This window comes from Amphibalanus amphitrite, unplaced genomic scaffold, assembly GCF_019059575.1.
Source record: "Amphibalanus amphitrite isolate SeventyFive unplaced genomic scaffold, NRLGWU_Aamphi_draft 000457F_arrow, whole genome shotgun sequence".
Lineage (NCBI taxonomy): Eukaryota > Metazoa > Arthropoda > Thecostraca > Balanomorpha > Balanidae > Amphibalanus > Amphibalanus amphitrite.
The window spans coordinates 29,269-100,153 of record NW_024881951.1 but is presented as its reverse complement, the minus strand read 5'-3'; the positions used below and the strand labels follow the sequence as shown (position 1 = coordinate 100,153).

Here is a 70,885-nt window from a genome sequence, read left to right as displayed (position 1 = left end):
CAGAGCTCTGAAGAAGCCAGCCGTAAGCACAGGAAGGAGAGCACTGTTGAGACTGTCAGCAGACAGGCCTTTACCACGGCTGCGAGGCCCATTCAGAAACAGGAATGTTCTCTCTGCGGAGAATACCACAATCTGGATCAGTGCAAGCTGTTCACTGCAAAATCTCCCGACGCCCGGTTGAAGCACGTGTTTGGTGAGCAGCGATGTTTCCGGTGCCTGAAGAAGGGCCATCGCGTGAAAGACTGCCGGAAGGCAAAACGCTGTGGGAAGAACGGCTGCAAGTACCGGCACCACGCTCTCCTCCACGGCGGCCAGCCAGTCAGGCCTCAGCCACCCGAAGTGTCAACCGCGGAAACGGAGAGAGAGACTGGTGAAGCAGTTTCGAGGATACGTCTCGCAACCAAGCAGAAGAGAGTCGCGGCAGCCTCGGGATGCCATCAAGAAGACAAAGGCAGTGTTACGCTACTGCAAGTAGTCTCAGTCCGAGTCTTTGGAAGGACAGGGACCAGAGACACGCTGGCTCTACTAGACCCTGGCGCCCAAACATCCCTATGCAGTCAGAAATTAGCAGACAAGCTGGGCATCTCAGGCGAGCCGCAGGAACTATGCATGCAGACAATTCAAGGTACCGGAAAGGGGCAAGTGGCCAGGAAGCTGGTAATGGAAGTGCAAGGTCTGTCCCCTGAGGCCAGCGAGAAGCGGATAACATTATCCGAGGTGTGGGCCGTACCGAAGATGAACATCTCTGTGCCACGAATCAGCGAACGGCACCGACAAACATGGCGTCACCTGGAGAACCTGGATGTGCCAGACTGCTCCAAAGGCGAAGTGCAACTGCTTCTGGGTGCCAACGTTCTCGAAGCTGTGATCCAGCACGAAGTGAGAGCTGGACCACCGGGGCAGCCAGTCGCCATCCGAACCGACTTCGGCTGGGCCCTTACGGGGGCGGTGCCTGCCCTCGTCCCTGAATCTACACAAAGCATCAGCGGCAGCAGCAGCACCGGGGAGGCTCGTCCCAAGGTCTCCGCGACAGGCAGCGGCAGCACCGGGGGCGGTGCATGCCCTCGTTCCAGAGTCTCCGCGACAGGCAGCAGCAGCACCAGCAGCAGCAGCAGCAGCAGCAGCAGCAGCAACGCGGGTGGTACATGCCCTCGCCCCAGCCACGCAACAGACGGAGGGGCATCAAGAGCGTGCTCGCCGGAGATCCAGCGCTCCTCGCCGACTCCAACACACCGCCAGCTACGCGGCCGCTCGCCCGCATGACCCAGGTGTTCCCGGGACCAGATCGAAGAGTCCGTTCTGTCCAGATCAAGACAGCGGGAGGATAAGCGGGTAGGTGGCCGTCGCCCATATCGCGGTGATGGGAGAACAGTGAGCAAATGCTGTGAACAGTAATGTAAATATGTGTAAATATGTGGGAACTGCCGATTGCTCGCCCGGTCCGGACTCCGCCCCATCGAGGCCTTCTACCAGCCGATATATCAGTGGCGGTACAGAGTTTAGTGTTCTCATAGAGTCGAACACGGGGGGCGGGATGTGACCGCCAAAACTGTCCTAACGCCCGTCTCGCGAGCAGGGTGGCGGGCGGCCGGTGGGTCAGCCGAGCGGGCTGCCGCACCGCCCCCCCCCCCCCCCCGCCCCAGTGGGGGTGTTTTTGCGCGCACCTGTCTGTGCCGGACCTGACCCCTCTCGCGGCGACGCCCGTCGATAGCTTTATTCACGGGGAACGTGGTCGGCGCGGCGGGTCCGGTTACGTTTGTTTAGCGCGCTGCGTCCGTCCCGGCGGCCGCTGGCGCGCTGCGTCGCGCCCTATCTCTTTCTTTATCTCCGGTTCGTCGCGTCCAGTTAGTTTGCCTAATACCGTTTGCTTTGCTCCCTCGCTATCTCCCCTGTGTGTGACCCCATTGCCAGTCATATTTAAACCTGCTGTAAACACCTCCCTCTCTCTGTTCTCTCCTAGTCTTCGCGCCGTGCGGTTGTTCGTTCCGCTCGGCTCAGCCTCCACGCAGTGTGGTGGTTTTCTGCCGGCTCTTTGCTCATCGCAATATAGACTGTGAATAAGTGCAGTGGTGTGTCCAAGGAAGTGGTCACCTAGAGCGATTGAGCAAAAGACTTCAAGTTAGCGGCACAGTTTACTCAAGTTATTCTCTGTTCTGCCTCAGTCGTCGAGCCGGGCGGTTGTTCGTTCCGCTCGTCGCAGCCTTCAAGCAGTGTAATTGGTTTGCCGGATCTTGCTCTTTGCAATACAGACTGTGAAATCAGTGCAGTGGTGTGACAAAGGAAGTGATCACCGAGAGCGAGGAGTGAGAGAATCAAGATAGCGGCACAGTATACATTCCAGTTACACTTCACTTCACTTACACTTCAAACGCAGAATTACCCTCCTCCCTATACCTCGCCCGATCGTGCCATCACGGTCTCTATTCCTCACCTCTGTTCACGCCATCGTGGACTCTGTCCTTACTAGCCCCTGTTGCGCCAGCGCGACTCTTTAACCTTCCCTCGTGTCACGCCATCGTGGCCTCTATCCTTATATCTCTTAAAGGTAGGTCGGCACAGCCCAAACCTCGCCCGATCGTGCCATCACGGTCTCTATTCCTCCCCTCCGTCCACGCCATCGTGGACTCTGTCCTTACTAGCCCTTGTTGCGCCAGCGCGACTCTTTAACCTTCCCCGTGTCACGCCATCGTGGCCTCTATCCTTATCTCTTAGGTAGGCCGGCACAGCCCCAACCTCGCCCGATCGTGCCATCACGGTCTCTATTCCTCACCTCTGTTCACGCCATCGTGGACTCTGTCCTACGAAGCCCCGTTGCGCCAGCGCGACTCTTTAACCTCCCCTCGAGTCACGCCATCGTGGCCTCTATCCCTACTCATCCTTGTACCTGTTATGAGGGTCTGCGTTTCAGTCACCTAAATGCCATGGACCAGTAGCCAAGCCCAGTCACACAGAAACAAGATACAGTCCACTATAGAGCGCTCGTGACGCACAGGCACAAACGTCACCGAGTCGGCGTCGGCTGCTGCGTCTGCGACAGCCTTGTTCAGGTCAAATAGGTCCGTGAGACCCATCTTTTTCAGCGTTTCTTTCAAATTGATTTTCTCCTCCATTTTGAACCTGGGAAGCTGGACCTCCACCTCCTCGCTGCTATCCAGGCCCAAGACGAGGTCGTCCATGTTCGCTTTATGTATCTCAGCGTCCAGGAAATAGATACCATCCACCTTGTTAGGCAGGACAATCAACATACTAATGGCCTCTCCTTGTATGGCAGCTTTAGGACGCGAGAATCAACCAGCCTGAAGTAGGGGAGGACCGTACAAGAGTACGCACCTAATGCTTTTCGTCGTCTCACGCCGTTCGGTTTTGGTTTACGGCTACGATCAGTATATTCCCATAAAGCCTGATCATTTGTCCACACACTGTCATGACCACAGCGGCCTACGTCCAATTTAAAGCATGACCGTAAGCAATTTTCCAACACCCTGCATTTGCGTACTCTTGCCCGATAGGCAGTACAAGAGTACGCACTTTGTGCGGGTGGAGTACGCACTACGTGTATGCATTCCTACTCGCTGGAATCAATGCATTCATGCAAGTAATTAAACTATTGTTATCTTTATTGCCGCAGCAACTAAAACGGTCACTCTTAACAGAGTCGAGGCGCCCCGCTGTGGTCGTGCAAATGCCCCCTGGTCTACCAGAAACAGTGATGCTCTTCGTGGTTTCCCAAACTGCTCGGCGTCCCCCCGAGTGTCATCCACCTTGTTGGCCAATCCCGTGAATCTGCTGAGGGGTTGCGCGCCTGATACACTAAGTTGGATTAATGCAACACAACCACGCACTCGGAAAACTGCGTACTCTTGTCCGCCACGGCAATGCGTACTCATGGCCGACACATACGGTAGACACAAAGCGGGCTGAAAGCTGGCGCCACAGTCGTCGCGTAAACAATTGGGACTTGACACAAACACCAGATTACCCGTGGTATTTTGATAGGAAAACATGAAAATTCTATTGCCGCTCCCTGAGGAAGGTCACACCTTTTCCTGCACCCCAAAAAGTCTAAAAGCGATGTGAAAAACACGTCTAAGCCTCTAAAAAAGACAAGTGAACCCGTAGCGCGCCCACCTTCCACCATCGAAGCCGCGTGAGAGACAGCTTCCTTAGGACTCGAGATGACGCTGATTAGGCGTTGCCAAGCAACCGAAACAGCTGCTGCGTACTCTTGTCGCCTGCGTCCTCTTACCCGCTCTTACCCTATCCAATCGGGAAATGCTTATTGGCTTTCATCATTTGTACTGTTCTGCTCCCGGAGAGAGCGTGGAAGTCAGCCTCGGCTGTGAGGTTTGTGTCGAACTCCATCAGCCAGGTGCCCTTGAAGTGGACGGCTTCCATCAGCAGCAGGGCTGTGTCGGAGTTCACCGCACCGGGGTCCACCAGTTCTGTGACACCTCCAGCCGTGTCCTCATTCACATTGGCATTGATCTCAGCAGCGGCCTCCTCAGAGCGCGAAAAGTCCAGCTGCTTCAGATTGGCATAGAAGATACGTCTCAGGCTTGAGGCGAACCTGTCTCGAAGCTGCAGTGTAGGGGAGGGGTACACGCCATTCGAGATGTTTACCGTAGCATCATTAATGTTGTAGGTACCGGCTCTGGAACCAACGCAAGAGACTGCGGTGTCCGCGCAGTACGGTCGTCCGCCTTTCCTCGAACCCGAGTGTCTCTCCCATCTGCTGAGAGGTGTCCCCTTGACTGCCGGCGTAGACCATCGCTAGCGTCGTGGCGATACTCAGCGGGGAGAGGCAGATGTTGGAGGACTGGTTGTCCTTTAACAGAGCCGAGTACAGCTGCAGGCCGAACCGGGTCTGCTGCTGCACCACCACCTCCTGGAGCTGAAGTGGCGACTCGGCTGCTCGAGACTCCCTGTACAGAAGAGCTGCCACCAGCACCACTTGTGGCACCACCAGTGGCACCATCGTCACCACCAGTGGCACCATCGTCACCGCCGTCCAGCACCACGCGGTCCCGCTCTCTCAGACTGACAATCGGACCGAACGCCGGCCACGTCTCTGCCACAGTGCGGTAGCGCTCCCCCTTTTATACCCCAACGGCGCAGGGGCGGCCGAAGGTTATTTGAGATGAGACGAGTCCGTGCTGTTGCTCAGTTGTTATCCAGGCCTGGACGTCGCAGCACATACCTATGCCGTAATCGCCACGCCATATGTGGTAGGCTTTTGATGTCAATTTTTTGCTTGTTTTTTTTTATTATTAAATTTAACCCGCGCCCTGGTGGGTTATGCCGAGCAACGCAGTCTGATGGGGGGCATTTTGCCCCCCCCCCAAGATCTCGAGAACCACGCACATAACGAAACGCAGCAAACGGCGTTGGATAGCCCCAACGGGGAACTACCTTGTGACCCAATGTCATCGACCTCCGGGTCTAACCGATGACGTCACAGGTCAGGTCAAATGTTGAATTTTCACCGTTTACAGACATTTCAAGAAATGCGTTGTAAAATCGAGTAAAATGCATGTCATTGAAAATCATCGATGGCGAATTCTCCATAAAACACATATTTTGCTATTTGAGATCACTGCCCAGTAAACATGCCGACATCGGCCCGACGTCGGGCCGAGGCTCGGCCCGACGTCGGCCCAGCGTCGGTTCAACCTCGGCCCGACACTATCGGCTGGACGTCGGATATGCCCGCATGTTCAGACGTCCAGCCGAAGTCCAGCCGACGTCGAGCCGACGTCGGGCCGAGGTCGTTTGCCGAGGTTGACGAGATCGTTCTTCGTTGGACCGACAGGGCCGACGTCGGCATGTTTATTGGGACAACGCGCCAAAAATATCAACCGGCGGCGGGATTCGAGCCCCCCAGTCGCCGACGCCGGCATGTTTACTGGGACAACACGCCAAAAGCATCAGCCGGGGATGGGATTCGAACCCCATGTCATCTGAACGCGAGGTTAGTGCGCTAACCACTACACCACGCAGCCAGATAGCGAATTTAGTTTGTTTTGTTGGGTTATGCCCTTTCGGTCTGACAAGACCATTTCAGAGCCGGAAGGATGATAGGATGGAGACATTGGTCTTCTTGGCGAGCACCCTGGGTCCAGTTCATATAGAGTCCCTGGTCCCATTGCTGTTACGTGACACTTATTGGAAAGGGCGACCCCACAATGGATTCATATAGCCATTAGCCACTCTTACACACCTGCACCAACGTTTCCCAAAGTGTCCCTTTGATAAGTGGCACTTTGGCAAAGTGACACTTGCCGACTGGCCTTTCTATATGAACTGGGCCCGGCCCTGGTGAGTTGCCGGGGCTGAGCCTGACCAAAGGATCGGCCGAGCAGCCCCCAAGCACTCACCGCACCCGGCTACGGGCGAGCTCGGCTTACGGGCAATCCCAAATGGGATAAAGATTCCCGTCCAGTCCGGATCAGGGGGTTGCGGCGTGGAGGAAGATTTGAGCTTCCTGAGGATATTTTGAATACAGAAGCTCTTTATGAAACATGAAACATGCATTTTATAACCCTCGCCCATGTAGGGGGGGGGTTGGTGCAACCCCCCCCTGAGGTTTTTCGGAAATAGTGCAAAAACGGCGGCGCGCAGCGCCGCCAAATTTTGGGTACCTTATGGGGCAAACCTTGCGCATCTTTTGATAAAAAAAAATTTGACCGGGTCATGTCAGGTCACGGAGTTATGACGTCACAAAGGGAACAGCCTCCGGCCGGATTTTCACAAACTGAGTGCCAACGCCCGAGGTTTCCTGCCGGTGGTACGGACATCGGTTGATGGATCGTGATGAAACTTCCCATGCATGTTGGGGCAAGTATTGGCTATCATATGGTATAAGAAACTTGACCGGGTCAGGTCAGGTCACGGAGCTATGACGTCACAAGAGGAACAGCGTCCGGTACTATTTTTGAAAAGCGCCCGAACCACTATTTTGCTAATTCTTGTCACCTCAATGGGAATATGCAGCAATATTAGCTTCTATAGGGAGAAAATGGACCTCCCAAATCCAAAAATACAATCAGATTTCAAAAATTTAAATTTTGATTTTTCGAATTTCTGCCGCCGACTGTGACCTTGCCGACTTCCGGCGCTCCCAACGCGCCATTTTTATAGCTAGGGAAACGAAATACATACCAAACGATAGAGAATTGATCAAGGAACACGATAGTGAAGGTTTCAAGTCGATATCTCCCACCATTTTGCCGCAATCGCCGCCGAAAGTTGAAAAAAGTCTATTTTTTCCGAAAATTTGACCTTTGACCGGTCAAAAGTAGGTCAAATGTTGACCTAGGACCAAAAAATATACCACCAATCGCGAGATCTCGGCGAGAGCAATCCGTTGGTCTTTTCCGCTAAGCTCTACGACGCTCCGTTTTCAAACGCCAAGGGGGGGTCGCACCAACCCCCCCCCCCCCTGCATGGGCGAAGGTGGCAGATCGCCGTTTACGGGCGAGGGATAATATTTTAACGGTCAAAACAGCGGCCGATGTCGGTCCGACGTCGCCCCGATGTCGGTCCGACGTCGCCCCGACGTCGGCTGGACCTCAGCAATTGATCTCGGTCCGACGTCGGCCCGACGTCGGCTGGACCTCGGCTGGACGTCGGTACATGCGGGCATATCCGAAATCCAGCCGACGTCGTGCCGAGGTTGGACCGACGTCGCGCCGACGTCGGCATGCCGATGCCGAGTTGCCGACGTCACCTCGACGTCGGCCGACGTCGGGCCGACGTCGGCATGTTTACTGGGTGATACCAGGTCAGGTCACTGAGGGTCAAAATATGAAAAGATCATATGATGCATGTTTTATGACCTATTTTACATGACAAATGCGATTATGTGGGTCAGACAACCTTTGGACAGTTTAAAGGGCGCCACACAGTCAGTAATGCAAAGTTGGTGGGGACATAGGGGCGCCAGACGGTTACGAGGGCGCCATGAGACCGGGCACCATTCTCCTAGAAGGGCGCCGAGTGACTGAAAACGCTATGTGGTCCAGGGGCGCTGAGAGGCCAGAAGGGCGTCGAACAGTCAGTAGTGCTAAGTTGACGGGGACATAGGGGCGCCAGACGGTTACGAAGGCGCCGTGAGACCATGAAAAGGGGCGTCATTCTCCTAAAAGGGCGCCAAGCCGAGTGATTGAAAACGCTATGTGGTCCAGGAACGCGAGGCGGTCAGGAGGACGCCGTTAGAGCATGCAAAGGGCGCGGTGCTCTCGAAAGGACGCTTGTAAAAGACTTGTGGGTGCATTTTCATAATTATGGGGCATGATTTAGGATTGTGGGTGCATCTGCCCCCACAAAGGGATATAAAAGTACACCTTTGGTGTTGGTCACAGCTCAATTTCGTATTTTCATCACTCGTTACCTCTTTACCGCTCTCCGCTCGCGCTCAGCTCACCGTAGCCGACACCGCGGCCGGCCCGGGACGCGTCATACCTTATTCATAAGTCAACTCGCGCTGCACTCGGCGGGCGGTGCCGGCTGACAATCTACATTCTACAAACCGGTCAGCTTTTAGTCTGCACTCGGTCTCACGCGTCCCAGATAATCTATCAATAGAACCAACCGCCGTCTGCTAGGAGTCGTCTCAAGTCGTTGCAACGGTGTGTAGCCGGATGCTTACATTAACACCACGGGACCAGCGTGTGATGCGCACGCTCACGCGACGCATGATTGCTAGAGGCTACCCGATGGTTCGACGCTGCGACGACTTAATAAGTCGTCATTAAGCAGCACCGTCATTGCCGTCCGGAGACAGCGTCGTAGTTTTCGTGGTGTCCATGCGTGCTATTTTGGCCAGCGGCGCGTCGTCCGGTATGTCTGCGAAACCAAAATTACAGTTTAGGAACGGCACGTCGAATGTACCGAATTCGATTTCGAACATTGTTTATTGATGCCTAACAAATGCTGTATTTATCACCGGAAACGGCTTATAAATTCTAGAAATATGATGAAACGCCAGCAATGTTGGTGACGAACCCTTGACGAATCCTCAACGATAACGATTACAGAACCTGGCTCAGGTGCATTGTCCAAATGAAAACGCTTTGCCTTTCATCGTAAACGCAAGCTTCTACCACCGTTGTCCAGTCAATCACGGAACAGCGTTTCAAATATCAACATCATCTTTGTATATAAACGTTTAAATCATGAAGTGCTCTGTCAAGATAGTAGCCAATTCTCACCTTCGATCAGTGACATGGCTGCTGTATTGCGGGCACTGAACGCCACCGTTCCGGTCCAGATTCTTCCTCCCGTGTATTTCATCGCTACGCGGGAGCCACCAGCCAACTTGTCCTTAGTTTGCAGAGATGATTTAGGGACATAATGAAATTGGCCTTGGCTGACGTCGTCCCAATTAACACGAACATGTACATGCCCCCGCACAATTTTGCAAGCAGCATTTGGAATAATGTCTGTGCGCTTGCGTTTCTTACCCATTTTAGGGCGAATTTAACCGGTCTTGGTCTTCAAGATAATGATAAATCGACCATTCCAATCACGAGAAGAACGTCTACACCTCTCAAGTCCTAACCTCAGACTGAAGAATGACCTATTTATATTTCCCGCCGTTATTCGGTTGCCACAGCAACGTGTTTTTGGCGGGAAAAAATGAATGAGAATGAAGGTTAGAACGCGAGCAAACACGAGCGCCATTCATTCCCATTGCTAACGGTCATTCACTTCTAGACGTGATAAAACCGTAATTCAACAGTAACCGTCTTCATTCCATGCTAGAAAAGCGTAACTCCGGAGATACGCTTTTTATTCCACATTCCAGTCACTTGATTTGAGTTACGCTTTTTCATCTCCCAATGTTATTAGTTACGCTTTTCTTTCCTTGACAAGCTAGCTTCATTGAGAAGATACGCTTTTTCATAAAAATTAAAATTAAAATTGCTCAAAATATAATCGACATTGTGCCTTGTAATTTGGTATATAGATTCTAATTTCAATTCTCTATCGATTGGTACCAAAATCTCAAAATCGCCAAAAAATGAGTTACGCTTGTTTTGATTTGGACGGCAGTTATCGCGACTGTGTTATTCTCTATGTGTATTCCTTACGATTGTGTAGGCCTTTGACCTGAGCTGAGCAATGACCAATGTGTTTTGTTCATTATTTTTGACGCTTTTTCGAATGCCGTCTACCGCGTGTTGCTTCGTGGCTCAGGAGCCGAGCTAGAGGGGGGGGGGGGGTCAGACACCCCCTCCGGCACGGCGCGATTGGAGTCTAACACCGAACCGGCGTCGGTTAGAGCCAGCACATCCCCCCCCGAGGGTCGGCAGGGGCCTCTTTACCAAGTTGCCCCCCCCCCCCCAACGGCAAGTGTGAGCCACAGCCCCTGCGGGCTCCAGCCACATATTCTTACTTTCTTTACGCCCCCACCCCAGCCCCAACTCTATGTAACGTCACATCACCCTCATGTCAGAACTGTATTTTCAAAAAGATCGAAGAATTATTGTTATGACGGTCAGTTATGACCACAGTGGCTGCAGCAGCATACCCAAAGATGTTCACGCCACTTACAAGTCACGGATTACAAGATGCGATAAACGAATGCTTTGATCCGTTGACATGTGATGGATGACATTGTACAACGGCTGAGCGAGCAGACATCGGTGGGCAGCGACATCTCGTAACCTTCAAACGACTTTCAGTTCGAGTATTCGCCACCAGGGCGGCACCACATGCGGTAACATCTCACAGCGCTGAGCCGGAGTACACACGGGTCTTATGCTTGGTTACAGGCGCCAGTTTTTGGTGAAGAGATGAAATAGTTATTGTCATCAGATCACCTCAAGCACAACCTTCATTCACTTCATCGCCACCGCGTTTGACAATTTGCATACAACGATGAATGCCGGAAATAACTCCACAAAAAAGCTTCTTGGAAAAAAGCTAGGACGAGTTGGTACGATGGGAAGGACTCAAGATATGCTAGAAAAAAGGCAGGTAAAGTAACGACAGAAGCATGCCTCTGGTACCAAATATACTTCACAGACCCTAAAACAGATAAGGTGTCTAACGCAACGCTTATACGACCATCTTCACAAATCCCAATGACAGCACTCATCTAAATATAACAAACTCAAAACTAAACTTAGCCCCGGCATAGCCTCAGTAGCCTCTGCGTGTCTTAACAGTGTCCAAGATACATAATCTGTCATATGACACAGCCCTAGGCGAAAAATCACAACATGTTTCGTACGCGATATCAGAACTCGAAATTCACGTCATCGGGCACTGGCGTAGTAGGCGGTGGTGGCGCTGCCTTTGAACCATCATCCGAAGTTGAGGTTCCATCTTCTGCCGCCAGGGCTTCGCCACCGTAGCTGAATGCCAACACGAGAACGAACATGTAAACCATGAAATCGCTCCAGGCTTGGCTGAGAAAGGTGATGTAACGTCCCCATAGGTCCAGAGTTCGAGGGGAAACGCCGCAAAGCATTAACGCTGTGCCCAGAAGACCTGAGGGAGAGAAGGGTCAGGTCAGGTCAGGTCAGGTCAGGTCAGGTCAGGTCAGGTCAGGACAGGACAGGGCAGGGCAGGGCAGGGATAGGGCCCTACGGCCGTAGCCGTAGGGCGGGATAGGGTGGAGCGTGGCAAGGCAGGGCAGGGCAGAGCAAGTCAAGAACTAAGAAGTCAAGTCAGTGAATGAGATTTATCGAAGCTTCGTATGAAAAACTTTCTGTAATCAAGAAACAATCAAGCAATGATGAGCAAATACAATGATAAAGATCACAAATTTGTACCGGAAATCGCAGTCAGGTGTCACTTCACTTTCACTGTGCTGAGTCACTTCCAGAAAATAAAAAAATATACAAGCTTGTATACCATTTTGTATATCAGTACCCTGAGAACACTCTCGCAATATCCCATGCCTTTTTTTATTGAACCGCGGTTAAATAAACTAAACAACACCAAGCTAGACCAGACTCAACTTACCCATGTTTGATCTGAGCGGCACGGACCACAGTCGTATCACGTATACCGTCGTCTCCAGCACGAAAAACGGCACTAGGACGTTCTGGAAGAGAGAGCAGATGTGGTCAGAGGCGGATAGAGTTAAAGATGAAACAGGGTGGAAATCATACTCCCTTTTTGCGCATGTTTATTGCTTGCTCAGCTTCTCTTATGTGTATACCTAAATACACACAAATGCACAACCACATCCACACGTCAATGAGCTAATCTCTCACAGCACCCATATTAACCAGACACAGGGTGGAGACTTCCACTGGCGTCCAACTGGCGTCCAACTGAGCAGACGTCTAAGTTGGCGTCTACCTTGGCGTCTAACTGTTGGACGGAGACTTCCAAGCTAGAAGCGTCTCAAGTTAGCTGTCGTCAGATAGATACAGCCGCCGTCCAGCAAGACGTGTCTAAGACTTAGACGCGTCTAGCTAGACGCGAAATGGAAGTCTCCACCCTGTCTTTCTTCCGAACGCTCTTATCCGTTTTCTTATCTCACGTTATTATCAACTCCCAGCAGTCCCTAGATCCATGTCCTATTACACATGTCTATCGAGACCATTTTCCTTTCCTATCCCCTCCTTCTCACCCCGTTGTCATTAACACTCTCCCTCAGCGGTTCTCAACACCATTCTCACCCCATACTCACCCAACAGTTCTCACCAAGACTCTCACCACCATTCATAGGCGGCGGACCGGGGAGGGCATCGGGGCACCGTGCCTCCCTTTGATTTTGGCATTTTAACATATTTAGCCCTATAGGCGTTACATGGAAAGAATGGGACCAAAAGTCGGCAGTGCCCCCCCCCCCCCCCCCCTCCCACCTATTGAGGGTGTTCCGCAGCTACTGCCACCATTCTCAGCCCATTCTCACCTGAGTTACCGTCGTGCCAACTCCCAGTAGCAGCGCCAGTCGTGTGAACAGCGCAGTTAGTGCTATGACGATCCACCGGTATTTGTCCCATCGACCCCACCATAGAGATGGCTCCGCACTGGAAAACGCACACAAGAGGGGTCTCAGATGTCATGATAGTTTGGGGAGACATGGAGACACCTAGAGACCTTGTGTGGTATATGGTAGTTATGGTATTTGTCCCATCGACCCCACCATAGAGATGGCTCCGCACTGGAAAACACACACAGGAGAGGTTTCAGGTGTCACGATAGTTTGGGGAGACATGGAGACAGCTAGATACGACGTCTCCCAATTATAGTGACGGCTCCGGACTGGAAAACGCACAGAGGAGGGGTTTCAGTGTCACAATAGTTTAGGAAGACATGGAGGGGTGGGTGTTAACAGACGTTTCAAACGTATTTACACCAGCATGTGCGTCTTGTTTAGATGGTTGGCATAAATCGGTGCGTCAAGTGTTCGAAGTTTTGCGTGGTTTTGCCAAGTGTTGTAGATTACGCAGTGTTTTCAACTTTGTCGAGTGTTTTGCGTTTATGTGGAATGTTTTGTAATTGGTCAAGCGATTCATAAAGCATATTTCCTAGCCTGACTCTTCCCCTCTTTCTTGTCTGGTCGCTCTTCCTCTTTCCAATAACCCTTCCCTCTCTCTGATCTAAAATCTCTATCCACAATCTTATTCCTACCCCTGTATCCAATCTGACCTCCCTACCCCTCCTCAAATATGACCTACCCCCAGTGTCCCAAAATCATATTTTTGCTTGGGTGTCAGAGGGGAAAATTGCTGACCAAAAAAAGGATAGTGTGAAAAATTGTCGGTCAGGTAAGGCCCAAAAAGAGTGGGAAAATGATCAAATACATCTACAATTGTGACCATGGGTGAAGAATGTTTGAAAAAGTTACCCCGGCCGGCGACCAATTGTCGGAAAGACGATATGCTCACATTGTTGTCAACAGTCATCATAAGCAAACCCCTTACGCAGCCTTCTTCAATGCTGGGCAGCTCAACCTCCTATAAAACAAACAGGGAGTCGATCCAGGAATATCGACTGGTCCCGGTCTCGCAGCTCAGTCGGTAGAGCGTTGGAGTCCGCGTGGCAAGAGTATGCGTCCCGGTTACAACAGTCCGATTTCGAAGCGAGCAACGGACGCTCGGTGTTTATGAGCATCCTGACGAGTACGCTATTATAAACAGGTATGGTTGCGGTCTTTGGCACTGGCAGGCCAGTCGAAGGCAGCGAGGTCAAGCATTGTTTCAGAAAAAGTGCGCCGAAAACGCGCCAAATTTTCGAAACTGAATCCGATTTGAGAGCATTCTTGGCATTGGCGACCACACGCGGGTCCTGGGGTTGGAGATTATGGTATGTTAAGCAAATAGTTAGTTACCTGATTTGCAATATTACGCCCATGGCAGTGAACATTTGAAGAACGAGTTTTCTTTTCTCGTTTCGAGACAGCTTCTAGGATTTACAAGAGTGGAAAAGTTACCCCGGCCGCGCCGGGGTAGGCTGAAAGTTACCCCGGCCACGGCCGGGGTGGCCGGGGCAGGTTCTCCACCCATGATTGTGACAGATGCAAAACAACCATTCACGCAATTGCTCCTTCTCGGTGGAATTGGGAGTGGAAAATTAGGCTTGAAAACTGGAGGTGATAGTGGAAAATAATTTTCATTTGGATGTCGTTACTCGTTTCCCACCCACATCTACAAATTTTGGGAGTGGGACACTGCCTACCCCTGTATCCATTCTGACCTCTCCCCATTTTAACTCCTCTCCCCTCTCTCCCCATTTTAACTCCTCTCCCTTCTCCCCAAGTTACCCCCCTCTCCCTCTCCCCCACTCACCCCATCTCTCCCGCTCCTCCTCCCTGTCCCTCGCCACTCTGCCCTCCTCCGTTCATCTGTCTGAAGAGGTCCTCCATGTTCGGCGCTGGACCCAGCCCGGTCGGCCAGCCGGGCATAGTCGGGGGGCGAGATCGAGTCAGAACCTGACAATGGAGGTGGGGGGGGGGGGGCGAGATCGGGTCAGAACCTGACAATGGAGTCGGAGGGCGAGATCGGGTCAGAACCTGCAGCGGAGGTAGGTAATGGTTAAACATGGAGAAATATCACTTCTACTGGAATGGAATGGATGCATGTTTTATCAGAGATACGTGACCAGCCCAACAGGCTATGAAGGCATAGCTGAAGGGCGAGATACAGAGAGAACAAACAATGGTGATATCTACAAGATAAAATGGTTAACCTTCTACAGCAACCATTTGTCAGCAGTGATACATACATATTACATATTCTAATTATAGCACAGTAAGCAAATGGCAGTGTTACCAATACCCAACTTATCAAAATACAGCAGCATGGCAGACTTGCTGCACTCAAGTTCCAGAATAAAGAAATATGGCAATGTCCTAATTCCTAAAAAAAAGAAAGTATTTTGAGCTCTTGCCAAGACCAGTCACAGGCTGCGGGCTGGTTGTCACAATTGCTGGGAAAACGCGGGAGGTACTTACCTCGTGAATTGACTGATCTGGCGGGTCTGGGCACGGATCAAACGCGGAGGCCGGAGCTGACGGAGACGAGCTGGCATCTGAAACATTGCAGGCACTTATCACCAAAAAGTCTTATCAAATCACCACTGCATGTAAAGCATGAATAGACCTACACAAATTTTATAATACAAGCATTTTGGTTTGTTTGAATACATGCACGTCTAGTCCCAAGCATTGGTCTGAGTGATTAGCACTGCATATGAATAGATTAACCCTCGCCCGTAAACGGCGATCTGCCACCTTCGCCCATGCAGGGGGGGGGGGGTTGGTGCGACCCCCCCCCTTGGCGTTTGAAAACGGAGCGTCATAGAGCTTAGCGGAAAAGACCAACGGATTGCTCTCGCCGAGATCTCGCGATTGGTGGTATATTTTTTGGTCCTAGGTCAACATTTGACCTACTTTTGACCGGTCAAAGGTCAAATTTTCGGAAAAATAGACCTTTTTCAACTTTCCGCGGCGATTGCGGCAAAACGGTGAGAGATATCGCCTTGAAACCTTCACTATCGTGTTCCTTGATCAATTCTCTATCGTTTGGTATGTATTTCGTTTCCCTAGCTCTAAAAATGGCGCGTTGGGAGCGCCGGAAGTCGGCAAGGTCAGTCGGCGGCAGAAATTCGAAAAATCAAAATGTAAATTTTTGAAATCTGATTGTATTTTTGGATTTGGGAGGTCCATTTGCTCCCTATAGAAGCTAATATTGCTGCATATTCCCATTGAGGTGACAAGAATTAGCAAAATAGTGGTTCGGGCGCTTTTCAAAAATAGTACCGGACGCTGTTCCTCTTGTGACGTCATAGCTCCGTGACCTGACCTGACCCGGTCAAGTTTCTTATACCATATGATAGCCAATACTTGCCCCAACATGCATGAGAAGTTTCATCACGATCCATCAACCGATGTCCGTACCACCGGCAGGAAACCTCGGGCGTTGGCACTCAGTTTGTGAAAATCCGGCCGGAGGCTGTTCCCTTTGTGACGTCATAACTCCGTGACCTGACATGACCCGGTCAATTTTTTTTTATCAAAAGATGCGCAAGGTTTGCCCCATAAGGTAACCAAAATTTGGCGGCGCTGCGCGCCGCCGTTTTTGCACTATTTCCGAAAAGCCTCAGGGGGGGGGGGGTTGCACCACCCCCCCCCCTACATGGGCGAGGGTTAAAACTGAATTCATAAAAATACTTTGACTAGAGCCCTGATCGGCGGCCTAGTACTCTTGCCCGCGCTCACATACGTGCACGTTACCCCGGCAACGGGCTATTGACCAACGAGAAGCGAGAAAAGTGTTACGTCACTGCGATTTTTCATGTACCTGTGCCCCCCGGACGTGACGTAGTGTGCTCGCGCGCGTGCAGGGTCTCTGCGATCGAAAAAGAGCGCTAGCAGCGCGCCACTCGACGCCGCAATAGTCAAAAGTGGCGTGTTAGTATGCTTTATTATGAATGATGTGTGTAAAGGTGAGTTTTTATGTTGTTTATTTGGAGGAAATGGTTGGAATAAATTAAGTTATTTTTATTTCTATTGGTTGGAGTTTTTATTCAAAAGATTTCGGTCTATACCATTGATATTTACTGAAAATACCTTCGCTTGAATAAATTGCAGATATTTGGCAACTGAAGTGTTAGGTAAGCCTAAATCATATGTAAAAAGGTAAGAGACACCCTGATTATCATTTGAGAAACGAAAATATATGAATTTTCTTTATAAGACTCGCTCAATATGCTACTCCGAGGTTTATGCCCCGAGGGTGTCCGAGGGTTCCCGTTAGTTTGTCGTTGGCGCTCGGCTCGCGCGCGAGCCGACGTCACCGCCTGTGACGTCGGCTCGCGAAATACGTCATACCCTGCACACAAAATAGCCGGCTGCCGAACAGCGCTTAGGTAGACTAATCCAATACAAGCAATGCTAATGGCATTACATAGGCGCATCATACCTATGCATAATCTATATAGCGAGGCCAATCTCCCAAATGGAATACAGAGATAACAGCTAGTTCTCCCAAATAACAGTCAGTTCCACCCAGCCCACATCACACTGACCCCTCTGTTCAGCTGGAGCCACTGCTGCGTCTGGCCTCCCGTAGAGCCTGTTCATCCTGCTATCTGCGTTCTCCAGGATTTTCCGCTGCCTCGCCGCCCGACGTCTCTCGGCGGCAGACATCCCCTCCTGTTCCATGGCTGGATAAGCTGGTTGTTTCTGCTTATGGTGCTGTGGAAGGTGGTAAAACAATGACACCAACCCAACACACGGAGGGGACCGTGTCCAGTCGTGAGGGCACGTTAAACGTTCGGACAAAATTCTGCCATACAACTGGAATTGCGCGATCGGGTGGTGGGGTCAGGGTCAGCACAACAAGCTATGCTTAGTGCGGGCTCTGATTCCTCAAATCCACCCATTCAACCATTCGGACTAAATTCTTAAAAAAAAAAAAACACAAGCACAAATTGATCAAATTGATCATCATGTTACATTTATCAGCAACTAGCAAGATTATGTATGGTATGACAATGAGAATAATCCGAATCATAAATGCCATTTATTTACAATGGTCAATTTTGAAGAAAGAAACAGTAAGGGCATACCGTCATTCGGGGTGACTTAGATCGTCGCGGTGACTATCATAATGCCCCCAGTGACTATGATAGCCCACAGGAAAACCACAGAACCACAGGAAAAGGGGGCAAAGGATCTCTGCTCTTGCAGGGATGGTAGTACAGGCACAGCACCTCAAGCCATCAGGGTCTGGGACACAAGAAAAGGACAAGGCAAGGGACAAAACCAAAGAAGCGAAGCTTCGCTGAGCAAGAAATTGAAAAGAGTCAGCAGAGGAGCCAGACTCAGGGGAGGAGGAAAAGTGTAGTATCTGTGAGAGGTGGAACCCCCCTGGAGCCACAGGGGACAAGAACATCAAGTGGGAAGGGTGTGAAAACTGCCAGAAATGGTACCATGTGTCATGCATTCAAAGTGAAATGAACGATGCTACCGCAGTCGTGGAAGAGTACTGTGATTGTACCTGGTGAGAAGGAAAACCACACAAGACGTGAAGATGTGACCATTTGTGACATGTTTGGCTCCTTGCCAGTTGTGCTTGCCCACAAAAGTTACAGTTTGACATTTTTAAAGTGTTATTTTTAAGTGTTTTGTGACCACATGCGTCCGAAAGTGGGTGAATTGTGATCACTTTATGTTTTGAAGAAAAAAGACATCAAGTTTGCATTGGTGCAAAATGCTTTTTTTAAAACAAACAGACCTATCATAGACACCCCCATTGCTGTGCTTGTTTGACCAGTCAACTCATTTACAATGCAAATAATGAGGGGTATCATAGTCACCCCGACCTTGGTGTGACAATGATAATTTTTTAACCAAAAAAATAAAATATAAGGGAGTAATTTTAAATATTCAGATATACACCATCATGCACAGAATTCCCCATTTGGTATCTTAGAACAAACCCTGGTTCAAAATATCTTTTCAGATCTCCCCTGCATTGAAGAAAATAGCAAAAGTTTTACAAAGTCACCCCGAATGACGGTAATGGTTGGATGATGATGTAAATAATAAACCAAATTATTACAAATGCATTCAAATATATTCGAAAAGACGCACAAAGCTTTCGGTTCATGGAACCTTGATCACTGTGCCATGAACCGAAAGCTTTGTGTGTCTTTTCGAATATATTTGAATGCATTTGTAATAATTTGGTTTATTATTTACATCATCATCCAACCTGTCATGGATACTCAACAAAGTAAGGGCATAATTATAAAAGTATAACATGTTACAATACATTACACAATGCTTAAAATATGAAAAAATGCGAGCCCAACCGATCGTCGTAAAGCGAAGGCGAGTGTTCACAATATATATATAGGGCCTTGCAAGCAGTGCTGCCAGATGGAGAAGGCTGTAATCCTCCAGATCAGTTACAAAAATCCTCCAGATTCCTCCAAATCGGGTGCGGTTATTTTTTCTCATCTTAGTTTGCTATTTTGGCGCAATTTTGACAATTTCTGGCGCATTCCACTTATTTACTTTGGCGGCCATAGGGCAATGCAAGGGCAATGGTTTACTAACGGGAGACGTGATTAATTGCAGCAGCAATACTTGGAATATAAAGAAGAAGTGAAGCAATTATGATACCTATTGTTTTTTTACAATGACAGAAGAAACGTGGAAGAAAAAACATTTTGTGCAGCATGTGAAAACAAGGAAATTAGGTTTAGGTTTAGGTTTAGGTTTAGTCTCGTGAGCTGGTGTCAGACCAGGTCTGTTTGGTGCTCACATCATGACAAGACTTTCGGATCAGGTTGAGGAAACTGTGGCCCAGCGCAGCTTATCAAAGTTATTTTTGAAACTGTTGGTTGTTGAAGATTCAACCACTTCCTTGGGTAGCTGGTTCCACAAGTTTACTACTCGGTTTGAGAAGAACTTAAGTCTTGAAACATGTTTTGCCCTTTTCTTTACAAGCTTAAGTTCATGTCCTCTTGTTCTGCCCTGATGTGTCACCTCAAAGAACTGCTCATGATTCACTTCTACTTTTCCAGTCAGGAGCTTGTAGGTCTCAATCATGTCACCTCTACGTATCCTGTCCTCGATACTGGGTAGTTTTAATGTACGGAGGCGATCCTCATACGACATATTTCTAATTGCCTTTACCAGTTTGGTTGCCCGTCTTTGCACCCGTTCCAGAGTCTTCATATCCTGGACAGTGTGTGGACCCACTGCCTGGATGCAGTATTCGAGATGGGGACGAACATAAGTGGTAAACAGTGACTTGAAATTTTTCACATCGATCCTGTCAAACGCATTCCTCAGGAGACGGAGGGCTGTCATTCCTCTGTTGGCTGCCCATTGACAGTGTCTACTTGGCTTTAAGTCATTTGAGACAAAGACTCCAAGGTCCTTCTCTATTTCGGTCTCTTGGAGCTTTACGACGGTGTCATTGGCGTCCTTCATAAAGTAGTCTGTCCTTAAATTGTCCGTTCCACAGTGCATTATCTTGCATTTTCCAGGATTGAGTTTCAAGAGAGAAATAGAATGAAAGAAGGGCTGCTACTTTTCATGCGCCCGAACCCAGCCACCTCATCATCATAGCATGGTAATGATAGTTTAAGTTTATGTTAAAAAATAGGAGGAGCTGCTGCAAAGGTCTTTGTGATGCCTCAAAAGCCATTAAGTCAAGTCCGGCATGCTCTTACAGACTGAACGTTCAAGTTACGAGACCCCATCATACCGCTCCAGTGGCTGGTGCTTGAGCTTGTGAAATACCTAAATGTTTTGCTCAGAAATTGTTTGCTTTATTGGTTTCTTGAGTTTCACCAGATAAAGATGCAAGGTTGGCTGATTTGGTGTTAGTTATCCATATTAAAGTGCACTGTTTGTGACAAGGTTATGGAAATTGTAACCTCAATAATGAAATTTCATGCTGTCAAAGCTATGAGATGTTGCCTTGAGTCTGAAATCAGGCAAACATGGATTGAAGCTGTTTTCTAAAAAAAAACTGCTTTTTAGTAACTTTCACCTCATAATTTGTATTTATTCAATCTCAGAATGGGAGCAAGGCTGAATCACAATTATCTTTTGAGAAATGCTCTACAAAACTGCATTGTTTTTATTTCTGTGGCATAATTTTGTACCTAATTCAAAGACTTTCTCTGGTGTAGTTTGTAAGATTGTTTGAACTTCTACTTTCTGACCTTTTTGGTGCCAATAAAATGTAAATCCTGCAACCTATTTAGCTTATTTACCCATCTCTCTTGCCATTCCTACATATTTCATGTCAGTCTATTGCATAAATATTGTGTAGTTAACATACTTCATGATCTACAAATGAATGGTACCTATAGAGGCTCGATGTGGGTAAATGAGAACCAATGAACCTATATTTTTTACAATGGCATCAAGTCCTCTTGTCACGGCCATGGATATCACATAAGATTTTGCTGAACTGCGCAAGAGAATCCTGTGCAAGGAAATGTTTTGCATGATTTAGCTTAACAGCATAAATTTTATTTTCCCAGTTGCATTGGAGCTCTGCTGGAGTTTACTGATGACAGGATGCTGAAGGGCTGAAGCTGGTAGCTCTGGCAGGAGTCCAGTGTCCACCAGCTCAAGATCCGACGCCGCCGCGTCGCCGCCGTGCGGCACTCCGCGGAGACGGGGACGGCGGTCATGATTGAAGACACCGCATTTCCCGCCTGGACTGTCCGGTCGGAGACTGGTAATCCCTCCGGTGAGCCGCACACCGTGGAGCTACTGCACCGCGCGTGTCCACCCGCAGCGCAGTGCCAGCAACGGTGCCGTGAGTGCGACATCTGCGTGCATATGACGCAGTGCGACTGTCACGACTCGCGGCTCAGTGTTCTGTCAGTGTGACAGTGCGGCTCGCGCTCGTTTTAGCGAGGGGCTCTGTTGTATATAACCACCTTGATGGAGACCTATGTGCTGTCGCTTGAGTTTCAATGTACAGTCTGTCTTAAAAGTACCGCGGAAAGTAACGGTGGATCCATCACGCCTGACCGAGGAAGGGCCTGCTAAATGAGTCACCGAAGCAATGGACATCCTCGTCCATTCCCCAATTGTCAATTGGTTCGGTGACTTTCAAATTATAGCAGGCCTTTCCTCGGTCAGGCTTGAGGGATCCATCGTCACTTTGCGCGGTACTTTTAAGACAGACTGTACAGTTTTATGCATCAAACTAGCGTAAGTAAATGGCTGTCAGAGGTCAATTTGAAGCGCAATTAGTACCCATAACCCAGCTTGGTTGAGCGAGTCATGTGACTAGTCCCGATGAACGTACTGTTTCGATGTCGTCAGTCGTAGACTTTTGTAAACCATTCGTTTCGGAGCTATGTGTTGTGTTGTTCGGGACCGCAGTTGTTTGAGCAGTTTGCTTTATGCGTCGTACGCTGACAGAACGCTGGTCGTACACAAGTCATGTGTTTCCTTTCGCCCCTAATGGGTTACTGCGGTACCTATGCAGTTGGAATGTGTCTCGAGACACTAACTGGTCGCACTTGGTTGTGAAAATGACACTAGCTGGTCGCACTTGGTTTCAAGCTGCGCTTGGAAATCGTGCAATTATATCTGCATTTTGCAATGCAATTTTATTGCCGTTACCGTATTGGTAAATAATGTCAGAAGTTGGCCATTTGATGCGTTGTCACTTGTCAGACGCTGTTGCCTTAGTACTGACAAATTGATGGGCCGCGTTTGTGTTCCTGTTAAGAAACGGATCTCAATATAAGGTGATTCAGAGGCAGGAACCTGAATGCATTCGTTCAGACCTTTCATTTTATGGGGATGCACTGTTTCATGAGCAAGAACGAGCATGGCTCTGGTTGAGCGAAGTGCAATCGATATTTGTTATCGTGTTTGTAGACTGTGGCCACATTTACATCACTATTCAACTCCACGCACCAGCATTATTTAAACTGCTTGAACCTAAACTTCATTTCGCTAAATTTCGGGGTCGTCAACCTACGGTCCGTGGCCGTTACGTTTGGCCAATAACTAGATTTTATACATATTAACTGGTTCATATAATCACAGCATGATGCCCCGGACAATTTTTATTTGATTCACTGATAATGAATGTATCCCAGTACCGCACAAACTGAGACTGAAATTGGGCAACTCTCTTTTCGAGGTTCAAGATTATCTTCAGATGTTATGGTATGGTAAGCATTTAATGATCGAAGAAAATGGTCAGCGTTAGCAGTGCTAAGCGGGTATTATGAGCTTTCAGTTATTTCAATATTTGTTTAGGCTATTATTCTTGTGGTATCTCCTGTCAATTTCACTCTGCCGGTTACTGTTATTATCATTGATTCGTAATATTTCGCTACGAGCGTGGCTCGATTCACATTGTTATTATATTGAAATTCAAGATTTAATAATAAAAATGTTTAATGACAATTCCATCGAAATGGGGTGTCAATATGCAAAAAAAGTCCTAAAAATTGCAGCAGTTTTGTGAATCAAAAATAGCTGTAAAATAGGCCTGTATAACTTCAACAACAGTGCGCCGAGAAACGTCTAAAAACGCGGTAAACAAAAACTAAGATGTAAAAAAATAACTGCACCCTCCAAATCCCATTGGCGGATCCAGATAGGCGGTCTTGGACGCTGCGGGAGGGCATATCTCCGAAAAGGTTTCTCCAAATTCTAAAAACTCATCGGATTTCGATTCCTTTCGCACTGCTGTGTAGTTTAAAAGATGCTTTTTTATAATAAAAGTTGTTTAGTTTTCGTTTTATCCTTGAAAAAAACGAAAATTTTCTTCGATTTTGGACGCTGCAGGAGGGGGGGGGGGGAATTTGCGCCAAATGTCCCCCTTTGATCCGCCAGTAGTTCGGTACCTTCAAAAACATATGGTACAATCGTACACGAAATAGGAACAAATAGTCACCATGATATTCGTGGATATAGCTACAGACTGAGACATTCCAGTCTCACGGTGATAAAGGGCAGTGATATATCCTAACGGGTAGGGTGAAGCTGGGCAGGAAAATGTCTTTTGAGTCTTGAACGCGTTGTATTTTTCCATGAAATTGAATATATTAATCGGGTGACAAATCCTCCAGATTTTCCTCCAGAATCAAAAATCCTCCAAACGCGAAATTTGTCCGCAAATAGAGTTCAAAATCCTCCAGATTTGCGGAAATCCTCCAAATCTGGCAGCACTGCTTGCAAGGGGCCTTGGTATTCACTATTCGCCACATATTCGTTTTTACACCATTTGCGCAATTTTTGTCTACAAAAGAGTGAAACCTTGAAATTTCGCAGTAAATGACGTAAACATATATAAAATTTTACAAATGATTAAAATTTTCATTTATCAATGTGGTATCAACAAAATAAGATATAAAGAATATAATATTCAAATTATTTTACATCAAAAATTTCATGAAAATGAAAATTTTTTGAAGTAAGAATGAAAGTATGATATCATTTTTAGGATTTTTCAACGTGCACATGACAGAAAAATTAGTTAGATGCTGCACGCGTGTGGGTTGCTTGTTGTGTTGTTGGCTTGTATGTTTTTGAATGCAATATTTATATTAATTTGGTGCATAGTTCAGTTACCAGTGTTTTTTTTCTTAGTATAGGCCAGGATAGCTCTGTTATCACAAATAAGTACAACATTCAGCTGCAATAGATCAAAATAGTGTCATTTAAAATGGCACTTTATTCAATAAGTATACCTATTGATTCAGTACCTACCTTTGAAATGGTAGGGACAATTGATGTTTAATTCATTATAACAGGATGAATGTCTGTTTTTTGTATGTCTTGTAAGTATTGATATTTACTGGCTTCGATCACTAATGTTTTTGGCTAAGCTTTATTGTCCCAATTTAAATAATCATGTTGAGATTATACCTCATATTAATCTGATGAGCCAATCAAATTTGTGATATTTTCACGTTTTCTGCTTTGAATTCATTGTCACTAAAATTAACTTTTTATTCAATTTCATTCACATTTGTATTTCCGTTTTACAGGAGATGCTGCCTTGGAGCTGCATGATTCTATTTCTGTGACAGCCATGGTGATTCCTAGGATTCAAATAAGTGCATGGGTAAGTTATTTTTTGTTATATGCTGCTGTTTGTGCATGGAGTGGACCCACAACATAACTGAACTATGCTTATTTTATGTACGTTGTATGAAAACAACAGTTGAAGTCTATGGCAAAGAACACCTAGCATGAGCATGGGATACTGTGTGCTGGTATGCTCTTGCCAGGTTAAGTTATTGGGATTCATATTTTGGAATAATTGATGCATTTCTTTTTACAATTTCAATTTGCTTCCTCCAAAGTTCATCTGACCCAGGCACATCATGTAGTTTAAATTTCTTCAAAGCTAATGAATATTAACAAAAACAATCTGTTTTGTTTACAGGGAGCCAACTCCCATGGACAGACTGGCACCAACATTGACGCAGAGGAGCTTTACGAACCAACTCCCGTGCTCCTCTCGAACGATCTCCAAAGCGCTCTCTCTTCACCCGAAACCGTCGCTCGCCTCGCCGCGAGCTTCCGCTCAAACCCGCCAGGTGGCAGCACCGAGTGTCCGCCAGATGTCGCTAGTGTCGCGGTGACTGGAGGAGGGGGTCACTCGGTACTTCTGGTGAATGGAAAGGTGTTCACGGCAGGGCTAAATGATGTCGGGCAGCTAGGGAGAGAGACTGAAGGTGCTACCGATGGTGTATTTCGACGAGTAGAGCTTGGTACGTATCGTGATTCGTGATGCTTGAAAGGAAGACTGGGAACATGGGACTGGAGCGTTGTTTTACGTTTGCCACCGCAATTAGGTATGATAGCCATCAATATGCAGACGGCAGAGCAAGTTGACGAATTTAGGTTTTTGAAATAGTTGGTCATATTCCACTTAAATCGATTGTAATGTCTGCATTTTGCCTCGTCGTTAATAATTTCGTCTTTAATAATTTCGTCGTTAATCATTTGCAATAGGTACCTATGCGCTATGTAAAAGAGAGTTCATCAGCTGAAAATCATAATGCTTTCTTTGTAACGCAATATCGGTAATGTCAGTAATGTAATATTGCACGCTATTTCTTAATCATTCATACTGACTCTCTCCCTCCCCTCTCTCTCCCCTCTCTCTCCCCTCTCTCCCCTCTCTCCCCTCTCTCCCCTCTCTCTCTCTCCGCTCTCTCTCCCCTCTCTCTCCCCTCTCTCCCCTCTCTCTCTCCTCTCTCTCTCCTCTCCCTCTCCCTCTCCCTCTCCCCTCTCCCTCTCCCTCTCCCTCTCCCTCTCCCTCTCCCTCTCCCTCTCCCTCTCCCTCTCCCTCTCCCTCTCCCTCTCCCTCTCCCTCTCCCTCTCCCTCTCCCTCTCCCTCTCCCTCTCCCTCTCCCTCTCCCTCTGTCTCTCCCTCTCCCTCTCCCTCTCCCTCTCCCTCTCTCTCTCCTCTCCCTCTCCCTCTCCCTCTCCCTCTCTCCCTCTCCCTCTCTCTCCCTCTCCCTCTCTCTCCCTCTCTCTCTCCCTCTCTCTCCCTCTCTCTCTCCCTCCCTCTCTCTCTCTCTCTCTCTCTCTCTCTCTCTCTCTCTCTCTCTCTCTCTCTCTCCCTCTCCCTCTCTCTCTCTCCTCTCCCTCTCCCTCTCCCTCTCCCTCTCTCCCTCTCCCTCTCTCTCCCTCTCTCTCTCTGCCTCTCTCTCTCCCTCTCTCTCTCTCTCTCTCTCTCTCTCTCTCTCTCTCTCTCTCTCTCTCTCTCTCTCTCTCTCTCCAACAGATGAACCGGTCGTCTCCGTCGCCTGCGGCTGGGATCATACTGTCCTCCTGACCACCTCAGGTCAACTGCTGACCGCTGGAGGGATCAAATTCGGTCAGCAGGGCACCGGCTACAGCACCACCACCGCTACCAAAGCCAACGCCACCACCAATGCTACCGTCAAAGCCAGTGCCAACAGTGCTTCACCTGGGCATTCGGGCTTATCTAACCTTCCCAGTCATGGGAGCAACAGATGTGGATTTGTTCCACTGGTTCTCCCTCTAGATCGGAACGGTGATGTGAAAGGGAGTGATGGAGGAACCAATCAGAAGGCGAGTGGAGGAACGGTGACGTCATCGGATAAGGAAGTGACGTCACGTGATGAAGATGCTACATCTGAGGTAAATAAACAGTTATTGCAGGGTAAAGCAACCTCATTCAGTGATGAAGTGACTCCACAAAATGAAGCACCGACATCACAAGAAACAGCCGAGACGTCTCGTGGAGAAGTTATGACGTCACAACACGTTCGTGTGACGTCAGTGGCGGCTGGATTACGTCACACCGTGGCAGTGACGTCAGACGGGCGGCTGTTCGTCTGGGGAGACAACAGTCGTGGGCAGCTTGGTGAGGAATGATGACGTCATTTGGGGGGAGGGATGACGGAATTAGTGGGTGATTGGTTGTTTTAATCGAGAAATCTAATATGTGCTATAAGAAGTGTGAACAGCAGTTTTCATAGTAATTCTACATTGAGACTTATACATAATGTGTGATGTGCATAATGCAGATCATTGGGCTTGAAGAGGTGATTTATATCTATAGGTAATGTGCTATGAAAACTTGGTGCTGCAGTTAACCTGGGTAATCATTGTTTGGTTATGGGCAATATCCCCTTGTTTGTTCTTAGTGTCATTTCACAACAATATCGCTTTCCTCGCTTTCGAATATGAGTGGTACCGATACTCTTAGCTGTGTAGTCCCGGCGTTCTAAAACCATCATTATTATCGTTCTCGCGTTTGACCACCGCTCTTCGTTCCGTTTCCAGGTGTCCCCGTTGAGAGGCTAATAGCCTCTCCGCGGGCCCTGCCCACCCCGTCTGCCGTGTGTGGGGCGAGCTGTGGCCAGAGACATACTATGATACTCTGTCGGTCGGAGTCTGACGGGTCCGATACAGGAGGAAAACTGCAGCTCTACGGTGAGTGGGTTGGGTACGGTAGGAAAACTGCACCTCTACAGTAAGTGGGTTGGATAAGGCGGGAAAACTGCACCTCTACGATGAATGGGTTGGATAAGCCGGGAAAACTGCACCTCTACGGTGAATGGGTTGGATAAGGCGGGAAAAGTGCATTTCTAGTGTGAGTCGGTAAATTTGAAGGCTGTTAGATTCAGATGGATATTTGCAGGTGTGTAACTAGTGGGTCTGAGATGCTGAAAAATGGCAGGTCTATTGTGACTGAGACGATGGGAAAACCTGTGGTGCCGATCTCAGGTATGCAAATGGTGAATGTTATGTGTGATAACGACTGACAGGCGCTAAAATCAGACCGATTTCTACGTTTCACTGGTCGTTCCTAGTGATTCAAAATGTTCATTTCTTTATTATACGTGAACATTTGACGATGTTTTCTTCGCCAGGAATGGGAGATAACCGACGAGGTCAGATATGTGGCAAAATCATCCCCGCCACTCCCGGCTCCCCATTGGTCAACACGACTGGTGACGTCACACCAGCACGGCTAGACGGCCCGTCATTGGTCTGTCTGCCCGATGACGTCAGCCCGACCCGGGTTCACTGCGGCTGGACTCATACAATAGTCGAGTGCGGTAAGTTAAGCTTTGATTCCGGTAGTATTTTGTATAAGACACTACTGACAGTGTTATATATTCAGTATTTTGTATTTGACATAGTATTTTGGATAGCACAAGATTGATTTCGCTCAAGAATCGGGTCATTACACGTTATATGTTATGTATCCCAAAGCGGCATTGTTGAAATATGTGACGCGTATCAAGCTTACATTTTAGATTCATGACAAGCTCAAGTAAGATAAATATAGCATCACTTCCCCTGGAAAAAGTTTCGTTTATTTTATCAGGGATCGATCTCAACTTTTCCCCGAGTAATTTCCCCCAGTGAAATCGAGTAATTGTCAACACCCCAATGCTGAATGGCCTGTCCAAACCTAAGGCAGAACATAGCTCCTCAACATCATAGCCTCACATGCAAATTTTATATTACGTGATCGTTTTATACGCGAGTTAGTTTATGCGTGAGTTATTTTATACGTGAGTTAGGTATTTTATACGTAAGTTGTTTTCATTCTTTTCATACCCCTTCCCCGTTTTCAGCCGACTCCCATCTCCGCGGTTGGGGCCGATCCGACTACAATCAACTTAACATCCCACGGTGCCCCATCAGTTCTCTAGCCTGTGGCTCTGAACACTGTCTATCTATAACCAAGGATGGACGATTGTTGGCCTGGGGGTGGGATGAACACGGGGCGGCGGCCGGTCAGCTGGGTAAAACGGTGAAGTCAGTGGAGGGGAAGGATGTGACGTCAGTGGAGGAAAAGGGTGTGATGGCACCGGAAGAAAGCAGTGTCACGTCAGTGAAAGGGGGTAGTGTAACATCAAAAGAAGCTGAATGTGTAACGTTGAAAGAAACCGGCGATGTGACGACGTCTGTAAAAATCGACAAAGAAGTGTCAGCGTCACAAACAGCAAAAGAAGTCGATGATTCAATGTCACAAAAGTCAAAGAGTGACAACAATTTGACGTCTCAAAAGTCAAAAGAGACCCACCACACAATATCAAACGACAATCATGAATCCTCACAAAAGGCAAACAACGCTGATCACCCGACCCCACAGAAGACAAGTCAGATATCTTCACCGGAGTCGAGTGCTATGGACTCGCCCGAATCCAAGATAGTTGATGTAACACCCTGGCTAAAGGGTAAAGTAGTGGCCGTTGGTGCGGGCTATGGCTGCTCATTTGTGGTTTGTTTAGTGGATGAATAGAGAAAGGAACTCATGGAATACTTGCTACCTTTTTTGTACCGAAGGGACATCATGCCCAATTAAAGATGCAATCTAAAAATGAAATGTTTGCACTTATTCACTGTGGAGCCATGGGCATGGATGATTGGCTATGGCTATTTGTTGCCATTTTATACTGTAGCTGTATAATGATGATAAGGGTTGATAAGTATTAATGATGATAAGTGTTTATGCAGTAGGTAATCCTCGTTTGAGTGTGCACTGTGGTCCGAAATGTGCGTCATGATTTATAATACATCTTCTGCTGACCTGCGCCAAAATGAGAACACATACTGCATACATGGTGTCAGATAGCAAAGTTTTGCATCCTCCGATAATTGCTATCTTTGATGATGTTTCATCCGTTTGTAAATATATTTTTGACAGTTTTTTATATCTTTGATTTGATCGATTTTGCTATGAAAGGTTCGTACCTTATCATACACCATTCCCGCCCCTTTTTTTTGTTGTTGTTGTAACTTGGTCCTTTTGAAGCCCTTTTCCCATTGTTTCGGGGGCAACAAGAGCGTAGGTACTCGGGGGCGCAATGTTATAAATGATTTGAATTTTATTTGGTAACGCTACAACTAGATCAACGAATCAACGATGAATCAAAGTGCTTAATAACAACTAGCTCCATAAAGTACGACAAATCAAAAGGACTTGATGCTAGGGCAGCCGGGCAGGTGGGGCCAACCCGGGGGCTGGGAGGCGGCGGGGTTCGAACCCGCGACCTCCCGACCCCTAGCTCGGCGCCCCTGCCCACTGCCCTAACATCTCATCTGATATGTTGCACAGCCAGATAGGTTCACATTGCACTGTTGCAGTGTTGCATCAGTCTGATCGACACGAGTAAGGGGCGTTTTCACGAGTGTCTTACTCTTCAAACGCGGTGCCAGGGACGTACAGAGCTAAAAAAAAGTGTTTGGTGGTCGCCGACCAAAAGTTCCGTCCAGATTGTGGCCGCAGCGCCGCCTGCCCTTTGCCCATAGCCCGATTCTCATGTGGACGCTACCCCTCCCCCCTCGGCCGCTCCTTCCCCCACGGCGGCAGTCAGCTGGCGGCCGCCGGCCGGCCGACCCGACCGGTGAGGGCCCCGCTCCGTAGGGAGACCATTGGGCGACCAATGAACGGCTCACGTCGGCGATTTTGACAACCACTCTTCCCCATTGGTTTAGCATGGGTGGTCGCACAAAAAAAAAAAAAACGCCGACGAGCGCCGGACCGGTGGGAAACGTTACGAGTGAGCGCGAGCGAAGTCTTACGTAGAATAACAGACATTTCTGAGTATGAGCGGCCGGCTGGCATAGGCGACGGAACGGGGAGGGCACCGGGGCACCGTGCCCCCATTGATTTTGGCATTTCAACATTAGCCCTATGGGCATTGCATGGAAAGAATGGGACCAAAAGTCGGCAGTGCCCCCCTTCCTCTTTAATTGAAGGTGTTCCGCCGCTACTGCCGGCCGGACGTGGTCACGCTTTTGCGAAGCCTATTGTTTCCGCTACCACTGGACCGATTTACTTGCGGTAGTTTTTGTAAATTGTAGGGTAGCTTCATTCCTTCTACAAAGCAATGACTAGGTATCCCCGATGCATGAAGGTGTCACTTTTTGCACGTGCCACGTGCAAAACGAAGGGGTGTCAGTTTGGTAATAAGTGCAATTATATCTCGGTGATTACTTGGGCAGTGGGCCAATGTGCTGAAATTTGGCATGGGTAGTCAGTAGGCACCTACCAGGCAATGCATTTCCGTGTGTCATGGTTGGGGTACTGCTGCACGTGCGCACGCGCAGAGGTCGCTTCGCAGATCTCAAAAATGGCTGAACCGATTGCACTCGGCAAATTTGGTACCTACACGGTTCAGGACCGGTTAGCATGGTGCCGTACCTACACAAATCAATTGAGACCCAGTTTGCACGTGCGCACGTGCAGGGTGCCGTTTCCAGATATTGAGAACGGCTGGGCCGATTGCGCTCAAATTTGGCACATCGCTAGATACAGGTTGGTAGGGTGCCGTGCGTCGTGCACAAGTCAGTTAGAGGTACCCCTGCAACGCCGCTCCTGCAAGGCTCACCCTCTCGCTCTCTCGTTTTTCGCCCCAAAAGGCGTTTTACTGGTGGACGGTAGCATAGTACCCTGGCGCGGGGTGTGGTTGTGCTCATTGTTAAAGGAAAAGGGCCACCTTTAACATGGGGATTGAAACTGAGATAGCCATCTTGTAGCCCGTGTCCGAAAACCCTCCAGTCTATCTCCTTACGGCCGATTTCGGCTTCCATTCGTAGGTATCGGCAATTTTAAAAGAGGAATGCGTCCTTATCCCAGGAATGCGTCCTTACCCTGTAATACAGCCACCCGCGGCGAGGCTTTGGTTTTTTACCAATCAGCTCCAATCAGCTCAGCTTTAACCAATCAGCTTATCTGACACAATCCGACGAGTCTGTCTTCTGAACGCTGATTTGCTTGAGTGTGACGTCATCGCTATGCCATCATACAGTAGGTGCCGTAGAGAGTATCAACATAGTACCAATATGTTAAATAGTTTTAAATACTTTTTCGCGAATTGTGCACTTCTGGCACCAGTTTTAAAAAGAAAATGAAAAATAATAATGTCAAAATGAAAAACAACGATATCTTCATATTTCACGAAGGTGGCCCTTTTCCTTTAACCCGCGCCCCACTGGGGGGGGGGGGGGGCGAGGACTAAATGCTATTTATATAGGCCCCATCTCGTTTTTCTGCAATGACCTCTAAACCACTAGACGTATCGTCGCAAAACTTTCAGTACTTTCGGCTGCATCATTTGACACCTTGTGTCAAAAAAGAAAAAATGTCAATGAACTTCATAACTATACCATAGGTCGACCGGAAATGACGCCAGAGTGACGTTATGTTCAGCCGATTTCGACGCAAAACATTGAACTGCGGCAATCGCTCTCAAGAGCTCATTTTTTAATCTAGATCTAATTTCCTTGCATGAGAGGACTCAAATTACACTGTGCTATCAAATTGCTACCTCGGATTTTCGAAATATTTAAATTTTGAAAATTATGCATAATAGATTTCAAAATTAATATTTTCGAAACTGTCGCGAAGTGTTTCAATTTATGAACCCGCAAATGATGGTTGTAATCCAACTAGTTTTAGGTTACCTAACCCTGGCACGTCAAGCCGCAAACCACAAAATCCTGTGAATTGCGTCGGGATAGTGCTACTGTTCATGAACAGGAAACCGGTTTGTACTGGTTTCTGGTGCCTGCCGCGACAACCGCGACACTTCCATCGTTTCCATCTACGGAAAAGTTCCTGCAGATAACAACTTTCTTCAACGTCTAACCACGTGCGATTCTTCTCAGCTTATCTTTCACTAAATTGCCAACAATTCCATCCGCCCCACAGCATACAACGCACGTCTTTTTACCACGCGTTTGTAGCGAGCAATAGACTTGTGTTTTGTCGACCGGTTTTGGAAATGGTTTAGCTGTCCGTTATTTTCTAGGACAACTGTGGTCGGAGACGCACTGTGGTTGCCTTCAGTGCCACATACTAGTAGTCACAGTAGTAGTCACACATAGTAGTAGTCATGTGTACACATAGTAGTCATAGTAGTTGCCGGACCGCATTGTTTCGTTCGGTTCAACTCACAACTGGAGTCGATCACGCTACAGTAGGACACACGCCGTGTAGAACGGATGGGGGGGGGGGGACGGGGGGGGTCGAGGCGGGGTGACCGGGGGGGGGTCTTGTCGGATAGTCACGTGACCCCTGCACGCGCAGCCTCACCGTAACCCAATCGAGCGAGGACAGCTGGCGTCATGCCAAACGTGGTGAAACGGCTAAGCTCTGCTGTATGATGATATGCACGTGGCGTAAAGGAATGACTGAGGTATAGAATGAACCGGACCTATACATTCGCAACTGTCGGCACACCTTGCAATGAAAGGGCGTTTAGCGAGAATCTCTGGTGACAGGTGTGCAGGATGCTTTGAATATTTCAAAACACGAATGTCGTTCACCCGTATGTGTGACTGAATATGGATAAGTGTGCGCTTAATTTTTACCTCAAATGTCTAATACGAAAACCGACTCCCTCGCGTAGAGATACCTACAGTTGCATCGCCAATTTATTTTACCTTGGATACAATCCACACAGCTATTTCATAGACGGATTATATTTTCTCAAGTGAGTATATGTAACCTGGATTGATTCAAAGCACACGCAACAGTCAACACGCCATGCCTATTGACTAATAAGACATAACATTGCACCCGCGCACATACGTTTCTAACGTTCCACTTCCAACATTTGCTTCTTTACATGAATATAAGGTGTCATTCATATCTGACACACTTCGCGCGTCTCAACACACGTGTGCGTGTTTTCAAAAGTATAGGTATAACAGACATGGTGGCATGTCATCATCTTCCAGTAGCATACCATTCACAACTCCTCTCTCTCTCTCTCTCTCTCTCTCTCTCTCTCTCTCTCTCTCTCTCTCTCTCTCTCTCTCTCTCTCTCTCTCTCTCTCTCTCTCTCTCCGCCCATCACACCGTCATCATCTCCGCATCATATCTCGTCCACCTTGTCACCCATAACCATAGGCGGCGGAACCGGGAGGGCACCGGGGCACCGTGCCTCCCTTTGATTTTGGCATTTTAACATTAGCCCTATGAGCGTTGCATGAAAAGAATGGGACCAAAAGTTGGCAGTGCCCCCCCCCCCCCCTTAATCGAAGGTGTTCCGCCGCTACTGCCCATAACTTCACCTCAACTAGCCCAACTCCCTCCCTCTCTTCCCTCGGAATTCCCCATAACACATATCATAACTCTCTCTGAATACATAAGAGCATAGGCTCTAGACGTCACATCCACCACAATCTTCTACGTTTTCCCCTAGCAGTTGGTATTTTCTCAGGAAATGCCTTTACCTAAACACCGCTTAACACCTTTCGCTCTCACATTCCTTGTTCCATCTTTTCTTTCATCTCAAGCACTCTGACGTACAGTGGGTCTACAAAATAAGTCTCAGGAGCTAACTGCCCACTGGTGACCCGCTTACGGCGGGGACTTATTTTGTAGACCTACTGTACCTACCTACAGAAACTATTCATCCTATCCTGTAAACAACACACGACACTCTGCAAACTAGTCTACGCGCAACAACTTCTAGCTACACGCAACATATTCAACTTCTACATGCCATCTCCTTCCGCATCGTCTCTTCTTTCTTCCTTTCCATCTTCATTTCCCCCATCTCTTCACACGCGCCTTTTCAAAGCAGCAACTTCAACATCTCATTTGCCTTACACACTTCATCTTCTCTTCTCTTCCATCTTCATCTCCCCCATCTCTTCACACGCGACGTCTGAAGCAGGCTCTGAACGGACCGGATCCCTGCACCACGCCCTGCTGGAAGACTAGAGGAGGAACACCCTCTCCCTCGGGTGGGGTAATGTCGAACTGATGGATCAGGTTAGCCAGGAAGAGGAAGCTCTCCTGTCGGGCCAGAGACTCGCCCATGCAGACCCGCTTGCCTGTGGAGAGAGAAAGAGGGAGGTAAGGGTTAGTGGTTTTTACGGTGTTGTGATATTGATATATGGTGGTTGGTCGTATTGGACATGGGTGATTTTTACGGCATCATAGATAGCTCTGCACGAGGAGAATTGATTGAGTTATTGTTAGTCCGGGATCGTGAGATGATGTTTTTCGTACTCCAGCGTAGATGGAGATCATCTCACGCTCTCAGTCCCAGCAGATAAAAACAACACCTAAGAATTAGCCCGGGATGTATTTTTATAGAGCAAAAACGATTTTTCAGGTCATAGCACGTAAAGGTCTTGTTGGAGCTCGAAATAATTGCATCTCAGGATAGTTTCGTCGGGAACAGGGTGTCGCTTTACCGCACGGAAAGACTGTGAGCTGCATTGTTCATTAAGCCATTTCATCATTCAGTTTTATCTGACAACTTGTAAACAAATCCGGGCAATGTCAGGATACCTGGACCAAACTACATAGCTCAGCCTCATGCTGACTGTCATATGTTTGAGGCTAGAGATGCTAAAAACTCACCGATTCCAAAGGGGATCAGATGCTTGTCACTGACGAATTTTCCATCTTTCATGAACCTCTCCGGCCTGAAGTTGTGGGGATCTCCCCAGTGCTTCTCGTCATAGTGGATCGCGTAGACGTTGGTGTGAAGCCATGCACCCTCGGGGATCCGGTAGCCTGAAAGAAGAAAACGAAATGGCGTCATGGAGGGTGGAAAAGACAAAGATGTTGGTGTGAGGCCACGCTCCCTCCGGGATCCGGTAGCCTGAAAGAAGAAAACAAAATGGCGTCATGGAGGAAGGAAACGTGAAGATGACGGTGTGAAGCTACACTCCTTTGGATGTCCGCTAGCCTAAAGAAGAAAATAGAACGGTGTCATGACGCGAGAAAAAGACGGATAAGTCGCGTTTATTTAGGGGTTGTCGGAAATAGGTGCAGACTGCAGTAGAAGACCTGGAAAGCTTTCACATTTCTGGAATAATATCGTGAGAAAATATCTTCTCAGCTCGCTCAAGACTAATTACATAAAATGAACGAGATAAATGATAGAGATAGCGCAGTTTTGCCCAGTTCGTAAAATTCACATGGACTTGTTATCGGTAACTCACGAGAAGCCTGTAAACCGGTCAGTGGTCACCTTTTTTATTATCTATCAACGAAGACACGTTTTGTCCATACACGATTTACAGCAGGATGGTGAACGACACTCTCCTGCAATACACAGTCAGTGTAGGTACTATTTTTTTGCAACACTTCTCCTGCAGTAAACGTAATGATCATACTACACGCGAATCATTTCAGGCGTCGCTAAATCTTTCATTGCCTAATGACTCGCAAACATTCCAAGTCTCAGCATGATGCAAAGATTGCCAAACTCAAACGTCACGTGACATGCCGCTCACAAATCGTTTGCAAAACTTTTGTCGTCAGCTGGGAGCATGCGGGTTTCAGGAAACCGGTAAGATTTTAATCAGATATGGGTGAGACGTTCGATGGGGCGCGGTTGCCAGGAATGCTACCGGGTGAGTTGCCAGATCAGCGGCTAGACGAGTAGGGTCGTTTTAAAATGAATTGACAGATAGGATGAGGCGCTAGACTTTGTGAAATGACTTTCTTAACCCACGCATGACTGGGTATTTTCCATAACGCGGCTGACAGTGGGAAGGAGGGGGGGGGGGGATCTACAGAGCCATCCGCTTCCTATCGCCGAAACTAGTAGGCCAATTGTCAAAATTCAAACGGCGCCTGATAGTCCTGAACAAACTGTCGAGCGAAATATCATTTCATTAACCCGCGCCCCACTGGGGTCTGCGTATAACACGCCCTACTGGGGGGGGGGGGCTATTCATAGCCCCCCTCCTAACTTCGAAACTACTGGGCCGATCGTCAAAATTCAAACGGCGTCTGATAGCCCCGGAAAAACTGTCGAGCGAAACCTAATTTCATTGACCTCGAGGTCACCGATGACGTCACAGGTCAGGTCAAAGTAAAAATTATTAGCATTTTGGCTTCTTCACGTTTTGGGCTCTGGCCGCCGTCTTACAAGTCAGATCAGGCTCATTTTTGGTTTACACCAGGGGCGTCGCCACGGATTTTTGAGTGGGGGGGGGGGGGTCGGGTTTCCGGTCTTCGTCTTGATGGGTAGGGGTGTTTTTAGCCACACTCCCGGTTTTTTCGTGTGCGCGGAGAAAAACCTCGGCGCGCAGCGCCGCGAAAGCAGCGGTATATCTTATTGTACATCAATATTGCATCGTGCATAAAAATCAAGCACAGGTCACCTGAGGTCAGGTCACAATGTCATGTCAAGTTCAGTTTTAATGCCTCTTAAAACTGCAATCTTGTCATTCCTATAGATTAGGTATCTCCTGACTCCTATAAGTCTGAAATTTGGTGTAATGAATGGGATTATAAGTGCCAACAGTTCATGGATCTGGGATTTTACATCTGAGAAGTGAAGTCAGGTCAAATAGGTATGTGACCTCACCAATCATGATAAGATATGGGAAAAAGCACGATGCCTTCTGCTTTGAAAGAATATGCTAAAAACGCTAGATACTTTTGTAGCCATGGCACCTTGTTCATTTTAGAGACAAGGTGCAGCTAATGACCAGTGGTGACTGGAATGGTCAGAGATTAGGTCATCAAAGGTCTCTAACACATTTTCGACAGCAACTTTTAATGGAGACGTTGTAGAGCGATGACAGCACCTGGTGTGTGTTCAGCTCAGTAACACAGATCGATCCATATGCAGCAGGTTCTTTTCTAGTCAGGTCATGACCTTTACCTGATGTCAAGTTTTCTATTCAAGTTCAAATTGTAAGCCATGCGACGTGTTTCGACGAAACAAAAACGATGGTGATAACATGAATATCATACACATTCACGGAATCATAGGTTGTTACATAACAAATGTTTCGGCAAAATCCGTACGTTTAGCTGTTTGGACTCTATGGTACACTCGGGGGCAGATTGATGTTCCACCACTCCCTACCCATCGGGCTCCCATGGCTCCCGCACTGGCTGCTGTCAGTGGCAGGACTGGCAGCACTGGCATTGGCAGGCAGTGCTGAGCAGTGCTGAGGCGAAGTTGGCGAAAGAGCTTTAAAAAAGCTATCGAATACGCTTTCTGTGTTGCTGTAGGCTATAGCTCTTATTCGTATTTTACGGGTCGCTAAGGTAAAACGCTTACCAACGTAACGCTAAGGCATGCTTTCGGCCCCTGATCGAGGTAGAGCTTCGTAGACGAGCGAGAATGCTGCCCGTGATGAGAGAAAGCCAATGATGCCCAATTTTAAGGTCTTGGCCGGGTCATCTTAGGTCAACGCCCAAAAGTAGGAAAAATCTGGCCGCCTGCTAGAACTTAGTGAGCCGTAGCTGTTATCGGGGTCCCGAGTACGAGTTTGATGTTAGTCTTGAACAAAAATGATGACTCCATGCATTTTGGGTAGATCGGGTCGGGTCAGGTCAGGTCGACCAACAGGCTTCCTGCCGGCCATCTATGTAGAGTGGGTGACTGACAACCACCAACGATAGCTTCGTAACATGTTACATAACCACCATTTATCGAAACTACTTCATACGGTTCAAACGGGCGCTAAACTCGAAATCAGCCCCAAAAACCACACTTGTAAGTGGAAGCAAATAAAACTCAAAAAAGTTAACCAAGGTCATTTATATTCGAATCAGGGCAATTTTTTTTAGAATAGGTGTAAAATTCATTAACTCGAGGTCACTGGCAGTTTCGTTGCAATATACTACTTTTTGCGCGTCTTATTAGGAAAGCCCCAGAGGGATCCACCATTGACCCCATTTCCCCTATGCAGGCAGGTCCGAGGGTAGCAGGGCTGAGGTTAGCCAGGTACCTCGTAGTTACTGATACGTCATCCGACGAATCGACTGCAACCATTATTTTGACAATCAGACGAACGCTTGGGTCAGTTTTGACGCGCTCGCTCATTTGAGGGATAAAAGGGGACTAGAATCATATTGCCATGCTGATGTTCTAGCCCACAGCTTATTGACCTATAAGCAATAGGGATAAGGGAGATCTTGAAGCGATTCTGAATCTGACGTTGTATTTGTTGATGTTGCTGACGCCAACTTCCCTGACATGATAGCTAAAAAAAAGCATACTCAGCATCGCCAAAAGTGGGGGGTCGACCCCCCCGGTTCTGACGAGTGGGGGGGTCGCGACCCCCCCCCCCCCGACCCCCCCCCGTCGGCGACGCCCCTGGTTTACACACTCGTGAACAGATGCTCTAGATACCTTGAGGGTACCAAACTTGTACTTTGATTTTCAGGTCAAGGTCAGGTCATCACAGGTCACGAAAATATTATATCATCCGTCGGTCACGTGACACATGTTTTATGGTCCATTTAGGCCAAACATTTCGAATTTGATGTCGTCTGTGTCATTCGAGGTCATTTTGAGTCAAATTTAGCTTAGGTCAGGTCACTTTCAGGTCAAAAAAGGTCAAATTTTGAAGTTAAAATTTTTCAACAAAAAAAAGGTGTCTATAGGATGCAGTTTGAGCTCAGGAACACGATGGTGCTATTTATATTGGCGTACGATGTCAAATTCGTGGTGAAAAATTGATTTGAAAAATTAATAATTGTTAATTTTTTGCAATAATGCGTATAACTTGGCCATTTTTGAAGATATTTAGCTAAAAATTTCTAGAGTTAGTCATGATAATGCTTTCTATTACATATTTTCCGGTTTTTTTCGAAAAGTACAAAAACTTTTGAAAAAATGTAGAAATATAAATTTTAAATTTTATTATATAAAATTTTCGAAATTTTCAAAATTTCGAAAATCCGAGATTGCAGTTTGATAGCGCAGTCTATTCTGAGTCCCTTCATGCAAAGAAATTGGATCTAGCTTAAAAACTGAGCTCTTGGGAGCGATTGCCGTGGTTCAATGTTTTGCGTCGAAATCGGCCGAACATGACGTCACTCTGACGTCACTTCCGGCCGACCTATGGTAGGTACGAAGTTCAAATTCTGACACAAGGTGTCAAATTGATGCAGCCGAAGGTACTGAATGTTTGGCGTCGATACGTCAAGCGGTTTGGAAGTTATTGCAGAAAAACGGGAGGGGGGGGGCTATAAATAGCCCCCCCAAGTGGGACGCGGGTTAACGTCAAGGTCACCGATGACGTCACAGGTCTTTGTCCCGGTAATAGTAAAAATTATCAACTTTTTCAGCTTGTTCACAATTTAGGCTCTGGCCACCGGCTAACAAGTCGGATCAGGCCCACCTCTATCCCATCAGTAGCTACCACCTCCATGTCAGCCAGAGCGCGGTGGCAACTAACCAGTACCCCTCCCACCTCTATTCCATCTCTATCACTCAGTACCTGCCACCTCCATGTCAGCCAGAGCGCGGTGGCAACTAACCAGTACCCCTCCCACCTCTATCCCACCCAGTACCTGCCACCTCCATGTCAGCCATAGCGCGATGCGGAATGGCTAGCGGCGTCACCGTACTTCTTCTCATGGTCTCAGCCAGTACGGCGTCCACGTAAGGCATCTGAGGCCGATGATGCAGCTCCACCCTGAAACAAATCACGTTAAAATGATGAGAAGTTATCAGAAATAGGGGAGAGTGGGGTAAGATGCCCAGGGTGGGAAAGACGCCCCACCCCCTCTAGCGGCGAAACAAAGAATCGAACCTGGAAATTAATGTTCTCAGCGTAAAGCGGAAGCCTGCCTTGTTAACTGCACAAATATTTGCGAGGCTCAGTTGGGCAACGGCTGGCTGGTGATTGCATGTTTTTTATTTGCTGCTTTCAAAAAATATTTTGGTGTCAAAACATTGTAAATATCAAAGAAGGTAGATAATTTTTGCGTCCCTTGCTATAGTCGTGATAAATTAACATGCGTGTACTGTGTCCCAAACAGTTTGTTTCAGGGTGTAGTTTTATGGCTAGCAAATTGTACTGATTTAATGTTACCTCGGTACCTTGGGGTAAGATGCCCCCTGTCCTGATGGGGAAAGACGCCCCCCTAAATCCGTAGGCTGTCCTTCAAGCAGCCCGTCAAATCATTTATTAATACCTGTGATGAGAGACAAAAGCCGATCTGGGACTATTGAGAGTCCAGTACGGTCGGGTGCTCTCCATGCCGGTCTCTCGGCCCACACAGCGACTTTTTGGGCGGCATCTGACTCTGAGAGCCCTTACGACGGCCTCTGTGGGCCACATTTTTGGCTCCAGGGCCCCTCACGACATCCTTTGAGGGCTCCCACGTTGGCTCCACGGGCCGCGCTGGCATCTGAGGTCCCCACGATGGGCTCGAGGGCCCTCAAGCATCATGAAGACCTATAAGGGCCCCACAGTGGTCTCCGAACGCCACCACGGAGGCTTGTTTGGCCGCGCTGGACTATGATGGCCCTAACGATGACCTCTGAAGCCCCTTACGACTACTTTTGAGGGCTCTTACGATGACGTTTGGTGTCTACTGCAGGCCCGAAGGAACTACTGATTCGTTCAGGCGATTCACGTGCCCATTTATGTCACTTATAGTGCAGGGGGCATCTTACCCAACGCCAGGGGGCGTCTTTCCCACCCTGTGGGGTAAGATGCCCCCTTTCACTTCTTCAGGAAAATGCTTAATAGCAAAAAAAGTTAATCATATTTCAAGCACGAAAGTGTGATATTTTTGGAGAAAAATGATGTCGGCTTCCGTTGAAATTACAAGTTTTTGCTTTCCGATCGTCATTTTCGAATAATATATGACATAGTAAAACCCTGGGCATCTTTCCCCACTCTCCCCTAATGATATAGTCTGGCAAACCTAAGAAAGAACGGAGTTAAAGCGCCTCCATCACTTTGCACGTGTTTTAGTCATTTGAAATGCATTGTTCGGAGAAATTTATGTGAAAACTTGTGAGAGAAAATATGCCCTCACCACTGCCCTCACAATATAAATGCACGTGCATCAACGGCCGCAGCACTTTAAATCCATTCTTTCTTAGGTTTGCCAGACTATAGAAATGGTTACCAGTTCTGATGAGACGTATTCAAATGGAACCGGTAGGTGCAGATAGTAAGACAGCTTGATCGTTTAGCCGGCTGAGAATAGAGCCGAGAAGTGGTCAGAATAATCAGAAAATGTGAAGAAGAGACCTATAAAGGTTTGGAAAGATAGCGGTAGCTCTTGTATATCATAGGTCTCTTCCCTCTCTCTCTCTCTCTCTCTCTCTCTCTCTCTCTCTCTCTCTCTCTCTCTCTCTCTCTCTCTCTCTCTCTCTCTCTCTCTCTCTCTCTGTCTCTCTCTCTCTCTCTCTCCCTGTCTCTCCCTCTCTCTCTCACTCTCTCTCTCTCTCTCACTCTCTCTCTCTCTCTCTCTCTTTCTCTCTCTCTCACCTCTCTCCGAGGGCCACCACGGCCGCTATCTCCCGTTGCGCCTTTTCAAGAATCGCTCTATCCCGCAGGAGGAACAAGACAGCCCATTCGGTGGTCGTACTGGTCGTTTCACTTCCAGCCAGGAAGAGATCCTGGAGCGTGGCGTAGAGATTCCACACTGCAGGAGATTCGGGGGAGAAAAAAACGGAGTGTTAGTGTTAGTAAAGGTTTTACAATGAGCAGATTGGGAAAGGGAAACATTCAGAATTGGATAATTATGTAGATAATAAACCAATTCTACAAATATATTTGTAAAATTTTGAACATATTTGATTTGATACAAAATCTTTACAAATATATTTGTAGAATTGGTTCAGGCGCGGATACAAGGGGGGGGGGCCATGGGGGCCATGCCCCCCCCCCTTGGCCGATTTTTTTCAAAAATAAAATAAAAAGTTAAAAAGTTAAAAAGCTGAAAAGGGGGCCTCCTGAAAATAAAGTGGCCGAAATCCGATGAGTTTTTTTTTTAACCTACCCACTTAGTTATTTCTTAGAAGACTAGCTGAGAAGACTTCTTTGTTAGAAGATTGGTAAAGCTTTTCATAACTTGGAGGTCTCTTATACTCACAGAGATGACCACTTTTACAGGGCCTCCTAACCTGCACAGAGGGCCTCCAAGCCTGCACAGATGTTGAGATGTTGCCTGAACAGCTAGATAAGCTCAATAGACGCAGTTTTTTTTTTGGGGGGGGGGGCCAACAAGTGGGAAGATGGGGCCTCCAACAGGTGGGATTATGGGGGGGGGCCTCCTGGTTTCTAATGGCCCCTCCCTTGGAGATTTTCTGGATCCGCCCCTGAATTGGTTTATTATTTACATCATTACCCAATCCGCCACGCCGATTGTGAATTGCTCTTGATCGTCAATACATAAATACATACATACAATCTGCCATGGATAATCCACATAGGGAAAAATAGCGAGTGTTGCTATGAGAAAAATCAGCGGCGCTCATATTACAATGGGGGAGGTTAGGGGGGGGGGCAGATAATGGCAAACATAGAGTTTAGCATGGTGCAGATTCCATGAGAGACTGCTAAGATGAAGGAAATGAAGCGTTAGTTAATGGTGTATCTCTACATATATTTGTCACGCTGGGGGAGGGGTGAGTTGGAAAGAGAAGTATATCGCTTCAATCTCGCTGGAGTTCATAATACGGAGAAGATAAGGAACAAAAGAGGATCATCTCCGTCCTCTACCAAAGCTGACGGTATTGGGAAGAAAATGGGGGAGGTAAGGCGGTTAGACGCATACACCAGGGAATAAAGCAGGCGAGACATTCTATGAGAAAGATTGTAGACAAATATTTTACGCTTCTGCTGGAAGAAAGTCAAAGGGAGAAGAGGGAAAGAGATAAAGGGGAAAGGAGGATGAAAGATGGAAAAAAGAAAAGAGGGTGAACATAGGAACAGGGTGGCTATTATAATAGCCAGAAACTTGCGTCCAATAATTGTTGGACGCAAGTTTCTGGGCGTTCGCCAAAAAGATTTATGCTAAAAAATCAAACGAACATCAATTTGATTCACCGATGCTTACCATCAAATTCCTTGGCGATCTCGTCATCTTCAGCCATCTTGATGAGATACATATCCAGGAAGTCTCGGGGCGACTTTGGGTCCAGCGTCGCCTTGTGCTCATCTATCTCAGCCTGTGAAGGAGTAACGCTTACAGTTAAATAATGCCGTCATAGACATATAGTGTAAAGTGAAGTTTCTGGGGACCTACGGTTTCAACGGTGTCATACGTTGGTCAATTTCAGCGGGTTGGGAGAGTTAAGGCAAACGCGCTGGTACGGTGTCATTTTGATTTCATATTTCAGATCGAAGGGTCTGTTTTTAACATCAAAATTTCCAAGCATTTTTCAGAGTTGACATGTAGGCATAGATTGTAGCTCCACACCCTTGCTGTGGATCCAAAGCCCTTGCCAAACAATCAATCCTTTGATGTCTGTGCACCACATACATATGTATATTGTATATCGTAGTAGGTCTCCAAACATCATCCACGTTCCTTTTCACCATGCAAATACATAACGGGGTGTCTCATCGCCATATACATTTACAATTACCTGGTACCCTTTTTACTGTACTTTTTGTTTTGTTATTGTTTCTTTTTTGTTACGTGTTACATAGATAACAGAAGAAAAGATAACAGTTCTACTCTTATCTATGCCTGTCATAATAAATCGTTTTACCACAAATCACCTGGAACAGTTTGGTGAGTTGATCCCTGGCCTCCAGAGTTGCCTTGTAGAGGTCTCCGCCCAGAGGCTGATACACGGCTCCCAGGTGGCTGCTGATGATCCCACTCAGATCCATTGTACTTCGTAGGAACAGAGTTAGAGAGCGGATGATCAGCTCCATCCGGGGATCGTCGTGCTCGAAACTGAGGGCAGAGGGGGGGGGGGGTAGAACACTCAGTGACATGTGGTCTAGTGCATGTCAATTATGGAAAATTGGAATACCGATACCAAGCTGTTAGCTGGATACCAAACAAAACCACGGGGAAATACCGAAATTGAGCCAACTTGGGGAAATAATGGAAACATCAATTTTTACAGATTTTTTAGCCTCTTATACATCAGTGAGGGATCATAATTCCAACAAAATACCAAACGCATTACGATTGAAATATCACATACCAAGTTGGTATCGGTTTGGTATCGGTATACCAAAAAGTTGGTATCCGATTGACATCTCTAATGTGGTCAGGCGCATGCGGTTTCCAGCCCAGGCCTATCTCACTCGGTGAGCTCGAATGCACGGTTTTCAGTATGCGGAACTCAGCCGCCTGCGGAGCGGACGGTGTGTGCATCCGCATGCTAAAAACCAGTTTCTTGGCTATTGGCAGCGTCATACAGCACATCATAAACACCTGCATCTCGAAATCTGACATCCCCGAGCAATGGAAGCATTCCATAGTCCATCCCATTTTCAAATCCGGAAACCCATCTGACCCCAGCAACTTTCGACCCATTTCTCTAGTACCAGTTATCATGAAAGTTGTTGAACGAGTCATCCAGCAGCAGCTACAACACTATCTCTCTCAAAATCACCTTTTGGCACCTAGTCAGCATGGCTTTCGACCCCAACACTCAACTGAAACAGCACTTTTGTCCGTCACCGACCGCATCCTAGCTGCCACGGACAGGGAAGACATATCTTTCCTATGCCTTATCGATCTCAGCAAATGTTTCGATGTCATAGATCATAAACTCCTTCTCGACAAACTCGCACTATACGGCATCGAAACTCCTTGGTTTAAAGCATATCTAAAAGGTCACACAAAGCGTTTCAATGACCGATGGACTCCAGCGCAGGGTTCTGTCACGACCACTCCCTAACACTATGGGCGTGTTTCAAGGCTCGGCCCTGGGTCCTCTTTTATTCACGATCTTCTCAAACGATTTGGCGCTTCACGCCGACGACGCATGCGTTTTCCAATATGCAGATGATACCCAGCTTCTAGTGAGTGGCCCAAAAAACAATGTAAGTGGCCTTATCTCGCGCATGGAGGCCTCACTAGAAGCACTGAACAAATGGTTCCACTCTAACGCCCTGAAGGTCAACGCGAGCAAAACGCAACTCATGATATTCGGCAGCCGTCAAAATCTAAAACACTTGCCCCCAGTCGTCGTATCGTTTCGTGACACGGAGCTGGAACCATGTGCGCAGGCAGGAAACCTCGGCGTGGTGTTTGACAGCTGTCTGACCTGGGAAGCCCATGTATCTGAGCTCAGCCGGAGGTGTATGGGTCTGCTCATCGGCCTCTCCCATGTGCGGCACTGTCTTCCCGATGGGGTCATCAAAACCATTGTCACATCTCTAGTCATCTCCCGAGTAAATTACTGCCTCTCAGTTTACGGAAATGGTACAAAAAAGAACCTGAATCGACTCCAAAAGATCTTGAACTTCGCTACTCGAGTTATTTTTGGCCGTCGCAAATTCGACCACGTCACTGACCTGCGCGAGAAACTCAACTGGATGCCGCCCGAATTTATGTACAAACTTCAAACCATGGCCACTGCACGTAAGGCGATACACTACGGCGAACCGGTAGCACTTGCCTCTATGTTTGCCAAAAACCGGGACTCCTCAACCAGGAATAGAAATACACGTCAGGATAACCTTCTCCAGCTCCAGCGTCCCAGACTAGAAACCGGTAAGCGGCGTTTCAGTTACCGTGCCGCCGAGCTCCTAAACGACCTACCTCCCGACCTCTCACAGCTGCCACCCTCTAAATTCGCACGCGCTGTCAAGTCTCTGTGGAAAAACGATAGACCTTCGTGATGGCCTGAATTAGGCACTCGTCTTGTATGTATATAAGTACCTACACGGTATGTTAGAAATCGTAGCATATAGAGTCTTCCTGTGTGTGCGTGTATGTGTGTGTGTGTGTGTTGTTGTTCGACTGGTCTCTGTTCCTGCATGCTTATACCCGACTCAGACTCTGGGCAGTAATCGCCACGCCATGTGTGGATCGCCCATGATCGTAAATACAATACAATACAATACAATACAGTATCCACTGATGATATAGTAAGCCGTTCTCTAGCAAAGAACATCGTGGCATGTATGTAGTTCAGGGGCGGATCCAGAAAATCTCCAAGGGAGGGGCCATTAGAAACCAGGAGGCCCCCCCCATAATCCCACCTGTTGGAGGCCCCATCTTCCCACTTGTTGGGCCCCCCCAAAAAAAACTGCGTCTATTGAGCTTATATAGCTGTTCAGGCAACATCTCAACATCTGTGCAGGCTTGGAGGCCCTCTGTGCAGGTTAGGAGGCCCTGTAAAAGTGGTCATCTCTGTGAGTATAAGAGACCTCCAAGTTATGAAAAGCTTTACCAATCTTCTAACAAAGAAGTCTTCTCAGCTAGTCTTCTAAGAAATAACTAAGTGGGTAGGTTAAAAAAAAACTCATCGGATTTCGGCCACTTTATTTTCAGGAGGCCCCCTTTTCAGCTTTTTAACTTTTTAACTTTTTATTTTATTTTTGAAAAAAATCGGCCAAGGGGGGGGCCATGGCCCCCATGGCCCCCCCCCCTTGTATCCGCGCCTGATGTAGTTTGAGTGTGAAGTGACCCTTTTTCACAGTAGTTAATTTAAATTGCAATGAAATAAATTGTCATAAAATATATGTTTAATTGCAATTTCAATTAACTTTCAAGGAAAGATGTCATTTGAAATTCTAGCTATAAGCATTTAGGCTGATGGCAGAAGTGAGATTGGATGTGATCACAGTCAATACCTACTATGGTGGAAATACGATTAGGCGTGCTCAAAACATCCATTATTCCATGACAGTTGTTGATGTCTGCTGATAGACAGGTAGCCAGGATTTTGCTCAGGGAGGGACTGCAGATCGCGGCCTAGTGTTGTACCCCTTCCAAAAAAGGAAAACTCCTCGGACTTGGTCCACTATTTTTGGGGGTGTTGTCCAGCTGTTTTATTTCTTTTTATTTTTTATTCAATTTTATCTTATTTTTCGCTTACGGGGAGGGCGCCATGGCCCCCATGGTCCCCCTTGGCTACGTCCGTTTGCTGATATGCTGCGTTAACCCTATTCCTGGCGGGCTCCGCCGGGACAAGAAACTGGCGGGGGGGCCGATTCGGCCCCCCCTTCAGATCTCAAAAACTACACATCGCAGCGACAAACGGTAAACGGCATCGGATACGCACGGTCAAGATCTACAATTTTTACTAAGGTAATTTTCAGGTCAGGTCAAAGATGACGTCACAGGGGTCGAAAAAGTCAAAATGGCGGCGCTAGATATGGAGAGAGTTTTTCTCGAATAACTTTCGAATTAGTCAAGATAATAACAAACTAAGGGCATCATCGTGATCCTCTCGTCAATCCGCATCGAATGATATATATGTTGACCTCGAAAGGTCAAGGTCAAAGGATGACCTCAGGTCACGTGACCTCGAGGTCATCATGTATATCATTCGATGCGTCTTGACGAGCTGAACACAATGGGACCATCCACGCGTCTGAATCTTGTTCCTGTACGGAGTTATTGGCCAAAAACCTTTGGTGACCTTTGATGACGTCACATGACCTCACAGCTGCCCAACAGCAAAACAGACCTCAAGGTAGTGAAGGTTGATCGTATATGAAGTCATGTATGGTATATGGGGCCATTCCGACCCGTTTTAGTGGTAAAAACAGGGAGTTGATTTTTCCCCCATTGACTTATAATGGGGAGGTCGCGAAACTGACCTGACCTTAGGTCACCGATATCAAAATTCCGAGATATACAAATTGCACATAGTGGTACCCTAACTAAAGCCTGAAGAGAAGAAATTGATCGGTCAAAAAACTCTAGCTCTGGCGTGATTGCAAACTTTTCTGAGGTAGGGTCACCAAACCGCCTCTGGTGACCTGACCTGAGGTCAGATCAACTCAAAATTTTCAGACATGTTGCGTAGAAACCTTTTAGGAAAAGTCAGAAAATTTGAGCTTCCTAGCTCAACGCGTTTGGGAGAAATAACCAAAAAACCTCAGGGGGGGCTCCTGAGGCCCCCACCGCCATGAATAGGGTTAAGCCTACAGCCCATATTTTTTTTTTTTTTTTAATCATGCTGGCGCATACGATACAAATCTAGGTCAGAAAGCTGTGACACTATCAATGACAGATAGGATCAAGTGTGTGTGATATCGCAAAGGGAAGGAAATCCAATGTCGATTGGAGCTATTGTGGTTACCATGTGATATTGTGAAATTCTCATGATAAAATGCATAGAAATCGGCGAACGGAGAGGATAAATGGCATCACGAAAGAAGGTAATCTTTTCTCCCCTCTATCGCTCTCTTCATCTCCTATCTTTCTTTCCCTTACATTTATCTTTCCTTTTCAGATATCTAACCGTTTTGTTTCTATTATAAGACGTCCAACGTTAATTTTGTCTGTCAGCTGACATTCCTGATTTTATTTTTCTTCCCACTCAGCTCTCCTACCATTTCCAGCCCATATCTTCCCACCACTTTCTACTACAGCCTCTTACAGATTTCCCCATCCCATGATACCTCACCAATCCCCTATACACTTCACCAATCTACTACACTTTCTACACTCACTATCTACTGCACAATTTACTACACTTTCTTCAATCTACTCTACCAATGTACTACACAATCTTCAATCTACTACACCAATCTACTACACTACACCAATCTCCCACCATTTCCCATCCTTCTCTTTCGCCACACCGCATCTCTCCATCTCACCTATCACCTCACATCTCTCCATCTCACCTCTCACCTCACATCTCTCCATCTCACCGTATCCCAACACACCCTCTCACCATCTTCTCTCATTTCTCACCGTTTTCCAGTGATAATCTCCCACAGCACATTGAGAATATGCACGTTGAAGAGACTGTTCACCGGTGTTGGGCGTGCATTCAAACCATCCAGATGCTGTACCATCGCGTCCACTTCACGGAGAAGGATAGACTCCAGAGAGTTCTTTCCAAGGCCTAGATCGCGGAGATGGTGGAGAGAGAAACGACGGTGCGCGGACCAGGACTGGCCCTCGTTGAGCAGAAGACCTGCGGATAACAGGGCTGGAGTCACAGAGGGAAAAGAGGTGCCCCAGATGGTCTTATTTAAGGAGAAGATTTGTTAGACGGATGGGATGAAAATCATCTCAGAAAATCAGAATCAGAACAGGGCCTTCTCTTTTTTACATAACACTTGCGAGATGAATGGTTGCCAATTGCCATACGATATGTTGCTGAGATATGCTTCTATATTTACCGAAATCTTCTCATTTTAGCTAATTTGAAGCATGGGGAGGCGCAACATGATAATTGAAAACATGATGTTCTCCCTCGTACCACTTTAATCGGAAGAATTCCATTAACTTTAACACAATCAAAGCAGCCCCAACTCTCTATCTCTTTTTTTCTCCAAAATTCATTTCCTCTCCAACTTCTTGTGATCCTGCGTTACCCGTTCGCCCCCAACTTACCTCTATTTTTTCCATGAGTCCGAACTCGGCTGATGTCAATATCAGGCCGCCCGCTGGCCTCACGCTTATTGAAAACATCCCGGGCCATCTCATAATCCCCAATATGGACTGCTGGTTGGTTCATGATGAAGTAGCCGAGAATCTGCGGAAGGGAGGTGCCATGCAGTTAGTTGGGGTTTGGAACTAAAGGTTGTGGGTTCGAATCCCAACGTGTTGGAGATGTTATTTGAGATGAATGAATGGATGTGTCATGATCAAATATTGACTGTGATTTAGGTCATGTGTTAGTCAATGTGCATGATGAGTTTCAAAGGCATGTAAAAAATATGAGTGGTCGATAACTCACTGTGCGACACTGCAGACGACATGCTGTAAGTGGTTTTCACTGAAAACATTACTACGTATGATAGACTTATTTGAAGAAAAGACACTGTTTGATTTCTACACCACTCTGGAGAAGACCATGGGATTTTCGAGGTTCCATCTTTTCTCGATGCATGTTTGTATTGTATAATGTATTAAATATAGCATTATCTTTAACGCAAACGTATCTAAAAATAACTTTAAATATCGACTTGTATTCTAACGCCCTATAAACGGCTGATGTAACTCCTATCGTCGCCGCCGTTGGAGTGTCCTTCAGTGTATCTTGTCTCTGAACTTTGACCCTGTCAGGCCGCGGCCGAGACACCCTCCTTCACTGGGGTCATTGGGTCCAACCAAAGGTAGGTGATTGTCGAATTGGTGGATGTAGGCAAGGCTGCGGAGTCGATGGATTTTCGGCGACTCCGACTCCGACTCCGACTCCGGCTTTCAAAAACCAGCTCCGACTCCGACTCTGGGCAGAATTGTCGACTCCGACCGACTCCAACTCCCGACTCCGACTCCGCAGACCTAGCAGAGCTGCGGAGTCGACAGATTTTCGGTGACTCCGACTCCGACTCCGGCTTGGGTTTCTAAAATCGACTCCGACTCCGACTCCGACTCCGGTCACAACTGTCGACTACGACCGACTCCGACTCCGACTCCGACTCCGACTCTGCAGTCCTGGATGTAGGCATTTGAGGGAATACCAACTTCGGCAAATATAGTCGCGATGGGCTTTGTGCAATAATGTAACAAGTATTTGTCCATCCCTAAATATAATGAAATTTTAGGCAGCCGTGATTTTTCCATTTTCAATTCAGTTTTCGCCGGGAAGAAGCGTAATATGTTATTTTCATAGCGTTTGAAACTGCTTTATGCATGTATTCCCTTGCACCCATGTTCCATTTTCGCACTATTCTGCTCTTACATTTTATCTAAAGAGTTGAATAAGCATTTTACTTAGTCATATACAGAAGCATTACTTTTATTACCGAACTCTCACGGAGCAAAGCAAAGGTAATGCCACCAGCCTATTACAAAAACCAAAGAGAATGGGCAGTAACTCACACGGTTTCATGTTTCACGTCTCCATGTATTTTTCATCTTAGTCTGGCCCCCGCCCGGACAGTCACTTTCGATCCTGTCGCCAGCATCCGTTTAAACCAGTAACACTCTCTTCCCGGACACAGTTTAAAAATGACCCATCACATAACCAGAGAAATTACATTTCCTGCCGACCGTCAACGGCGGAGAAATTAACCATCAAGTCTGGGAGAAACTTAGCAGAAGCTATATCCGCTTCGTCGCTTCTCTCTCGACCAGCATCCATACCTGGGCTTCATTGCATAGTCTCTAGCCGGTCTGGGGATAGCCTCTCTCTCAAAGAGCGCATTCTGGGTCCGGTAGAGTGAGAGGAGGGAGAGAGGGGTGAGCTACCGGAACTGGCCTCAGTGAGAGCCGTCAGATGGGTGGTGGTGGGGGGGGGGGTACCAAACCAGATAAGCAAGTTTAGCCGGTTTTGTTGGAAAAGAATGACGCTGTGCGCTACTGTACGGAGTTTCGTATGTCTGCCTGCCGCTTCCCCCCCTCCCTCCGAGGTCGCGGGTTTCGGTGCCGCGATGGGTCACCAGGTCACCTGGGTCGTTGGCTGGGTCGATTTGGGTCAACACAGGACCGGTGTAGGCAGGCGGCTGGTCTGCTGGGTTACATTGACAGTTGCAAGTGATCGGCTCGATGGGTTGCCTTTAGTGGTCGGTGGTTGGTATTGCAAGATATTCAATTGATGTGCAGTACCTATGTGTTGATTTAGGTAGTTTTTTTTTTGCAAAATAATTGCATGTTTTTAGTATATTTTGGTGCTTTTGTTGTAATAAAACTGTCCATGTTTTCTTACTTTATAGCACATGCTAGCAACTACCTAACTTTCTCTAAATGGCGTTGAAGCTTTTTACATACCTACAGAAGCAAATGACGTGCAAATTTATTTCCATACTTTAGGGATGAAGTTTTACCTATGTCAGCTTTTTCACATTTTAAATGATGACGTTGCTGTTATCAGGTTGTTGAATTATGCTTATTCCATAATGAACAGTATCACGCTTTTATTGAGATATTGACACTAAAATGGAATATTGACATCTGATTCTGCTTAAATCTTTTAAACTGTTCGATAGTGGAAAATTTAAACAAAACCCTACTCCTGCAAATGATTCTCACTACTCCCTCGTGTTGAAATATTACACTTGTTTTCAACAAGCATATCTGAGAATAACTAACCTATCCAACAAACTCGGTTGCTCCTAATCTTCTTACAGCAATCTTTCCTTGTTCTCACACGCTGCCAACAATGATCTTGCTAAATCTGGTTTTATCACGATCATACAGCGAACCAGTTGTCAAGGCCGTTTGGGGGCTAAGGCCAAATCAGTTTATTTCCGGTTTTAATCAAGTGACGGTCTTAGGTTCTATCTTTGTGTTCATATCTTCGCTCTTTGCACGATTACGCCGATTACGTCAAATGATTGAAAGGAAGTGTAGATAAGTGCAAAGCGTATTTCTGGCAGGATTATTACCCATTATTCTCTGCTGCGTTGATTTCTGTGCAGTAATAGGTGCAAGTTTTGCAGCAGGATATAGCAGTAGATAAAGGAAGATAAAGTCGCTTCAAGGACGATTACGCATTTCAAACTGAAACAGGTATTTGCATGTGCTTTATATGGTGAGAAATATAGCTCTTGCGTCAGATCTCATTATTGTGATTTTATTGGAAAATCTCCTATGGCCTATGCCTTTTTGTTCATAATTCAATGAACAGAATTATTATTGAAAATGACCATTTGAACAAACAATGCTCTTTTATCAAAGTGAAATGTTCCCAAATTTAGCAAGTTTGGGCTCATTATACAGTACACGTAGCTTAGTAATTAATACTTGCATTATATGTACTGTACAAACTTAATGTTTAAAAAAGTTGTTTTGACACCAGCTTTATAGTTTTTTTGGGGGGAGCTTTCACTCTTTCACATATTTTTTTTACATATTTTTTTGCAGATTAATTATGTCCCAGCTGAATAAAAACATATACAACTGTACAAACTTTAGAGCTTCTTCAGGCTGAAATTCCAGTCTCGTTTTGAAGACGGCGTGATGTTTGAAGTAACCGTGTCATTAGTTTGAAATTATGTGTCAACATAAGGAATACAAATTATTTACAATCACAATCACGCACTTCACTAACAAATGCAAATACAATATAAAAAGTAATTTACGATTGTGTGCAAAGCAAGTCACCTAAATGCAATGCCTATCCTTTGCATGGAGGCCTTACCATATGTGTGCTAAAAGGATTATATTCCTGCATTAGTATATATGTCGTAGGCATCGGGTGAAATCCGGCATTTCATGAAATGCCTAGGCATTACATGGAATGCCGGCAAGAACTGAAATCTTCGTAGAAATAGGCGCGTTACAGCGAATGCCTGAAAATTTTAGGCATTTCATGAAATGCCAGGCGGAGGCCAGGCACTCCCTGAAAAATGGTCAAAATTAACTGAGTACACTCGTTGCCTAGGCATTACATGGATTGCCCAAAAGACGACCGGCACTCTCTGTAACAAAACTTTTCGTACGCGGACGGTTGTGTGCATATACACGCCGGCGGGCGGGAGGGGGAGGGACGTTATCGTATTGGTGTAAAATGGGCTAACACTACGAGATATTTCACGGATCGTCTCGTCTGCAGCGTACCTACTTTATTGTTAGCTAGTACACAAATATTACACTGTGCAGTTATCGGGTTTCTCTGAAGTGTGGGGTCTGCTGTGTTGGTCCATAGGCAGTAAAAAACAAAATATCGTCTGGAAACTCTCCTATAGAGACCGCATTTTCAAACAAAAGGTTCCAGAGCTAATTTATTATTTGTGCGCCGCGTGGCACCGACTCGTATACATCATTCCAGCCTTACGGCACTTGCTCCTCTTGGTGTTGCACTGTTTGGCGCTGGCCCGGCATGCACGCTGTGGATACGAAAAAAGCGCGGGAAGCCACATAGCTGCGGTAATCGTTTCAGAAAGTTCCGGCCGTCAGTCGGGCATTTCATGTAATGCCTAGGCAACAAGTGTACTCAATTGGTTTTGACCATATTTCAGGGAGTGCCTGGCCTCCGCCTGGCACCTCATGAAAAGCCTAAAATTTTTAGGCATTCGCTGTAACGCCCGTATTTCTACGAAGATTTCAGTTTTTGCCGGCATTCCATGTAATGCCTAGACATTTCATGAAATGCCGGATTTCACCCGATGCCTACGACATATACATGTGTACATAGTTCAGTTATAGCAATATTTGTTTGGAACATTGATTTGTTTCACCTCTCTCTATTTCTATTTTCAGCGGTGTGCAGCGCCTATTTAACCCTAGAACGCCTAGGGGGGGGGGGGTTGTATCACCCCCCCCCTGAGTTTTTTTCGAAGTGCACGCTAAACGGCTTGTCGTAGCGGGCTGAAATTTTCAATACCCTCTGGGGCAACCTTTGCGCATCTTTTGCCGAAAAAAATTGATCGGGTCATGTCAGGTCACGGAGTTATGACGTCATAAGAGGTACAGCCTCCGGCCGACAGTTACCAAACGTGTGCGCCGAATCCCTAGGCTTTCTGCCGGTGATACCCACATTGTTTGATGGATCATGATGAAACTTCCCATGCATGTTGGGGCAAGCATTGGCTATCGTGTGGTGCAAGAAAATTGACCGGGTCAGGTCAGGTCACGGAGCTATGACGTCACAAGAGGAACAGCGTCCGGTACTATTTTTGAAAAAGCGCCCGAACCACTATTTTGCTAATTCTTGTCACCTCAATGGGAATATGCAGCAATATTAGCTTCATTAGGGAGCAAATGGACCTCCCAAATCCAAAAATACAATCAGATTTCAAAAATTTAAATTTTGATTTTTCGAATTTCTGCCGCCGACTGTGACCTTGCCGACTTCCGGCGCTCCCAACGCGCCATTTTTAGAGCTAGGGAAACGAAATACATACCAAACGATAGAGAATTGATCAAGGAACACGATAGTAAAGGTTTCAAGTCGATATCTCCCACCGTTTTGCCGCAATCGCCGCGGAAATTTGAAAAAGTTTGATTTTTTCGGAAAATTTGACCTTTGACCGGTCATAAGTAGGTCAAATGTTGACCTAGGGCCAAAAAATATACCACCAATCGCGAGATCTCGTTGAGAGCAATCCGTTGTTTTTTTCCGCTAAGCTCTACGACCTTCCGTTTCGAAACGCCAGGGGGGGGGGTCGTAACAACCCCCCCCCTGGTCGTTCGTGTTATGAGAAATGGCCTGGTCGTGCGAGGGTTAACCGGCTAGAGTAAGCTGTGTTTGCGGCATAACAGAACGGTTCAGCATTATAACTTGAAGCATCCGTTTCCCCCCGCCTAAAAAATCGGTCTCAATATCTTGGAGCCAGTGCAAAAAAAAAACTTCCTATGTTTATTATAAAATCCGTCTGTAGGTAAAATCTCACACAGATACAGCTAGCTAGTGGTATCTAACCTGAAATGGGTCAGCCTGCCTGACCAGCCGAAAAGACACCGCACCACGCGTCTCGCAATGGCACTTCCTTGTCTCCAGACCGGCCCGGTCCGACCCCATCGAGTGGGGGGGGGGTCAGACGGCACTCTCTCTGACCCCTCCCTCCCTCCCCTGCCCCTCCTCTCTCCCGGTCCAGACGGAAATCGGGTCGCCAAACAGTACTGGACAGTACCGGAACTGTTATCCGGTCCCCCACTAGGACAAACCACCAATGCTATGTGACCAAACCGGTCAAAAATATTCGGGGGGAGGGGGAGAGGAGCAAGGCTGCCGCTTGATGCCAGTCTAGTGTCGGAGTTGGTAGGAGGAATGTCTGGGATTTATTCTCTGTGTCTTAGAGATGTAATAGCATGTAGCGGTCTTGAGTTCGCCGTGTACACGACGATTGCAATGTTAAGATTCGCCAAAAACGAGGACGTTGGTAAACGATACACGTGGGGCGTTGTTCGAACGTGTTGTTCCGCGAAAGGAAAGTGTGCAATATTGAGTGACGCAAATAACAATGACCAAAATAACAATGACTTTTGGGTCAATAATAATATTGACCCAAAAGTCCGGAAAATCGGGGCCTGTTAGAACGTCGTAAAGTGTGGCTGCAATGGGGTGTTTCGGCGTGCTGATCTCGAATATCATGTTAGTTTTGATCACAGATGATGTCTTCATGTATTTAGGCCCGGTCAGGTCAGGTTAGGTCAGGTCAAGCAGCAGGGGTCCTGCTGGGTACTCGTAGTAGGTGTCAACCACCTCTGACAGCTTCGTAACATATTAGGAAGGCATCCGAACTACTTCGTAAATGTTCAAACGGTTCAAGCGGTTGCTGCCCGAGGTCACCAAAGGTCAATGACCTGACCTGTCCTTCAGGTGACCTTGACATCCACCCTAATGCATGGCAGCAACATCAAATCACATGTTTGAACGCTTAAAACCACGACAAGACTGCAAACGCGCGGTTAATGCGAGCCGTCGTACGCCGAATCGCGATTCCGGCCAAACATGGTCTCGAGAAGTAGGTCACAGGTCAAAGTGAGGGTTATTATGGGGAGGTCAAGAAATTGGCCTGACATTAGGCCATCGACAAAAAAATCCGAAATATGCAACCTGTCGCCAACAATGGCCTTATTACACCCCGCAGCTTTGAAAGGACTCGGTCATCTACTGTAGCTCTGACACGGTGACAAATTTGCAAAAAAGTGATTCGAGGTTGGGTGATTCAAAGTGACCTGGTGATCAGTGATCTTGAAGTTATGAGGTTTAAACTTGTACACCATGTGTGAAATTGATGTTGGAATAGCCATGCCAAATTTCGTAGTGTTATACCTGCCGCGGTTTTCCACTATTTACAACAAAAAAAAAATATGGGTGGGTGGGTGGGGGGGGGGGGGGGGTGCGGATAACCTCTCGTCGTTGCGCGGGTTAAAGACATGCTACATTTTTTTTAATGCCTCAACTTTGTGACTTCGATCTCAACCAAGACTGACATGGAATGAGATGGTTTCATTCAACCTTCCTCTTCTTTGCTCATTGCATTGACTAGATTTACATATTGCGATATAACCCTGCATCCATGGTAAGAGATGTCCAGCACAACATTTTAAAACTGAGTCCCACATAGCGTTTTTTAATTTTATCTGACATGAGCCTCACTTTCCAAATAATAATTTTCAATTTCAAATTTCAATTTTCAAAAACTTATCAGAAAAGGCTCATTACGCGAGGTTTCACTCGCGAACTTTTCTTGCGAGGATCTCGTCCTTTCCCACTTCCCAGAACATGTGGTACCTAAGGGATGGGATGGACCCTTCCCCATCCTGTATGTAGCTACCACGGCAATATTTCTGAACCATTGTTGGTAAACAAATTTATCACAAATTATCGAAAACCTGCCAATATTCCATCCAAAGTGTGCCAACAAATGAAATTTCGGTTGTCAAATTGAAGCATGCGGCGGAGCTCGACATCGGTATGTGAAAGTGCTGCACGAGTCATCGTGGAGATATCCGTTAGGTGAAGAAAGGATAGAAGAGAGACAAGACGATCGAAGAATGACCATTGCGATTGAAACCTCTGAAACATGTGCGGGTAATTTCGTAACGGTGGTAAATCTTCGTCAGCATATATCACACAATGCAACTCTGAAATGTCAGCAATATGAACAATGACGACACAGAACACGTGCAGAGTTGGCAAACGTGAGTGGATTTGGCGGCGTGACGTATGACGACCAGATGTGACGTCATCGCTGCGTGAGCGTGGCTTGTGTCCTTGTGATAGCTTTAGAGGCACGTGGATAATTATTCTCCCTGGATTGTTTTCTTTATTGAATCTCGACTTAATTTCACAATATTTCTAAATAAATCGTATATTATGAATTCACTGTGTTTTTAAATCATTTAATGGCTATATTCCATAAAATTCATTATATCGTTTTATGTTTTGATTTCATTACGTTTCATTGTGACACTTCATTATTATATTGCGTTTTAGTTATTTAGTATTTCCATTTATATTGTTCATGGCAAAATATTTAGATATGCACTAAAACCAAGAAAAGAAGCTGCTAGTAAACCAGGAAATCAATCGTCTAAATGTTACAAAACTAAAAAACTTCGAGAAACAGGATAAGTACTAAGTAGGTGAACATAACACCGCTCATTCCAGTGACGTCACCTTTCCGTTGCCATACTCCTTCAGCATGTTCAGATGCCGCTGGGTGATGTTCAGAGTTTGGTTCCAGTGAGATCGCCATAGCGTTCCGATGATGGGCAAACGCATCGGACCTGTAAAGCAGAAGCGAGTTATGGCCTGGCTACACTATGCGTTTTCTGCGTGCGTTTTTTACGTGTTTGCGGGTTTTGCGTAATATCGTTCTAGAAAAAAGGTTATTATTAAAGGGACTATCCCACCTTTAACATGGGGTTTGAGTTGAGATAGCCAAGTTTGCGGCGAGGTTCAGAAACCACTATCTATCTAGGTTGCAACCTCCGCGGCCTCTTGATGTTGAAGAAATTCGTTCCCTTCATTTGAAAATGGGTCTTGTACAAGGCCCTATCTTCAACATGGAGCGACCGTTAGTGTGACGTCACCTCGTTTAGTCATTCTGATTTAAATGGGTTTGTTCGTTAAAAATCGCTTAAAACTTGGTCTGAACTTTGTTGTGGTGCCTACAGAGTAAAAAGAATCAGCTCTATGACAGTAATGTGGCCTGGGGAAGGAGGTAATTTTGGGGTGTGACGTCACATATTTGAAAGTTTGTGTTTGGAATATGGGAAGCCTAAGATGTTTAATGAAAAATAAATGCCAGAACCGTGTTCCTGGTCATCCAATCTATAAAGTCGGGCACAATTTAACCCTATTAGTGGCAGGCTCCTGGCTACCCCCTATTAGTGGCAGGGGGGGGGGCTGTTTACGACCCCCCCCCTTGATATCTCGAGATCTAACGGGCCGATTTTCAAAATTCAAACGGCATTCGATTTCGCTCAGCGTGATCTACATTTCTAAAAAATAAAAATTAAAAAATGTCAATAGGGGGGGGGGGGTAGAGGGGGGTAAAAACGGGCAAATTGCAGATACATTTTAGACTGTTTATCACGGCCAGGTTTCTGAACCAATCTTAACGCAACTTTTGCCGATCGATAGAGAATGAACCAGGAATTCACATGGATCCTAAAAATATGCATTTTCAAAAATCATAGGCGGATACAGATCATTGAGATTGGGGGTACACAAAAAGTATAGTAAATCAGGTTTTTGTTGGTACTGTTTCTAAAAAGGGTGGCAATGGTCTTGTTATGTTACAATTTTCTTATGAGAGAATGACTAAAATTGTATTGGTCATGCATAGGCGGTGTCAGGGCACCTATGTTGGGAGGTAAAAAATAACCCCCCTTTTTGGACGCCTGGATCCGCCTATTATAGCAAAAACGTGTCAAAAGAGGATGCACAATGACTTTGTATATGTTATCACATGATACCTTTCATTCACTGTTCGTAAAACTGGTGCAGCATCGTGATCTTCGCCCAAATGACTCGCTTCACGAATAGGACCCCCCAATTCCCAGTGCTCTGGAGCCGCCCCTGGTAAAGTTATGAACTTGAAATTTTCAGGGAATGTGCCCAATTTAGTTTTAGGAAAAGTCAGAAAATTTCAGCATCGTAGCTTCAGCGGTTTCGGAGATATTCCCGAAAAACCTGAGGGGTGGATAAAAACAACCCCCCCTGCCACTAATAGGGTTAACTGGTTTTAACAACATTTTAGAAGGTGGGATAGTCCCTTTAATTAAACTTCTTTGATATCTATATGAAAATTAATAAAACGTTTCCGTTAATTAAAAGTTTATATGAAAAACATATAACAAAAACGTAATGCCGTTTCTTTCAAGAACGATATTCCGCAAAACCCGCAAACTCGCAAAAAAACGCACGCAGAAAACGCATAGTGTAGCCAGGCCTTTAGACTACGGGCTGATCTGATCGTCCGCCGGGCAGAGGGGGCTAACTCGTGTGACCTATACAAAACGCAGATATCAGATTGTAGTCGGCATGAGAGGGAGACAGGGGGGGGGGGGGGCAGAGCACGGCGAGACAAATGTGGGGGACCCGCAAAACACAGCCGAGCTAAATCATACGTAAGGTGATCGTCACTTGGAGACAAGAGACAAACGCAGTGGGCGGACAGAATATGAGGAAATCGTGAATGGGAGATAGAAGGCGGGGCTGATATGAGGGGCACGTGGAACATATCGGATCAGCGGAGAACAGAGCAGAACAGAACCATACATGAACAAAACCATAGCCGTCAGTCGGAGACAGCATGAATGGGAGATACAACTGGCACTACCTACTGAGTTTGGTTTATATAAAATCAGTAATTCTTTTCGTAGTCCTATGATTATAAGTAATTTTACTGCAAGTGTTTTTAGTAATACTGTTAGGCTCCAAAGGCTCCAATAGGCTCCAAAGCAGAATGCTTGCGACATAACAAACGAATACACGGCAAATCATGCTAATTAGTTATTGGTAAGTAATTGCAATGCAAGGTATCACCAGACACTTCAGAAACTGTCGCCAATGACATCAGAGCCCCACTCTTCAGTGACGTTACCTGGTGGGTAGCGATCCGGCTTCCTGCTCCCATAGTAGAACAGCAGACCAACCAGCACAATCAACACCAGAGTCGTCAGCTCCATGATGACGTTGTCCCTCTTCTGGTGACTTCACTTCGTTCAAACACCAGCCAGCACGGCTGGAAGAGTTTCAACGAGACAGTTTCGACTTCCTTCGCTACTTTGCACCTTCCTGCCACGTTACAGACTTATTTCAAGTGTACTGTCGGAAAGAATAATTAACGTTTAGGAGAAGTGAGAGACAGGCCCCCGTTCCTCTCCTCACGTCTAAGCGAGCACTGTGAGTTTGCCTCCAGAGAGCACTTCTCAGCACAAGTGGGTCATCCCTGCTGTTATCATGAGCTCGGACTAACCTAGGTGCTATCGTTTATCGTATGATAGCGTGCGCTTGGGGCCTGTCCACATGAGATTGTGGGAGAGAGGGGAGGGGATGGGAGGTGTCTAGTCATGGTTAGATGGGATGTGAGGCTAAGTGGGGAAGTGTAGGACATGTTTGGGAGGGATTTTCCGTATGGTATGGTGGTGTGATGGTATTACAGAAGTCCAGCTAATTGTACTATGATATTGACATGCAATAACATCAAGCAGGTTATTTCAGGAACTTGAAGTGTCTCTAGCTGAAGTTGTTTGTATTGGTGCTGGAAAGACGGCGCATGTAGTGACGCATGTAAGTGGGTGTGATATGCCTAGGTGTTAGGGACTACCCCCTAGGTCTTTTAGTGCCCCCTGGGAACTACAATACCTGCGCGTCTAGGTGAAATGTACCTATTTATTCGTAGCACTGCTGAGACAGCTGGTGGAAAAATGGGTAGAAAGAAATATTTAGCTCATTATATGATTTTGTTCATAATTATACGAGTCATTTTTCGATCAGGTTACCACTGAGGTCACTGAAAGTCACTTAAGATTACAACATCATGTCCGATTTCCCGAATTTGACAATATACACAGCTGTTCGAGAAAAAATCGGGAATTAAAGAGACAGTCACAAGTGCATTCAATTGCTCTCTCAAAGTCTTCTTGCTAGTAGGTATGCCTTCATATTTGACATACGGTTTGGTCGACATGGGGCGAAAACCACCAAAATAAACGGATTTACCCCCCCCCCCATAAAAAAATCACCATTTTTTACCACAGCTTTGGCGTCAATTTCTGTCCCGCCATTTATGCCAACATCGTGTTTTCTCGTTGAGACGCATCAAATTACCTATACGTTGAGTTGAAAAGATAACCTTCAAATTTTGACCACAGGGCATGTTAGTCAGGTATAACCTGACCGGAAATATATCATGTTGAATGTCCATCGTTCCGTATCGATGAGCTGAACACGTTCCAGGTGATTTCATCTCCGTAACGTGTCGCTATCAAAAGTTATTGTAAAAAACACTGCTGGTGACCTTTGATGACCTCACATGACCTTTCGAGTAATCCATCCTGTCGAAAGTTAAATTGTGTTAGAGCAGAGCAGCTCATCACAATCCAAGAATTATTACTATCATTAATTCATGATTTGTAGGTAGCTTTGGCTTCGCAGCTTGCAGTGGCATGGATGGGCCCTACTCGTAAAATCATAACGAAAACATTCGCCCTGCCAGGTGGCAGCTGAATATTTTTCAGGATGCTTCGAAGGGCCATTTGACGATATCTTAGCCGCCCCTCTATCCTGGCAGGCCGCTTAGGACCCTCGCTGACCTTGGGATATGATGAGCATTCGTTAGGAAGCATTCAGGCCTCATTAAAGTATACATATTAGCGCCACCTATGTAGCAACGGCAGTAGTATCACTTCGATACGAATGAGAAATCGGCTACAGATGGCACTACCTCCCGAGCAGCTTGACTGCAGGATGGTGGGGGTACTGCATTGTGCAACGTGCACTGTATACTTGAATTTGAATGCCTTACTGTAGGTATATGCAACTTACCTTTGCCCCATTAGCGGGTCAATAAAGATGGTATGAGGTACCGCGAGGGACATACCTATCCCACAAACACTTTCGGGTCATTGACCTGACCTGGAAGGTCAACCAATCACATAGGACCTTAACCCACGAGCCGCTGGGGGGGGGGGGGGGGCATAAAGTTGCCCCCCCTTTACGTTTTGTGGAATATCTCCGAAACCTGATGAGCTACGAACGTGAAATTTGGCATAGCTTCAAATGAATACCTAGGCAATGTTTGAAGAAAGTTTGGTGGTTGTAGCATCTAAGATGACGTCACAGTGACGTCATAAAGTTTTGTCGTTTTCCGATATGGACCGTTTCTGATGACGCTGAGCATGAAACTCAACTGTAAATGAACTAGACAGCACCTGCTGTCATCCTAAAACATCTAAGTATACTTCCATCTAGTTCCTAACCAATAATCGGCCCTTTATATTCGGTCCCATATACCTGATGTATCGTGAGGAAACTGAGAGTCGCAAATCTATAATTTGACTTATGACGTCACTGTGACGTCATTTCAAATGGGATCGACACCAAATTTGGACACAACCTCGGCTAGGTATTCAGGAAGATGTGTGCAAAGTTTCGCTTCTCTATCTCTTCGCGTTGCGACGATATCGCCGCGGAAGTAAAGGGGGGGGCAACTATATGCCCCCCCCCAGCTGCAGCGGCCGGCGGGTGGCGCGGAGGCCCAGCGGCCGCCGGGTTAAAATTGGATATCATCGTCTTCCTGTCACGGGCAAAACGCTTGCTTTTTTCGCCAAGCTCTAACTCGATCAGGGACCGAACGGCAGGGGTCCCATGACCCCCTCCCCCAACTTAACCCTCGCCCGTATAGGGGGGGGGGTCGAACGGACCCCCCCCATGGTTTTTCGCGAATAACTCGCGTAAAAAGCGGCCGATCGCGACGAAACTTTCAGTACCCTCGCGTCAATCAATTTTACACCTACCCTGAACATTTCATGACCCTGACCCCAATGACCTTTGACCTGTGACCTACTTTTCGAGACCATGTTTGGCCGGAATCGCGATTCGGCGTATGTCGGCTCGCATTAGCCGCGCGTTTGCAGTCTTTTCGTGGTTTCAAGCGTTCAAACATGTGATATGATGCTGCCCCCATGCATTAGGGTGGGTGTCAAGGTCACCTGAAGGACAGGTCAGGTCATTGACCTTTGGTGACCTCGGGTGACCTCGGTTCACTTTTTCGAGTTTTACATGTTTCTAGGCCAGTTTTTTTTAGCTGAATTCGAATTTAGCAACCATATGAACATTTACGAAGTAGTTTTGGTGCCTTCGTAACATGTTACGAAGATGTCAGAGGCGGTTGACACCTACTAGGAATACCCGGCAGGACCCCTACTGTTTGACCTGACCTGACCTGACCCGACCTGGACTAAATGCATAAAGACATCATCTGTGATTAAAACTAACACGATATTCGTGATCAGCACCCCGAAAAACCCCTTAGCAGCCACACTTTACGACTTTCTAACAGGTCCCGATTTTCCCGACTTTTGGGTCATTGACCTGACCTGCAAGGTCAACCAATGACCTAGGACCTTAAAATTAGGTATCATCGGCTTCCTCTCGTCACGGGCAACACGCTCGTTTTTTCCGCGAAGCTCTAGCTCGATCAGGGGCGAAACGGCAAGGGGGGGTCCAACGGACCCCCCCCCCCCCCTTATACGCTCGCGGCTGGAAAAACACCAATACGGGCAAGGGTTAAGACGCTGTAAAAAGCCAAAGCGGATGAGGCCTAACATTCGTAGTTCCCGTGGGACCTCCGTAGTTCCCGAGGAACTAAGGGGGCACTGGGGCACCGTGCTCCCCCTTGATTTTGGTATTTTAAACATTAGCCCTATGGGCGTTGCATGGAAAGAATGGGACCAAAAGTCGGCAGTGCCCCTCCCCCCTATTTTTGAAGGCGTTCAACCACCACTGACCTCAAGAGGTGCCAATCCCTAAAAGCCTAATTTTCTTTTCTCTTTCCCATTGGTCTGGGTGCCGAACTTCCACGAAGGGAAGAATAAAGTGTCTTCGTGAAATTACACGATGTTCACTGTGCAAGTTCACTGTGCAAGTTGGACACTAGACAGAGAGCGTGCAACTTACATTACTGTCTTCACTCTCCTTGAGTAACACTGCATTGATGCTTCAGGGAATGCCTTATAGCGCCATCTATGTGATGGCAGGAACAGTATCAGTTCGATATCGATGAGATGGTGGCTACAGATGGCACTACCTACCGACCAGCTTCATTTGCGTGGTGAACAGGCTGTGTATCACGTGTCACAGACTCACAACACGTAGATGCCTATCTCATAGACTCGTAACTGCATGCCAAATTGGCGTTTACGCCCATTAGCAGATCAATATGATTCATAGGATTGAGTCGCTGTGAAGGAGGGACATAGGTACCCCCCCCCCCCCCAAAAAAAAACTCTAACCCGAGCCGTTCTAGTGGCCTGGGTCTTCCGTGGTGTGCTGTGGGAGTGGGGATTAAATTTTATCTAATTAAACATTTTTTTATCGAAATACCGAGGCAGAGCCCGGGAACCAATAGCACTAAAGCACCGCAGGAAAGCGCTTTTGATAGCTCTTTCAAATGCCTTTCTGAGTATTGCATTCAGATTTGGCCTCATGTCAACAGTTTAGTCTCCAGATGGCAACAACTCTAAAAATAGCCGTTTCTACGAAAAAGTGCTTTCTGTAATAACTTTTGTCTCAAGGGAGGCACAACATTACTTTTGCCAGCATCGTTCTCCTCTCGTTCAGACGCGTCGAATGAACTATGATGTGACCTTAAAAGGTCATAAAATTTGACTTTAGGTCTTGGTCATGACTTGACCGGAAATGGTCATGCCGTTATCAGTCGATCCGTATCGTCAAGCTGGATACATCTGACTTCTTTATGAAAAGTTATAGTAAACAGTTGCTGGGGACCTTTGTTGACCTGACATGACGTCTAGGGCACACAGAGGTGTCATGGGTGCAATGTTTCGACTCAATTTGTCATAATTGCCTAGAAAGTGCTGTTTAATAGTGTTTAGAATGGCATTTATCCAAAAGAGGCGCATTTCAACTTTCTCCCCTTGACTTATAGGTAATGGAAAGGTCGCAAAATTGACCCTGAACCCTTTTGGATGCATTAATTTCTTCGCCAGTTGGCTTATCGTAAAATATCATTATTTTATTGAATCCATCATTCATCCGCATTATTGGTTCATTACCTAGCTATATGCCAAGCCATATGTTCGTTAACCAAGATCCTGTTCAGTGTTGTCAATTACACACACATCCTTAAACTAGGACAACTTTGAGGAAAATTCCTATCGCTGATTGCTCATGGAACATTGTTTTTTATTGATTTACGGTGAATCGTATAAGTGTAGCACGCTACATCTTGAACATTTAACGTAGTATCTTTTCGGCACGGCTCGGTCCGGCAGTCCCTCTCCCTCGCAGTCCGGCCACACGCCTAGCTCGCTTTCCCACACCCAATTCTCCCCCCCCCCCCCCCCAGTTCCCCTAATCTATCACTGTCCGCACAGAATGGGCAGCCGTTAAACTCCCATTAAGACGCGCGCTTTTGGAGACAGCTACCGCAGGATGAACGATTCGAACCCCAACAAGTAACAGCTGGATCAGTAACATTGTCAACAGCTCATGGACCCACGCCGAGGACAGATAACGGCTGGGAGCGCTGGATCAGTAAGATATGTCAACAGATCATGGAGCAGTGTCAAGGATGGATGCCGGCTGGAGCACACAGCCTCCTTTGTCGGGTACATCAGCCCAGGGTGAGTGACCCTGGCAAAACAACCGGGTGACCGACCTCACAATGGCCTCATGAGGTAGTTCCAGAGATCTCCGCAGAGGAAGAAGGCGCTGACTTACGGCCACACCCGGGCCAGTGGGCGGAGCAAGAGTGACGTCACAAGGGGCGTTGCCGGCAGACGAAACGGAAGGAAACAAAAGTTTGAATAAAATGAAATTGAAGAATCAAAATTAAAACTCGAAAATCACAAACCTTTCGGGGATTGTTTTATGCCAGCGATTACTAAAATGATAAAGCACTCAACACGAAGACGATTCGACGGCCAAAAATTGCAGGCACAGAGGAGCAAGGTGACTAAACAGGACAGAGGGCGCCATCTTACGGCCCCACCCACCAGAAGAAGGCAGAGGAAGATGACGTCGCAAGGGCGTGGCAGTCACCCCTCCCCCCCCCAACTATAAAAGGGTGCGCCACCCAACCAGAGGCAGAATCACAGTCGAGCAGCCGAGAGTCACAGTCCACAGCTGGAGCCGGAGACGCCATCTGGGAGCCGCCGCCAGTCCGGGGTCACCCGCGAGAAGCCTCTTCAGTTCGAGAACCAGAACCGAGGACAGCAGTCGACGCTTGTGACCACACTGAGAAGCGGAAGCGCAGAGAAACTCCAGAATGTGAGTGTTGTTGAAAAGTCTGCTCAATCCCTGATCCTAGCCCCCCCCCCCCCTTGCCCAGCCTGCCGTGCCGTGACGACTGCCAAACATTTTCGGTTGCCATAAAATGCACTCTCAATTGGAATTGGAAAACTTAAATTACTTTGAACTTATTGGTCCAGACACCCTAGTAGCATATTAGGATCTGAATTGGGAAGGTCATGTCAGAGTCGCCAGCAAACCGTTATTGTCCGTCGGAATTCACGATTAGGCCGGGAGCGAGATGCTAAAATTTGAATAAGCAGCTCATTGTCACGAACGTTGAGATTGATGACATGATGCGTGTCAGCATTGAATAACGAATATGTCTTTGTGTTTGGCCAAGCTGGTTCGTTCGATTTATTATCGGCGGTAGTCAGGTGCGATTAAGATTTGAGGTTGGAATTCGTTTGTGAAATTAAGGGTGTAGATTCGTGCTGTACTCACTAAAAGTTGCTTTGCGAAATCATTGGTAATATTGCTGTAGGAATTAATTGCGAAGTCGAAATCAATTAGTGAACAGGTAAATACGGTTGACAAGGAATGTAATGTTTTAAGGTGGCGACTGATTCATGCAATCGATCTATGAATATGGCTATGAGTTATGATTTTCAACAGATATGAATGCTTGAGCTTACGGCGGAATTTCTTCTGTTACTTAGGTGCAGAGTTGAGAGTAGTGGTTTGAGGTCGACGGTCTGACACTTTGCGACTTTAGATGGTCCTTGTACTTTGCGTCATTGTAGTTGCGAAATGTCGAGTAATAGGTAGATGTAGAATTGTTTGTGGTTAGAACTAATATGCGACTAATATAGGTACCGATCGTTGTGCTTTTGGAGAATAAATACTAGAAAAATCATATCTTTTGGGAAAGATCGAAGGGGATACGGAGCTAAAAAAAAACTTACGTGGAATGAAGCTGATGAGATGTCGAACAGGGAGATATTGCAGCGATATTTTACCAGATTCACACTCACTGACACATTCGTTGAATCTAACCGGCCCGAAGAGACCGCACACACCAGTACTGCACCGCGAGTGATGGCGCGCCCATCGCGGCGCGGCCTTGACAACTGTCGACTGTCGACGCGGCGCCGGCCGGCAGCCGTGGTAATCGTCGTTCGCGACGCGGGACCGTGCGCCGCTAGATGGCACATGAGAGCAGCGTCGGGAGTGGAGCAGCGGCCACAGTAGGGCAGTGGGCTAACCATAATTGGGGCGCGTGCGGTAGGTGAAGATCATTGTGTAGGAGCATGGTTAGTTGTGGAAAGTTGCAACGGGATAAGAACGTAAACAGTTAATGCATAATTTTAAATATGACATGCTATTTGATATTTAGGACTGCACTTCGTTTGATGTGCATTGTTTACTGCTAATAGGATGATTTAAATTATATTTTCTATGAAAAGCTAGGGACCCCTATGACAATATTCTGGCACTCTATAAAGATAATTTGTATAGATAACTAGTAGCCCATCAGAAGCTATCGAACGAGTTTCAAGGAGTCATTTCCGTTTGAGCATTCAGCAATTCACTATGATACGGTGGAACACAACCAGACGACAGATCGGTGCGTACTAATTGGTTCTAGATCATCTGATGAAATCAAGAGCGGTTCAAGGTCTGCTAGGATTGTATACGAGAACTGATGATTAGGTTCACGCGTGCAGCAGCAATTAGGACTTGAGATTACGATTAGATGCGTTTCTGTTATTCGCGTTCTTGAGAGTTAGCGCCAATAATTACTCCACCAATATTGGCACAGGGCATTGTGAGGCACAGACGGCTTGTTTGCCCGCCTCCTATGGCGTAACGTTTACCAGCATGACTGTATGAGACACAGATGCACTTCTCTAAACCCAAGTCCAGACCGGAATAATAAGAGGGACACACCGTCACGTACGCAGGGCATATGCACGTTTTCCGCCAGTGGTACCGGCCACTGTTAGTTTTCCCGCTTAGGTAACACTGGGTGAGAAGGCAGTGAGAGGTTTCTACGGCAGGGGGAAGGGGAAGATTGGCACAGTATGCAGTGGAGAGTAAGTTATGCCAAAGGCAAGAAGCCGAAGGTCAGGGGTGAGTCACCCAAAGGGCGGATAAGGCGAGCCGTAGTGTCCCGGATAAGTCCTCATACTTATTTCGTAAAGGTACTCTAATCGGTACTGGACAGCCTCAGGGGAGGGAAGAATGTACTCCAGGACACGTAAGGCCTTGAATAGTAAATCCCATGGTTAAGGATAGTTCCAGGATATGAACTAGGGTCCCTGGGTCGTGAACGGGAATGTTACACGCGGACCGGAAGAGGGCATAGGTAATCTCTCCCGGTAGAGAGATAAGTCGGATATAAATCGTGTATGTGTGTACCATAAGTCTATCGGTCGTGTAGTGAATCCCATAAATTAGTAGGGTGGATATTTATGCAATTATTCTGGACGGCCCTGCGGTAAGTATCTTTGTCGCCGGTTAGCGGAGCATGCATATGGATTTCGGAAAGAGACATTTATCTCGCCGGGGAGATCGCTATTAGTCAGGCACCTAACGCCATCGGAGGGAATTCGAGGGGCGCTAAATAAATTTGGGGTGAATATATGACGAACGAACGTAGAGAGAGGATGAGAGTGAGAATGGTAAAGGATGAATCTTAGGATAAGGCCGATGGGAGTTTAGCGAAGCTCAGTTAGGACAGTCAAACTAATTAATCTCGAGGGCAACTTAAAACTAGCAACGCTAATACGAATTA

The 70,885-nt window shown here is 46.9% G+C and overlaps 3 protein-coding genes and 1 pseudogene across 7 annotated transcripts; 1 reads left to right on the top strand and 3 right to left on the bottom strand.

Annotated features, from left to right (window-relative positions):
• The window catches only part of LOC122391832, an 8,494-nt pseudogene extending 3,498 nt beyond the window's left edge, over nucleotides 1–4,996 (bottom strand).
• Nucleotides 4,997–10,447: 5,451 nt separating this feature from the next.
• Nucleotides 10,448–19,339, bottom strand: LOC122391844. Of its 2 annotated transcripts, none has more exons than XM_043386145.1 (7): nucleotides 19,285–19,339; nucleotides 17,494–17,662; nucleotides 15,419–15,495; nucleotides 14,754–14,896; nucleotides 12,875–12,992; nucleotides 11,974–12,055; nucleotides 10,448–11,496 (listed from the first exon to the last, which is right to left on the bottom strand). In XM_043386145.1, exons 2-7 carry the CDS (start codon nucleotides 17,627–17,629, stop codon nucleotides 11,243–11,245), a joined length of 810 nt encoding a protein of 269 aa, XP_043242080.1. In that variant the 5' UTR covers nucleotides 17,630–17,662; nucleotides 19,285–19,339; the 3' UTR covers nucleotides 10,448–11,242. The 2 variants fall into 2 exon arrangements, with proteins under 2 accessions (XP_043242080.1, XP_043242081.1); XM_043386146.1 differs by having other exon boundaries at nucleotides 19,316–19,333.
• A 5,100-nt stretch (nucleotides 19,340–24,439) lies between these two features.
• Nucleotides 24,440–30,124, top strand: LOC122391841 (E3 ubiquitin-protein ligase HERC2-like). 4 transcript variants are annotated; one of them, XM_043386142.1, is made up of 7 exons: nucleotides 24,440–24,466; nucleotides 24,964–25,040; nucleotides 25,365–25,692; nucleotides 26,715–27,320; nucleotides 27,743–27,892; nucleotides 28,333–28,521; nucleotides 29,047–30,124. In XM_043386142.1, exons 2-7 carry the CDS (start codon nucleotides 25,008–25,010, stop codon nucleotides 29,715–29,717), a joined length of 1,977 nt encoding a protein of 658 aa, XP_043242077.1. In that variant the 5' UTR covers nucleotides 24,440–24,466; nucleotides 24,964–25,007; the 3' UTR covers nucleotides 29,718–30,124. The 4 variants fall into 4 exon arrangements, with proteins under 4 accessions (XP_043242077.1, XP_043242076.1, XP_043242075.1 ...); XM_043386141.1 differs by lacking the exon at nucleotides 24,440–24,466 and adding an exon at nucleotides 24,470–24,493; XM_043386140.1 differs by lacking the exon at nucleotides 24,440–24,466 and adding an exon at nucleotides 24,542–24,753.
• Nucleotides 30,125–33,843: 3,719 nt separating this feature from the next.
• On the bottom strand, nucleotides 33,844–62,073 carry LOC122391843 (cytochrome P450 2L1-like). The gene is made up of 10 exons (XM_043386144.1): nucleotides 61,715–62,073; nucleotides 59,281–59,390; nucleotides 50,658–50,799; nucleotides 50,010–50,235; nucleotides 44,891–45,071; nucleotides 44,223–44,334; nucleotides 42,650–42,806; nucleotides 40,713–40,837; nucleotides 35,802–35,957; nucleotides 33,844–35,266 (listed from the first exon to the last, which is right to left on the bottom strand). Exons 1-10 carry the CDS (start codon nucleotides 61,797–61,799, stop codon nucleotides 35,085–35,087), a joined length of 1,476 nt encoding a protein of 491 aa, XP_043242079.1. The 5' UTR covers nucleotides 61,800–62,073; the 3' UTR covers nucleotides 33,844–35,084.
• Between the last annotated feature and the right edge of the window lie 8,812 nt (nucleotides 62,074–70,885).

Coding starts and splice junctions, on each gene's coding strand:
- LOC122391844 (XM_043386145.1), bottom strand. CDS start 17,629: ATGGAACAGGAGGGGATGTCTGCCGCCGAGAGACGTCGGGCGGCGAGG. Junction 12,993..14,753: donor GGAGGAGCGGGAGAGATGGG/GTGAGTGGGGGA, acceptor TGCGTTTTCCAG/TGCGGAGCCATCTCTATGGT. Junction 11,497..11,973: donor GCCGCTCAGATCAAACATGG/GTAAGTTGAGTC, acceptor TCTCTCCCTCAG/GTCTTCTGGGCACAGCGTTA.
- LOC122391841 (XM_043386142.1), top strand. CDS start 25,008: ATGGTGATTCCTAGGATTCAAATAAGTGCATGG. Junction 27,321..27,742: donor CAACAGTCGTGGGCAGCTTG/GTGAGGAATGAT, acceptor TTCCGTTTCCAG/GTGTCCCCGTTGAGAGGCTA. Junction 28,522..29,046: donor TCATACAATAGTCGAGTGCG/GTAAGTTAAGCT, acceptor CCCCGTTTTCAG/CCGACTCCCATCTCCGCGGT.
- LOC122391843 (XM_043386144.1), bottom strand. CDS start 61,799: ATGGAGCTGACGACTCTGGTGTTGATTGTGCTGGTTGGTCTGCTGTTC. Junction 50,236..50,657: donor GACTCATGGAAAAAATAGAG/GTAAGTTGGGGG, acceptor TGTTATCCGCAG/GTCTTCTGCTCAACGAGGGC. Junction 40,838..42,649: donor GTGGTGGCCCTCGGAGAGAG/GTGAGAGAGAGA, acceptor GATTTGTTTCAG/GGTGGAGCTGCATCATCGGC.